Below are 70,688 nucleotides of genomic sequence, written 5' to 3'. Positions count from 1 at the left end.
TGAGAAATATAAGCTCAGCTATACACGGGGATTTTTCGCACGAGGCGAATTAATACCGAGCCGAGCTTAACGGCGGGGGGGGGGGGGGGGGGGGGAGGGAGCCAGCGAGCTTTTGGCGTCAGCCACGCCCCCGCAACCCCGCAGTCAGATTAAAAGGGTAATAATCAAATACGGTAGGCTTTATTCTCGGGCATCCCTCGTAATTTCGTGGAAAATATATATTCCTCCCCGGCGGGAGGAGGCGGTAACGGGAAGGGGAAGGGGAAGAGCCCGCGGGTTGCCTCCTCCCCCGTCCTCCCTGTTAAATGTAATCTGGCGTAGTGTTTGTTACTCTTCTTATACCGTTCGAAACTCTCGGAGCTCTCTTGCTTTTCCTCTCAACTTTTACCCCCCTCATCGAGCTCCGAGCAGGTCCTTCGGGGGTCCCATCGGCGTTGCAAGGTGTAGGCCTTTCTGATGCACACACACACCCGAGCAACGGGTACGTGGAGGGTACTTTATACACGCTGCTTAGTACATGACTGTACGTCCGTGTGCTTATGTATTTCTCTGCCGAGCACAGACGCTTGTACATACCTGTGTATGTATGGAGAGATATACGCGCGTAACGCGCACCTCCTCTCGCCTGGCTGGTTGGTTGGCTGGCTGGCTGGCTGGCTGGCTGGCTGCACCACGGCAAGGGGTTAACCTCCTCCATTATTCAGCCGTTCATTATATATGAATAAATTTTCGAGTAATGTCGAGATAAAGCAGCCAAGTTTTAGGTGCTCGCTACGCGTTGAATATTTAGGGGCTGCTGTCACGCAATACCGTTATGCTCATCTAGTCGCTAAGTTTCTCCGAGCGCTTCTTCTCTCCTCACTCGCTCTGGGATGTAACGTACCTACGGTGTAAGATATCTGACGGCTATCTGAATTCCCTTTACGAGAAATCGGATTTATCCGTCTCCTTCTTGTTCCTGTAATTTTTATCTACGTATGCTGTGTATGTATACTAGACGGTATTTTTTTAAATTTTTTTCTTTTTTTTTTTTTTTTTCCTCGTTACGTACGATTCGAAAAGTTAGTTTTTAGTCTGAAACCAAGCCTCGTGAAACTGAAACTCGGTAGCGGTAATGTAAACGGTGACACTCGTCCGATTTCAATTTTTCAAACACCCTAACCGAAATATCTCGAAAACCATGCGAGATGAGGGACTGTTTCTGGTTTCATTTTATAGACAAACAAATTTTGTATAAGAAAAGTCCAGGCTACTACACACCTAAACGTTCACCCTGTATTCGATACGAACGTTCGAAATTGAGTGCATTGAATAAATGAACGAATTCAGTTGACTATCTACAAAATAAAACCAAAAACAGTTTCCCAACTTGTACAGTTTTCGAGATATTACGGTTAGAGTGTTGAAAAATTCGAACCGGGTTAGTCACCTTTTAGAATTTTTCTACCGACTTCCGGTTTCGCGAAGCTTCGTTCGCGGTTAAAAACTAACTTTTCGAAGGTTGCGTAAGAAAAAAATAAAAAGACTAAAGTTGGAATAGCCAGTCCGATGCGTGTATATATATACGTGCAGAGTTCGCCCCCCTTTGCGGAGCGTTGAAAAATGCATTCGTGACGTAAATCTTAACGGATTCCTTTCTATTAAACCTAGCTAATGGAATCGAGAAGGTAAGGCTCGATAAATCCGTTCCCGATACCCTTTGTAATTTGAGATGATCGGCTTGCCTCCGTCCCCCATGGCCGTCGTCCAGCAACAGCCCGTCGTCCTTGCCGTTTTCCATCCCTCTCCAGCTCTCCGCCGCTGGAGCGAAGCGCTTCGAGGTTCGCGAGGAAAAGAAGAATGAGGCGAACGACGTAGAAGCCGGCGAATCGACCTCGGGAAGTAAAATTTCCATCGGTAGACGAAACTAAAGCCTGCGGGACAGCAAAAATTGCTTCCTGTTTTTGGCGCAGAGTTATCGGTACCGATTTTCTCCACTCGCCGCCACTTCCTGTTCTTCGGTCGTTCGAAACGTGTAATCCAGGCAGTTCTGTCAACATCCGGTAAACACCAGATAATCGTAATTTTCCAACGACCAAAGAACACGCAACGAGTGGCATAAATCGGTACTAAGAACTCCGCGCTGAAATCTGGCCCAACTTTGTATTCCCGAGTTTCGTCGTCTTCTCTCTCATTTCCTGATCGACCTTCCTTTGGTACGTTTCCTCGCGGAACGGGACCGGGACTCGAATCGGGATGAGCGAGGGACGCCGCGGCTTGCAAGGGTGGGGATTCACCGAGCGGCACAAAGCCTGCTAATGGATGTCCACTCCCCCCCCATCCCCCCAAAGATACGTCTACCTTTTCAGCCGCCCAACCCGCCCACGTAATCCAGCGTAACCCGGCCGGAGGGTGGAAGGAGGAAACGGAAGGGGATGAGGGACGGGACGGGATGCGATGTGCAGGGAACGGAAAATTTCAGCCCAACGCACCGACGTCATGTGGGAGAAAATTTTCGAAAAGGGCCAAATAACGCGGTATACGTGCTCTTATTTCGCTGCAAGGTAGGATTGAAACATTTATAAATATACACTTGGTTTGTTCGCGATGTGGCGAAAAAATTTTTGGCCAAGTCTTGAGTGAAATAAAAGAAGACGGGAAAATCTTTGCGAGTGAGACGTTTCACGTCAATTAATTAGCAGCTCGTCTACCTCGTAATACTTTTCGATGTTAATCATTTTTTAGTAAAATGTTCGTACCGACTGAAAAAGGTCTCGGATTTTATTTCAGATTTGTTTAGCCACCGGTGAAATTTGAAAAAAATCGAAAAGCTATTTCAGAAAACGCCATTTCTTTTTTTAATTTGAAATTATTCTATGATTGCAAATGTGATTTTCCAACACCACGCGATAACGGTATCTCAATATTTACTGGTTTTTTTTTTCTTCTATTCCCCGATCCAAACAGATCTCGGTATCATAATAATAATGTGATGCTGGAATCCGGTTATACCGAGGCATATAAAAAATCAAAAAGCAAAAACAATTCCGACATGGAAGAACTAAATACTTGCGAAAAAAATAGTAAGCAATGATATCCCATTATCGTGCGTTGTTCGAAAAATCACGTTCCGAATCATAGAATCGGTACGAACTTGTGAAAGATTAAAAAAAATGTCGTTTTCTTAATTGGTTTTGCAATTTTTCATAAACTTCACCGCCGGCTAAAAAAAATCTGGAAAAATTCCCGAGACACTTTTGAATTCGTGTAAGAACATCTTGCTAAAAAATGATGAAAATCGAAGGAAATGATTTACAAGGGCTGTCAATTCATCCTGGAACGCCCCGTATATTGGTATACGCGGTGCACGCGTATAGGTATAAAATATAGATGCCTGTAGGTATCCGTGATTTAAGATAGTCCGGGCCGCGCAAGGATGGCTCTTCGCGTAGCTTTCAAGAGCACGACCATACGTACGCATGTATATACCGATATCATGCCGTTAATAATAAATTTCCCGCCGCTCCGACAAAAGTCTATTGTCGGTTCTCTGAATTGTTGCGTGTCTCTGCAACCTTGTATCGTACATACGTAGGTATTCCACCTACGGTGGTCGGTGATGCGTGACGCGTGACGCGTCGGATATAAGAATGATTCCTATAGGTAGATAAGCTGCCTCGAGGTACCTACCCGAAGGTATAAAACGTGAAGGTACAATTCGGGATTCCGCCCTACGTTGATCAAAAAACAGCGGTATCACTTCATTCGGCGACTGCGGTTTGTTACTCCGGTGGCAAACAACTCTAGAAAAGTAAGGGATAGCTCAGAGACGTTGAAATACGCTGATCGGTATGTTTTTTTTTTATATCTCACATCGAAGCGAACACGAAGAACGGAAAACAAATTTCTTAACGTTTATTGTTATTTTCTTTACATTTATTTTGTAAGGTTGAGAATGACTTTGAATAAAATAAAACCCTCACGGCGGACACGTAAATATTATCTGAAACAAAATTTGTAAAGTGATTATTAATCCGTATGAAAACTGCTAACTTGCTGCGGAGGTTTTTATTTTTTCTTTTTTTTTTGTTCTCGTTTTCCGTATTTTTATCAAAAATGATAAAATGGCGGCGGTTTGAACAAAAACATAGCAAGATAAAGAATGGTGTGAAGAATGTTGTGTCCAAATTTGAGACGGATAGCTTGAAAACTCTTCTTTTGAGAGTGAAAAAGCTCGTTTTGAGAAAACCGTTAAAAACAACACGTAAAAAGAATATGATAAACGTTTAAAAATTTATTGTCTGTTTTTCGTGAGTGCTTTAAATTGACATACAAAAAAATCAGACTGCGTAGCGTATTTAACCGTAAAAAAAAAAAAAAAGTCGCGAAAATTAGGTATTTCCGACTCACAATCCAGGCAACTGACTCGGAGGACTCGCCGCTAACGATACAATAATCGATAGAAATCGGGTCGGCCGTTGTGTGTATGTTTTTTTTATTATCTTTTTTTCTCTTCTTTCGGGAGAAATCAAAGCCCGAGGCACTTAACCGCGTCTATAGAGACGACAGACGACATCCGACAACGAGACAACCGACGACGAGTTGGGAAGCTTTGCGGGATGACGGGAGAGGAAACGAAAGGACGAGGCGACCCGAACGAACGAGTGGAACTTCTGGACGAGGATCAGAAGCCCAGGGATGAAACGGGACAGAGGGAGAGAGAGTGCGGGGATAAGGGAAGGAAGAGTGTAAAAGCTGGGACTCGTTCTGTAACTCGCCCTACTCTAAACGTCACGCGTCACTATTTCTACCCGGGAAAGAAATGGGCTTTAATTTTTCAACAGCAGGATATCGGCCGTCCAAGCTGCGGCCAGGACGCGATTGCCAGGACGAATTCAGGCTCCTCTTCGTCACCCTCGATCGGATTAAATTGTAACCGCGTCAATTTTCGGCTCATTCGTCTTACACATCCACGTTTTTAAAATCTCTAATGGGATAGACGCTGCGTCGTTTGTTGTTGTCACTTATACAAGGCTTTCTATTTTGTATTCGCTCGTCGGACATTTCAACCATTCTCCGGTTACCTGTAACTCAATTCGTTGCCAAAGTCCTGAGATGAGCTTGAACAGCACTTTGCAACAATTTGATGTACAGCTGACTGATTGAAAATTGACGTTTTATACTTTAGTCTCAGAGTAAACGATTTGTACCAATAAGGTGATCAAAAAATCGGTACGCGTTTGAGTTCCGTCCACGCCGATGTTTTATACGAATAACTTCCAAGCACCAAAGCTCACTTACCAGACTGACAAGATAAAACTTTGTAAGCTAATCGACCTCAAATTTTCATCCAAAAATTTCGAAAACACAGCCGCTCAGAACTGCTTTTCGAAGAGGCAGTATTTTTGCCGTGGACACGATAACTCGTACTAGCTTTGTCTGAAATCAAGAAACCAAATATTTTCTGCCGGTAGGTGATTGATTGTAGCTTGTACTTGCACGAAGGATTGAAAATACAAAGTGAAATTTGAATTTTTATCAGAGTTGTACGCAAATAAATACAATTTTCGGTCAATTCAATAGTATTGCCTTGTAAGTAAAATTATAAACGAAGAAACAAAAGAAACCTCCGTCCAAGTAGTAGTTGATCCTATCTAGAAGAAGTGTGCAAAATTTCAATAAGACCGGTGCATTACTTTCTGAGAAATCGTGTCCACCGGCTTTACAACTATAGTTTTTAGAAAAGAACGACACAACGAGATCGAGCCTAACGAGAGGAATTTCGAAAAAGGCTCTTTCTCCTGGACTTTTACTCCAATAGACTTGAAACTTTGGGAAAATTTTCTCGACAAGTTGTACTGTTATTTAAAATATAAAAACCAAAGAACTGTATTTATTTCAAAACTCCCTTAACCTTCCGAACCATACGGTACGCACACCTACACGTTTAATAACTCTGCCAGCCCGGAGAAACGAATGCGTGAACGGACAGACATAGGTAATAAAACTGCAGCCGCAGCGACTTGGGGGAGCGTCAGCCATTTATCTACTTGCCATCGAAAAGGCGCTAATAAGATACAGATGAGCATTTGGTGCGGGGTAGGATCGGCAGTCGAAAGGCCAGGTTGAGGCGTCCCTCTGTTTCCCCGTAACCCTCGCTGGTCCCTGAGTGACAGTAGACGACTCATAGGCTCTGTATTATACGGCTAGAGATTATCAACCTGCCGTATAGGGCCCCAACTCGGTGTCTCGAATCCCGTCGACGCTGCATCGAAGTTAGGCGGCGCACACAAACACGCGCCATGGCTCGTCGAGCAGTAGTCGGGGTTTCACGGGGTTTGACGGGGGTTGGAAGCGAGCACGCACGCGGGTCGCGTCCCCGTGGGACAAGACCGGCCGGTCTTTATGCTCGATATAATACCGCTCTCAAAACATACACACTTCACTCGGCGCCGCGAAGGGCGGCAGGAAGGCAAGGGGGGGTCGTTTCTGCCTCTCTTCGGGACTTTGCCGACACACACGTGGATATCCCGTGTCACGCACGCACGCGACACACTCGCGCGGAATTGTGCTTTGCGGCACACGACGCGAGAGAGGGAAATGCGGAGCCGCACAAAAGGGGCGCTCGAGTACCAACCCCTTTTTTCACCGTCCGATCCCAGAGACGGAGACGCGGCATTGTCCGCTGTATATTGTCGCTAATTACACGGTGATTCTTTCCCCCGCGTGTCAAGTCCCGTCGCTTAAAAGGAGAGTATCGGATCTACGGATCACGGATTTTCCCTGCGACTTCTAAGGGTGTTTCTTCGGACAGAAATACGGAAGCTTCGATGCTCGGTTCTGCCTATTCGCGCAATTTTTAATAGAATTAGGTCGTCGGAAATCTGCGATTAGAAATTTCCCTCGCGTAACAAACCTGTTTACATTTGAAACTCGTAAGAGCTGCTTGTCGTGGAATATAAAATAGAGGACTGTGAAAATTATTAATATTTAAGGCAAATGTACGCGAGTGGTTTCATTTATTACGGTACTTCACTCGTCAAACTGATAATTTAATCAATTTCAACCGGACTGAAGAAACCACACACCGGCACTTCTTTATTTTTACGGCGACCAAACACTCCTTATATTTTCAAAAGAATCCGTGATCCGGAGGTCTGACAATTGTCGAGAAATCCAAGTTCCTGGGGGAACCGATGGTTTTTACACATTACCGATACGAGCCTTAAGTTAATTAACACTTTCGGTAACAGTAAGGATGCTCAACGTCCCACCTCAAGAATTTTCATATCCTAGCCTTGTTACAGTCTATCGTTAATTCCGACTTTAGATTTGTGATCAGCGAGTCGAAAAACCCCCGAGTAACAAGCTTCGCTCAGAATCATCGAATTTTGCGGTATTTTCGATTTCACATCCGCCATCTTGGATTTAAAAATCCACAAATCCAGACTTCGGATTCGTGATCAGCGAGCCCAACAACCCCCGACTAATGAAATTCAGGGCAAAGTACCGAGTCGAATAAAGTGTTACTGGAAGGGTTAACTCGTTCGTCTATTTCCGGCGTCCGTTCGGGGAGGTGTTTTACGCCCAACGCTCGTATCTAGGTATCGAAAATTTAAGGGGACGCAGCTGATTGATTAGCCGATCTGGTTTTTAATCACAAGCCACGCTTGACGGGCAAAGGTAACCCGAGTGGTAATTACGGCTGATCCGAGTAAAGAGTGCGGAAAGTAAAGTGGAGCGAAGCGTTAAGAAGTTAGTCTTCGAACGGGAGGGTCAAAGGAGATAATTCTCGGCGTGAACGCGGAGCGGGCGTCTTATCCACGCGCTTCAGTCTTGCAGGCAGCTCGGCAGTCTACCCTTGAGTCGCTCGAGCTCCTCCTATTTAGTAATCCCCGTCCGTAAGCCGCCCCGCTCGCGAGGAGTTTACAAGGAATATTTGAGTCTCCGCTAAGCTGGGATTAAGTCGCGGGAAACACCTTGATTAGCGGAGACAAGCTCAGGTTTTTGACGATGTTACGTTTAACGCCGGAAATCCCTCTTGACGTACTCGCTGCGGGAACCCGGAAGAGTCGCTGGATACTGTCGAAAGTCGATCGAAATTCGAACGAATGTTTGCCGAGAGATATTCGGTCGCCGTTTGTACAGGTGGATCGAATAATTCGAAACCGTAGAACTTCTTGCTTATAATCCATTTCAGTCCAATTTGTAAAATCAGGGAATTACGAGGCAGCTAGAATATAATTTCCACTACGGGACAAAAATTAATAATTTACCGACTGTAAAACATCGATAGAGTTCAAAGAACATTAAAAGAATGCACATGTCAAAAATTAGCTTCAAGTTTTTTCGAAAAAGGGGGTCATTAACGGTAAGCGTTCCATCACGTGAGGGGGCAAAAATCCAAATTTCCGTGTCACGTAATTTTTGGAAGCTCCCTAATCCACGATGCTGCAGCGACTGGTGGACGAACGCGAGAATCTTGTAGCTTGACGTAATCGAGAAAACTTGTTGTTAGTGTAGTTTGAGAGAGGCGCGTGTAAAGTACAGGCATTTTGGGGAGAATTTTAATTGGGGTTGTTATTTTCGAGAAAGGCTAGGATCCCTCGGACAGTAAAGTTCCTTTTTAACGCTCGGTCGTTGGCAGGGTGGCCTGAGAAAAATTAATTTTTCCTTTCCTCACGGTCATATTTTATAATTATACGCGACAACCACCATCACCGTCTTCCCCCCCCCCAAGTTGCCCGGGGTAAGTATCCTCCAGCGACAACAAAAAAGTTCATATTTTTTCAATTAAACCGAAGCGAGAAAAGGGGCTGCAGGGGCACGGAGACCGGAGAGGTGAAGCGAGGGTCTCTTCCTTCCTGCCTTCCTTTCTCTTGGGTCCTCCAAGCCCGTTAAAAAGCTCGTAAAATACCCCCTGGAAGCCCCGACGACCATGGAGTCACCGCCAAGCGACGGGCCGCGAACTCACGGCGGCTTGTTTCCACTTAAATGTAAGACAGGAGATTACCAAGTTTCTGTTACGGCAGGGGGATTTTCTTTTTCTTCTTGCTTTTACTTTTCACTCATATTTCGTCCTTCTCTCTCCCTCTCACCATCCTTCTCTTTTCTTTTCCATACCCCATGCCTGTAATAGAAGCACGCTCGGTGCTATACGATTCATGCCCGCGGGCTCAGGTTTGAATTGCGCGTTTAGGGCGTTACGGGCCTGCAAACATTGCAGGAAAAATTTTAATCAGATCAACCGCCAGCTTCTTACTCGGCTTCTACCTGCACCAACGGCAGCTGACGAACGAACTTCGTGACGTCGATGTAAAAACTCCACGCTGACGGTTGTTTGACGGAATAACAAACCGATCGGAGGCGCTGCGTAAACTCAGTAAATTGAGGCCCTCGGGGTTGTTGGGACAATCGGGTTGGAGACGGCAGGTTCGAGCAAGCACTGCCTCGTGCTCGCCGAATCGTGATTTGAAACACAATGGCCACACTGTAAGCCGCCTGCCACATGTTTCGTCGAGGCCGCGGTGCACCGTTTGTTCCGTGTGTTCCGCCCGCACACATACCTGGGTACAGGGTGGACCACGCGACCCGGGGAACTGGTTCCAACAAGCCATAAGCCGTACTGTTCTTCGACGTCACGCGTCACGCATCGCGCGGTACTTCCACCACCACTCCTGGCCGATACGGACGAGCGATCACCGGACCCTCTTTTCTCTACGGCTACCAACTCAATGTTTACACTCGACACCAATTAACGGGGCACGCGGGGAGCGAAGAGTGCGCGGCTATGCACACAGGCCCGTTTCCTTTCGTGTTCTATTAGAGAGGATGGAGGTAAGGAGAAGTACCTCGCATGGGCTTCGAACTGAAAAGTCTCCACCGGAAAGCGGCGAGTAGTGGTTCAACGAGTCACCGGAATCGCGCTAATGAGCGATCAGGGTTCGATCCTTTCTTTTAAGTTCGGATCTTTTGCTACAGCAACGCCATCTTGATTGTAATCTATTTTGGGGACATTTTTTATACACGGAAATAGTCCTCCTTGTGTTCTGTACACGTACACTCGTTGCCTCGCGACATTTTTCGTACCAGTCTAGTCGAAGCGTATAAATTCGTAACTGCGATTCTTAGATATCGTAATTTTGGTTTTCTGAATCCAAAATTTTCACCAAATTCCGCAGCGAACCACAAATTCGACACGCCGGCCGAAGCTACCGTAGAATCTGGTGGAAATTTTGGATTTAGGATAAGAAAATTATGGTAGGTATCTAAGAATCGCAACTTCGGGTGTTTTTTTTTAATTTTTTTTTTTTTTTAAACAGTGCTGGACTGGACTACACCGACGTGTTGCAGTTTCGCTTTATTTCGCGTAATTCACAATAGCTGGTTGACAAAAGTTATCGTTACTGGGCCTGCACCTTATACATTTGGCGATTGATGAGAGCTACGGTCGGGGTCGTTTGCTCGCGATAGAATCTGCGCCTACCTTCCATCCCTGCAGTATGTTCTAGTTTATTATACATACAGAGTCGATGTGGCAATTATGTAAAACGGACAGACTCGTTTTGTCTTCTAATCATTCCCATAAATCATGCACATCGCAACAGCTGTCCTCGTGAGTATAATTTCGGAAACTGCCACTCGTGCTTGTATCACAATATACATCAAATTAGATCGCGTTTCACATAGCTTAGAACTGTTCGTTTTCTCGCCCTTCTTAATTGGCGCCCGATGCGATTTCAAACACTTGTCACGTATATCTTCATCTTTGCTGGAAAGAGTTGGTCTTTCGCTGCTCGCAACTCCCTGATTTCATTCCTTTCTATTTCGTGAACATAAAGCAGAAAGCAAAAGGGAAATGGCTCAGGTACGGATAATCGTGGTTGTATGAAAGAGGAACGGGTTGTTAAATTCTGTCGAGTACATGAGTGACGTGTGAAAATGATCGAACTCGAACGAGAGTTATTAATAACATCGAGATTTATTTTATACATATATATATATATATATACCGTCTATAGTATATATATATACTGTTAGTATTTATATTGTAGTCGAGAGCGTACTTATTGGAACAAAGTTCGACACGAAGTACGGTATATGAAAATGAGTCATTATATGGCACATGATATGTACATTATACGGTAGATTCAGGAGTAGAGCGACAGCTTCTCTGTCTTTCTCTCCATACTTTTCCGCCGTTGATTTTCCTCGGGGGATTGATGTTATTTTGCTAGTTTAATTTTTCTCTTTTTCTTTTCACAGAGTTACGCAAAACTTGGAAATCAGGCATAATATTTTCAACTGGAATCGTTCGCGTTCTTTTCATTTGCCTTGATTCTTTGTACGGGAAATTATCTTTCTCTTTCATTTACGTGCCAGATGGACTTCGTAATGCGTCGTTAATTGTATGAATTGTCTTCGAAAGCAACGTGGCAAAGTCTTGACGGTTAATAACGGTTTCGTTTGCTTCGCCAGCAATGAGAGAGAAAGAGAGAGAGAGAGAAAATAATGCACGAAAGGCCGTGAAAGTATTTACAAAATCATTTTTCCCCGTTGGTAATTAGCTTTCGGGAGAATGAAAATTAGCTCTGACAGCTTGACTGTCCAAGTTTCGCATAGCTGTATTAATATGTATGTATATTATGTATACGTAATAGTTGTCTCGTTATACATACTATTAAGTTTCTACATTGTCAGGCAATTCAACTATGTAATAATGCTTTATGATATGTCTTTATTATATTCTTACATCTTTTAGCACTTGGAACCTTACTTATATCTACATTTACCTGTGTATATACATACATACACTCTGACGAAACGAATTTATTCGCTTTCTCGACGTGGATGCTAAAAGATATTACAAACGATCGAAGGAAATATTACAGCTAAATTTATGCAGCTTTCAAAACGGTTCTACAGCTATCAAAATATTTCACATTTTATACCACAGGTGAACGTTAAAAATTTTCAAATAATTGGCAAGCCGGTAATAAAGTCTGTAACGATTGCAAGTAACGTTGCCGTACATTGTTCGCTCGTTTTTTACTTTCGATTTTAAACACACGAAGCGTATAAGTAAGGTTCTAAAATTTGACGAACAATTCATTTTGGCTTTTGTCATAATCGTGTATGAAAATTTAAATTACATAATCAATATTTCTATCAAAATAATTGGTTGGTGTCATTTTTTTTCTCCTCCTTCTACGCGTACAATGTAATTTAACTTACGTGTTTTTCTGCGTCTGCCTGCCTCTATGGAGGTGTGAGTCGATCGTGTTACGTGTACACATTTATCCTTTCTACACGGAATGTAACGGCGTTGATTCCGAAGGAGCGGAACAGCTGGGGCCAAGAAAAAAGAGTGATAGGTACGTACCTACGATAGGCATTGGGCAACTATAATATGCTTATACACAACTATCGCTAGATTTTTCAACGGTTTCGTCGAGACTAGACGAACATTCCTTACAATAAAATAACAAATGATATAGTAAAAAGATTGAAAACAAAGTTGTATCAAATACGTCGATGTATGTACTGCAAGTTCAAAGTTTGAAAAAAATCAAGATATCGAAGTTTGCAAATTTTAAAGCGTCTCGCTTCACGGACGAATGAAATAAACTACAAGCAAATCAAACCTGCGTACAAGCGATTTAAATAAAAACTATACGTCATAAAAATGCGTCTGTGTCTAGACGCTGAGAGAAGAGAGAAAAATTGTCGAATCAACTGAAATAAATATTTATTTGCGTCCATTCAAGATGCGTTGGTCTGAACCAAGTGTTTAGTTGGACTAGGTACCTAAATCAACTAGACATTTGGCCAGATCAACGGATCTTAAATTGACACAAATGAATATTCAATTCACCGCCCTCGACCGCACATTTAGTCGATTCAACGACTTTTTTCTCTCAGTGTATGTATACGTATACTATATATACTATATGTCCGTATATTATATTGCACTAATAATTTTTTTCCCCTTTAACTACATACATATATATATATATTTATATATATATATGTGTGTGTGTGATTTCTGTATTTAATTTTATTTTTTTGCTTTTTTTTTTTTTTTTTTTTGTCGACTAAAAAATACTTAATCCTAAGCGCATATGTACAATTTAAAAACGACCTGTATTCTATTTCGTATTTATAATATTTATAGGTATTTAATATGTATGCGTGTGTGTCCGTATATTATACGTAGTTATCAATATAAATTTATGACAACGGTTTCCCCCGCAATATATTCGTATCGTCTCTTTGATCATCGTTTAGGTATCGCTATTGCTTAATTTCGTCGCCGGCATTGGATTTAATTAATCAACGTCGATTACGCACGGCAGTAGGTATATGCAACGCCGCTCGCATAATGCGTAAGTAATTATTCCGGTTACGACAATGTGGATTTCAACGGCCGGACGTGAGATGCGATCGGCACGCGTGAAAGCGTTACGCGTTCGTTGCCAACCGGGATAAAATAAGTAAATCGTTCGATGGAGAGATATGATACAGGATTGGGACGAAGCGCTTCTTAAATTCTCGTCTCGTCTAATTTCAGGCTAGATCCGATTACTTATACGATACCTCATACGTAAATACGCCTGTATATGTGATCCTACGTACACCGACCCCGTATATTATTTATATACATATACAGAATCTAGGTGATTAAATTATGTCATAGTACATATATGTACAAATTTATGCATAGCATCGAGATCGCGATTTTCGATCACGCTTAAGGATCGATTAATCGTTTCTTTCGTTCTTCACCTTACTCGTTTAAGCTTTTAATTTATACATATACATATATATATATATATATGTGTGTATATGTATGTATTATATGTACATTGTTGTTATATATATATATAGGTATTTCGGATTTGAAGTGATTGATTATTTTTTTTTTTTTCACACTTTTCTTTTCACTTCTATATATACTTCTATAACCATATATTTATTGTTTTATTTATCAGATTAATTTTCTAATAATAATAGTAATAATAATAATAATAATAATAATAATAATAATAATAATAATAATAATAATAATATTCTATGATAAATCTACGGTGTATTGCTTCATTATGATATGATACAGTCTTTTTACTGATTGTCCAATATCACTACGTAATTTTTATATTTATACATATACAACGTATATCCGTGTATATACTATGCATGTATACAACGCATACGCTTACCGTGTAATTACGTATGGAGGTATACATATACATAGTGTATAATTGATTATTATTTGCACACTACTACACTGCACCGAGCGTCATATAATTTAAGTTATAATAATTGTTACGTGTTTAATTGTTTATTATATTAGTATATTAATATCACTTCCAGCACGGACTTTCCGCGCTTCGATTTTACAATAAATACGTAAGGTATAATATCATGTGTTCCAATTTTTATTCTTTCGTTTATTCGTTTCTTTATCTATTTAATGATTACGTTTTGTTTCTCTTCATTTTTCGGCGTACCTTTTCTTCGCTTTTTAAATGACGCTATTTTTTATTTTTTAACGTTTTGTTGTTGTTGCTGTTGTTGCTGTTGTTGTTGTCTTCTTTCTCCAAATTTTATACAGTGCATTATTACGTTTTAAATTGTACTCTCCAAATGTTTAATCGTTTTAAATCGTCCATCGATATTATTAGTATATATATATATATATATACACGCATGTACGTATATGCGTATATGTGTATATAACGAAAACTTAGTATTATTACCCGTTCACCCGCAAAATTTCAACTGCAAGCTAAGGTAAGGTGCTGCATATACACGCTACGTAGGTAAATTGTAGGTTTTTTCGTGTCTCGCAATTCTTACAACTGGTTGCGATCGCTCGTTGTTCAGCCATCAAGGAGAGGTTATTGCAGTTTTAAAGGACCAAAAAAAAGGGGGGGGGGGGCCGATTAAAAGTATAATATACCGGATCGATGAATATAAATATTGTTTCGTTGTTCTCCGCTAATTTAAAGCAAATATCTACAATCTGACTAGGAGGTACACAATATCGACTAGAAAGTATAATATTTCTTTACCGATTCGATCATATAATCTTAGACATAGGCAAGAAATACGTATCACAGGTCCGCAAAAAAAATATTTTTCCGTCAGCTGCATGGGATGTTTTTTGGTAAATATTATTCTGAATTCAAAAATGATTTCCATTTCTCTCCGTCACGTACGGTATTCTTGAAAAATACAAGGTGTTTGCATAAAACACAGCGTAACAATAATGAAAAACACCATCATTTCACTACAACGAACTAAGCAACGTTTCTTATAAAATTAAACAAACAATTTCTTTACGAAATGTATTTCATATTCCGTGTTCATTGTTTTCGCCCACGAAACCTTTTCTTCTTCTCTTTGACAGACCGTTAAACAGGTTTGTATTTATTCTCGAGTCTCACTCTCGACACACATCAAACGGAAGTAAGAAATCACTTTTGCGCAGAATTTTTCTAATCAAGAACAAGATACCAGATTTCGAATAAAAATCGGGAGTTCGACTCTAAATGAAACTACAAGCACGAGTTGAATAAAAAACCTGACGCGATGCAACCTTTTGAGTATTCTTTCCGATTTCGAACCCCGTGCAGTTGTTCGGTCGCAGACCCGTGTGATCGGGGATCGCAGTTTCACTTTCATCACCCGCAACGTTCTCGGCTGTGAGCGAGAGCGACCTACGCAGCGCGATAACACCTCCGGTCACAGAGGGTATAAATTCGGGGCTACTCGAGGGTCGGATCCAGGATATCCGTGGCCTGTGGCAAATTGACTATGGGCCCGCCGTCAGCCCTGACCGAAACTCCGTGAAGCGAGTCTAGGGCCAGCCCTGATACTCGCTAAGGGGTTCGGGCTTCGGTTCAAGGTTGGGCGGCGGGTACAGTCAGTTTTGCTGTCACAAGCCGCCCTCGGGTCAATGCTGGGCGGCGAACTTCATGCGCTTCTGCTTCTGCCGCTGGTTGCAGAACCAGACCCGAACGACGTTCTTCTTGAGGTCGAGCTTCTCCGCGATCGCGGCTATCTTCTCGCCGGACGGGCGTGGCTGGACCGCGAAGTAGGCCTCGAGGGATCGCTTCTCGGGGGCGGCGATGCTCGTCCGTTTCCGCTTCTTCTCGCCGGCCGGAAGTACCGAGGGCGCGTCCGGGTCCCGCCGCTTGTTCTTCGCCTGGGCTTCCGCCTCCTCGAGCCACGCCTGGAGGATCGGCTTCAGGGCGATCATGTTGTTGTGGGAGAGAGTCAGCGACTCGAACCTGCATATCGTCGACTGGGACAGCGCCCCGACGCCCGGGAGCTTAAGGTTGGCCAGCGCCTTGCCGACGTCGGCTTGCGTCACGCCGAGCTTTATGCGACGCTGCTTGAACCTCTCGGCGAAGGCCTCGAGCTCCCGCGGATCCGTGTCCGCGTCCGGGTGAAGACCGGCCGCCGCCGCCGCCGCCGCGGCCGCCGCCATCGCCGGGTGGTGGTGGGGGTGGGGAACCGTACCCCCTATGTTTGCGTGGTGGTGGTGTCCCATCATCCCGTTCATTCCCCCGTACACCGAGGGCCCGTGGATCCCCCCGTGGTGGCCCGAGCCGCCCCCCGAGCTGTCCGACATCGGGGTCAGCGTCGTCATCGAGTTCGCCGGGTCCAGCATGTCCAGGCTCTCCATCCCCGGGTGGCTCATCTGGAACACGTCGAATCGCTGGTCAATTTTTACAACATATCGCCGGTTTGTCCCGGAGTAAAGAGATGTTGTATCCTTCGACGTATCGTGTATACCTACGATTAAGCTTACACATTGATCATTGACATCGTCATCCTGGCTCAGGATTGACCGATTGTAAAGGAGCTTCGATTTGTTACAACGAAGAATTCGACCGTTCATAGCATTTCGCTGTTTTTCCTGAACCATAAAATTGCTTAGAACTTTGGGAAATTATGTACAATATGTACACTAGGGTGTGCTGAAAAATAAAAAATAATTTTTTTTTTTTTCAAACCTGCATCAAAACTTCGGTAACTTCTCAACTAGAATATCTTAGCCAAATATGAGCTCTGAATATTGATATTTAGAGATGCCTGTTTTATTTTTACCATATTCCATTCAAATTACAGGTAAAAAAAATCGGATAGTTAAAAAAAAAGTTTCTCGTAAACGACTCGACTTATAAAGTATCTAAATACTTTCACTTATAGGAAAATCGGTTAAAGTAATAAAAATTCTGTCTTGGTACTTTTTATAGAGTGAGTTTCTTATTAAATTTTTTTTTTGCCACACCCTAATGTTCACGGAATCAGGCAACGCTGGGTCATTTAGAAACATTACCTCAAATCAATGAGTATATTTTATATACAGTGATTCCATCAACTTTGCGAACATTTCAGAGATCGTTCAAGCACAAATGCAACCTCTACGATAAATTTCCAAAGTTCGCTACGATTTCGTCGTCCTAATCAGTAGACAAAAACATACGATGTAAAATGTGATTCGACCCTTCGATCGGTGCACCGTATCGTTGACATAAATTTTTAACAACCGTCCCTGTACTTGAACTCGAGGGATATAATATCAAAGAAGAATACGAAGGAGTTATCGACACGATCGGAGTACCTGCAACTAATCAATTCGATGGTTCCTTCCGTTACATCGCCGTTACATTGAATTCTACGAAAAAACAACACGCGTGCTAACTCAAAGGGAATACGGAAGAGAAGCAGTGGTAGCGGTCGGTGATACGAAAGACGGCAGTGGTTTAGTCGAGTGTTGGTCAGCCGTCCGCCCGGGAAAGGAGTAAAAGGCAGACGGCCGACTCGTGGCCACTTTTACTACTGCAGCCTGCAGCGTCTTCGCATTGAGCGGTGGTGATAAAGGCTCGCGTGAGTCAGCCGGGGGCTAGAATCGGCTGCTTTTAGTACTTGCAGGCGGTGCTCCAGTTTCCTGAAGGAAATAACGGGGATACGCGAGTCAACCGCAAACAGGGCGAACGAAGCGCACGTAACCTGCATCGAGATAATCGCCGAGCTGCACGTTCGTGCGGTAGATCTGCAGCTCCGCGTCGACTTTGATAATTCAATTTCCGACTTCCCCATTTTCGCTCCGGGCAACGGCGCTTGGGAATTCAACCTGGAGGCGGAGGACCGCCGGTGCAGCAGTCGATGGTCTTCGCCACGCGCCTACGCGATGGGGGATACAAAGTGGAGGGGCGGAGAAGGGAATGGAAGGGAAGGGAGAGGTCTCGGCCTGGCTATCTATCTCCGCTCTAATCAATTTGTATTATTCTACCAGGGCTAACATCAACTCTTATTCAATCAAAAGTTAAGAGTTACCATTGTTCACTTTGACCGGGTAAAGCTTGTTCACCCTGCAGCGCGCTACGATCATCCCGTTTGTACGAGTGTACTACACGTTGCCTTTGGTGGTATATTTTCGTTACCGCTTTTCGTTCTAATTTGTTTTTCCAGGTGGTTTTTAACGGTTTACACGATACCCCGGGCTTATTTGCTTTACCCTAATTCACGTACTACACGTAATGTACTTTTATACTTTACATTGTACCCAATTGCACTGTATATTGCGAAATTTATCCGTACATAGGTAATGTATACAAGATTGAAATCCCGAGTTCAATCAACATTACCTATTATACTTTACAGCCGTAATAAAACGAACGAGTTTTACTTTCTTCTTTATCTCAAACAATGTACGTATGACGAGTGAATAATAAACGATTGTCTACAAATTATTACCAAGCATCAAACCGTACTCTAAAATTATCCGCGTATGAAAAAATCGGAACATAATCAAGTGCCTGGTACAAATTTAACTCCTTCGTCGTCGGGGCACGTGCACCGCGATCCTCCTCGATCCGCGAAATTGATCATTACACTGCACAGCAGCGAGATACACGCGGCGTCAACATATCGTGACACGAACTCTCCCCTGCAGGGCGCACATAGAACGGGGATCAGTTTGCCTTCCGCGTAATGGTTAGCGTTTTTATGGTGTTCAGGATACGCGGGAGCTTCGCGGCGTCGTTGCGTTACAACCACTACGCACAATTACGCCTGGCACGTGCGACCAGGAGCGCGTATACTACTGCTATCCTATACATACCGTATATACCTACTATCTACATACATATACAACATATATATGTATATATACGCAGAGCGTCGCGACGCCGCGGAAGGAATAAGGCAGGCAGGCAGGCGCCCTATCCGCTGTGTAGTACCTACATCGACTCGCTGCGCGACCCCTTACAAATTATTTATGAGCTTGCTTCATATTTTTTCCTCGATCCGCCCCGCGCTGTCTTCTAAAAATCCCCGCTCCGAGTTTTTTTCCTCCTTTTGTACGATACTCCGCAGGTGAAATGTCTCCAAGACGAGACGTTCAGCTTCCGAGGCCTCGCGTCATGATTGCTTGCATTTTCCGTTTTAGTTTGTTTGCGTTTTTTTTTTTTTGTTTTTTTTTTTTGTCGTTCTTTTCGCGCGAACCGGAGACGCTTCGAAATTTTCCCCAACACGCACTCCCGCAGTACTATTGCAAGGGCGTTGCAGCCAGACTCCGGGGACCCCCGCAATATTTCATCATCACGGTGACGCGCCGCCCCGCTGCGGCAGGGGTTGCAGGGTTGTGCCTGTCGCACTTCTGCACCGATCCCCCGAAAATACGCGTGCCTTATGCAGTGGACATGGGTATACGAAACTCGTTACAAGGGCTCGTGGGCACCGGGACAGAGGAGACGAATTACTTTATTGAATTCGCCACCGTGCCCCGCATTTCGTGAGCTGAAACTGGTGATGGAACGAATATTCGCATTCGCAAAACGCGTGCGAACGTTTTGCGAATATGATTGTCGCAAACGCTGCATATTTTTCTTACAAGAATTATGAAAATAATAATAAATCAGAGAAAGAACATTAGTTTGACGATGAACTTTTATTATAAAAGTTTGTCTTCACGTTTGAATCACACTTCTGACCTCAAAATTAATTTCTTACCGTTATCAATTTGTCATTAAATAATTAAACAAACAATCGGCTTGGTTCGGATCAGCTCGGCAATTTCCGGAATAAAATGCAAACGGTGATAATGTGTACCTGCGACTTGCGCGGTGTGCCTGTCGGTCAATCAATCGTAAAACTCTTGTCCATAGAGAAATGGCGCCATATTTAAAAATGTATATTCGCATTCGCATTGGCGAATAGTCCAAAATTTGCGGAGCGGTACGTGGATATCTACACGTGCAGATTTCGCCACGGTGTTTGATCGCCATCTGCTGCTAGTCGAGATCAGCGCTCGTTTAAAACGGCAATTAGGTGTAGAAAAAAAAGAAAAAAAAAAATTAAAATAACTAAACAAACGCGTGAAAAGTAAAGCGAAAAGCGGACTCGGAGAGAGCTCGGCGACGAGGTTATAGGTATACCTGTAACACATAAATCGTACCCGCTGCTTGTCACGCGACGAGCTGAAAAGCTTGTTTGTTCCCGATTCAGTCACGCCACGGTCATTGCAGGTACTTCTCAAGTCTTTTTTATCATTTTTTCTCTGTCATATCTTGAGTTGTTCTTTAAACAAAGAAAAAAAAAAAAAAAACAAACAGATATCTTCCCGCCATGATTATAACCGCGGAGAAGTTGACATTTTTTTTCACTTGGAAAATAATCCGGCAATTTAGTGCGTACTTAACCCTATCCTAACCACCTTTTGCCAATTTTCTATCCCCTGAATCGTCGAATCGCAAATTGTCTGATATCTTGCGGCGGAATTAACTTTCGTAGATCGATGCACATGCGATGCATCGGCCGAAAATGTGGCGCCGAAGTGTGCTTTCGGTCAATGTGTATAACAAGAATAACAGGGTCCATATATATATTAGACTGGCCTTTCAAACAAATGTTTATTCTGCAAGTTGAAAAATCTCAAGTTAACCTTGAAGAAAGAAGACGCTCGTAGTTTCAATGCTCTATCTCAGTATTAAGAGGTGCCGGTAATTTTTTTTTACTTTTTCCATATATTCCACAGACCAATTTCTAGGATATATGTTTCTTTGGACGCCACGTTGAATATTCCATAATGAGAAATTGAAAATTTTTGAATAAAGAGTATTTTCTTCAATCCCAGATTTATTTGTCTACCGTTTGATTTTTTTCTGAATCGTTATAAGATTCAAAACGATCAAAGTTTGAAAAGAAGTAAGATCTTATCTTTTGAGAAAAAAATAAACAAAATGCAAAAAAATTACCGACACCCCTTAATAGTGATACAGTGGACAAAAGCTTCGAGGATCTTCTTTTTTCAAGTCAACTTAAGATTCTTCAACTTGGAGCGTAAACATTTTTTTCAACGGCCAGTCTGATACGTATATTTGAGTGTCTGGTATACGCGCTTTCGAGAACAGCACGAGCTTCAACGATTTCGACGCGGGTATAAGGGACGCGATGTATTGACAAGGAGCAAACAGAATTAACCGGGTTCGCCGGGTGGTTCTCTTATTTGTTTGTGTTTGGAATCGCTTCTGTCTCTCTTTGTCTCTTCCCTCCCCCCTCTCGCTCTCTCTCTCTCTATCTCTCTCTCGCTCGCCCTCCGGCAGTCTGTTCGTTTGCTCACCAACCGTTCGATCATCGAAAGAAACTTGGAAGAAATGGACTTTTCAAAGTACAGAGCAAACGTTGCAGATTAGCTATTATAGCAGCCAGGCGAACCGAGTGTAAAAGCGTTGTGTATCCACTCGAGGCTTTTCATCGTTGAAACACGATCAAGACCTGATATTAAAAGCTGCACCAGCTGTCGTCAAGCGAAAAGAATTATACTTACTGCGCAAAATATAACACACATGTGTAGGAGTCGCGAGAATGCCGGGCGTTCATTTGTCGTGAAAAAAATGTGTGAATATTGAATGCGCGGAAAACAGATACGAATGAGTACAGTAGGTGTAACGAGAATGGAAGAAAAGTAAAAAACAAAAAAAAATAAATAAAAAAAATAAAAGAAATTAAAAAAAAAAAAAGTAAACCGAGAGTGAGCCATGAATAAGCTATCCCATTATCGCTTCCTCTTTTATTCAAGTGCCTCACTTTAACCCCGTGTCATTTCCCCGGTAATTTTGACGTGTGTAACAGTCGACGTTTCGAAACCGGAAACCCGGTGAGCGAATGGCGAATATTGCCTCGAGGTAATAAAATAAGTAGATTATATACTTTGGTTTCGGACTCACAAAGAGATGTGATTGTACCTGGTGATGTGGCCGGTTGTTTGGGTGCGGGGTTGGCATGTGGGCACCGTGATGGTAAACCGCCACGGGGTCGTGCTTCAAGGGCATCGGGGTGCCCGCGTTGTGCTTTCCGAGGTCAGCAGCGAGGGCTTCCGCTCGCGAGAGAAGACCATCCTGAAGACCTCCGTTCAATCCGCCGAAGATGTCACCCTGGAATTCGAATAAAATCGGAGGTTAGCTGCTGCGGAACGGGTAAGCTTTAAGATGAGCTTTTGAAGTGGCTTGGACTTAGGGTGCTCCTTATTATCCAGATCTGTGTTAAATCATTCGAGAGAAATCTGTGTAAAGTTTCAAGCCTCTGGGTCAACTGAAACACGTGCCTCTAAGCTCCGAAAGTTTTCAATATAAAATACGTGTAGGTTTTAGAAGCAGTTATTTCGTTTTCATTGACTTTGGTATAAATTGGGGGACCGATTTAAAATTTGGCAGAGTCGTTGCTTGTAGTGATAGGAACAAACGTTGAATATTTCAAAATTTTTATAGTTATTTTTCCCTTATTCCCTACAAGACTGATAAAAGTGACGCTGTCGAGCTTATATATAAAAGAAAATACATTATAAAATTACGATAAAATTTTGAAATTTTCAAGCCTTGTTCCTATCATTACAAGCATCGACTCTGCCAAGTTTCAAATCGGTTTCTCAATTTATACCAAAGTCAAAGAAAACGAACTAACTGGTTATAAAAACTACACGTATTTTGCGTTCAAGACGTTCGGAGCTCAGAGACACGTGTTCCAGTCGACCTAGGGACTTGAAACTTTACGCAGATCTGTTTTTCTGCGGGACGTCCCGATGAAAATTTTCCCGACTCCCAAATAAGTACCACCGTAAAGCAGGTAAACGTAATTCGAATTCAGCATATAATGCGTAGGTAGAACCACGAATGCGGGTATATTTATGACGAACCGAAGAAGCCTGCCGCGAGGGTGCTCTTCGATCAATGTTTCACGTGAAAACCGCCACCGGTCGTGGCCTGCTTCGATTATTTATGAGCTCGGGGCTTCTTTCCGTACAACAGTCTACCACTTTACGTCGTAAACTCTAACGGCCTGCAAACGGCCGGCCAATCCGCGGCCAATTGATACGCGAGCCGTGCCTGTATAACGATCGTCGAATCTTGAATCTGATGAGGCGATCAAACATGGCCGGTACACGGGCGGGTTTGCGGTGAAGAGATAACGACCGGGTAAAAACTAATTGAACGCGTACCAACCGTACAGTAGTAGGGTTGACATACTTGCAGCCGGTGCTGCACGCGAAATTCACCCCGATGCGGAGGGCTGGGGTTAACGGTGATAGTTTGATTTTACGCTCTTCAAATATTCATGGACACGTAATTCATGACGCGGCGCTGATAATGCGGACAGACACAGAGAGACACTCGAATCCAAACTCTCCGCCACGTCGTACACGAAACGCTTCGACGGCCGGCACGCAAAGTTCGAGCCAGCGTTTCGTTCGTCACGGCGGTTAACCACGTCAAGGAATTACGGAGGTAGAATGAAAAAAAAAAAAAAAAAAAAAAACAAAAAAAATTACAAGAACAAAACAAAACAAATAATCGGCACAAAACGTAAACCGAGGCTGCTGCTGGACGTGAACGTGAAACGGTAAGAGAGAAGCGACGGATGGCGCGGGGTTCGGTCATGGAGATAAATACCAGACTTAAGTGAGACTTAACGGCGTAATAAATCCACGGGAGCGGTTGTCCCGAAGACGGAGTGCCTCCCGCAGGTTTTCCTCGCTCCTTCGGGGGATGTGGGGAAGAGGAGGATCTCCGACGTGCCTTTGTCCGCGTGTACAAACGCGGGGCGAAGAGTGAACCGGCGCAACTCCTGATACAGATTGGTCTCGTTAGCCATCGTAGTTAACACCCCGGTCTTCGGCGAACTTGTTGCTGCGGTGATCCTGCACACCCTCCGCATCCGGGACTAATAGAGTCATTTTTCGAAACCGGCCGAAGGCACGAGACGCCATCAACCTTAGACCCGCGGCTCTGACACTCTCCTCTCAGCTGTTGCCCCCCGAAATTAGCCAATTATCCTGCAGCCGAATCACCGTCATTCTTCACCACACCGCGCCTAGCTGTTACAGCTATCTCTTCAATTTCACCGCGCAGTTATACCGTCCAAGGAATATCCTCGGAGTCTGCTTCGCGGTTATAAGTTCGGAGGAAAGCGTTTCTGCACTTTTTCCTGAATTTTTAACGCTGTCTCTCGGACCGACGGATTTGTACGTGTATACGTGGATCGAATGTTTCTGAATTATAGTCATCGTCTCGGATTATTCGAATTCGAATTAATTATCAACAAGATTCGTGGATAATTAAGCGAAGTTAGCATCGCGCGAGTTCCTCTGCAGGAACGCTTTCGAACGTGATTAATTCATCCGGTGCATGGTTATCGAGTTACGGACAACGAAAAACTTTCAATATTCATAAACGAACACTCGTACGAATTAATCGAGGAACGATTCCAATTTATTCCGTCGTACGGAGAATCGAGCGGTGAAGTATAATCGGTTATACGTTCGACGTTATATAGCGTTGCGGCAATGTTGGAGAAGAAACGGCAGTCGTTTGCAGCGAAACAATTGTCACAAGGCTCGTATCTCCACCGTTAGATATCGGAACGAGCGGCGCTACAGATTGAAGTTGTAATTCAATGTTTGAAGCAAATGAATGTTGTTAACTAAAATATCGCATCATACGCGGGCTCGCAGTGATTGAAAAACTGAAATTGGACCTAATGAGTCGTTATTTTCCATCTTCCAAATACGTTTTTCCCATTTTCTTGGCACGCGTTGGAATATTTTGCACTAAGATAATCGGAAAGATGATACATCGGTGTTTTTTATATTCGAATAACGGTTCAGGAAGATACGTACATTTTTAAACGAAATCGTGAGTTGGGGTAAGTTTTCACACGTGACAATAATTTCGACTGTTTCGTCGTTTTCTAAGTCTCGGTCAAGTTTTTCGGGATTTTCGGAGTTTTCGGAGTCTGGGTCGACTGTTTCGTGGTATCCAGGACGGAGAAAGGAATTATTATTTAAAAATAGACATTCAAAACTTGAGGTTCTCACATGAATAATATCACATAATTTTTTACCAGTGTTCGTCATTTAAAATACTTGGCATCACTCCGGGATTTCTATTTTTTTTGTAATTCGAAAAACTATATTCAGACTTGCTTCGGAACAACGACGAAATTTCTCCAGTCGCGCAAACGATCCATCCACATTTCCTCGCGTCCGAATCGAATGAAATTGTTATTTTTCAAAAAATTCCAAAACTCGGAGAGCAAAAAGTGTGACAATTAACTAGCACCGTTCTCCCCTACATCGAGAAGCGAGGCGTGTCTGGTCATTTTGCACCATTGTCTCAATGATCTGGGGCACACGTCACTCATTATTTACATCGGATGGTGAATTTTGTATAATCCGTCCCAGCCGAGTCTGAGCCGAGCGGCATAAATCAGGTTCGCGTTATTGGTCTGGCGCACAGCAAATGGGTCATAGAGACAGAATTGAAATAGACAATCCCTGCCGCGTTTTCTCTTCACGTCGCCGAGCCGCTCGCTTCGGACGAAGCGAAAGACGCTGCTGAGTATACGAAAAGAAGAGAACTATCCGATCCTCAAGTCCGCGGGCTGCGGCTAAGTGACACTTGGCTCTTTTTACGGCACTCAACTTGGCCCGTACCTTATACTCCTGGCGTTATCGTGTATCTAAATAATCAATTTACCTCCCGACCATAACCGTAACCGCGAGTTAGCTGCAGTTTTATGTCAGGCTCGTGTCGCTGGCGTCGTTCACAGACGTCTATCATCGAGAAACATATATCGCGGCGGCGGATAATCAGGGAGAGTTCGAGAGAACGAAAGATCGAGTGTTGGTTCGTAATGTTCGTTCGTTTATATTTATTTACTTCTAAATTTGTCCCAGGCGAAAATGGCGCTCGTACCTGCGAGGCGGGCGGGGGCGGAAGGGATTACGCGGGTTCCCGGAGCATGAATATGACGGGGTGGCTCGAAGCCCGTTAAAAGCATCTTGGCTCTCTCTTCCCCTTTATAGCTCTCAGCCCCTGGACTAGAACCGCGTCCCGACCAATCGGAGAGAAAGCCCCCCGTCTCTGCTAATCGACTCGAAATTCAGGAGCCCGCTATACTGCAGCTTCCTCGCCGTCGTCAATTTTCCCCCACGTCCCGTCGTGCTTAAAGCCTTTGCGAATTATAAACCTCGAGGCGCGGCAAAAGTGTAGTGCGAAAAACAGAAAGAGGTCAGAAATTCTTTGCCCGACGCAGCCACGTTTTCCGTCTACTAATTGGATAAACAATTCAAGTTGCAAACATCAGTGCCAGACTCGATTGAGGGGTGATATACGCGCCATGCTGCCATTTTGTTATTAACTTCAATGAAGAAATTCTGAAACGTTCTTGAACCTATGAATAATAAAGTCCTCAAACTCAAATTGCTTCACGTATTTTCATTTTTTTTTTTTTTAAATTCAAAAAAATAGGTATGATTTTAAACCTTCTACGCCGTCAAGCCCCGTTTTTATTAATACCTGCACAAAGTTGACTCGTCTGAATTTATTATGAAGCCGAAGCTGCGACTCGTTTGCATCAAAAAATGATAGGCACTTCTCAAAGAAAAGTTGAGAAAACTGCACCGTTAAAAGTTTTCGTACGGAACTTTCTACACTGTATTGGAAGTTTTATTTGGATACGGAACAGTGTATTCACCACACACTTATCCCTTATTCAAGTTACAAATACAATAAATGTACTAAACATTTTAGTAAATTCAAATGACTTTTTTGCATTCTTCCTATAAATTTTAATAAAATCAAGAATTTTCATTTTAAATACGTCGCTGCACCGAATTTGTAAATATGCAACCTGATTTCGTAAATCGACAACTCTGTTGCACAGTAAATGTGTAGTAAATTTACAATAATTTTTAACAGTGTGGGAGATTTTTTTCCGAGTTGTAGAATTACATTCGTGAGAGTTACGATAATTATACTCACGTTGTGTCGCGGTGACCAGGAATTGCACATTATCGACGCGTCCTCCAGTATTCGACTCTGAAACACACAGGAAGAAAATTCCTTTTCAGCATTCTCAAGATAACGATGTAGATGGAGAGTTATGCAGTTCTCGAAAAATTCTCTGCAACTAAAACAGCTGCAATAATGCCTCCGTTTCAAGATTCGGCCGGAAGCTCGCGTGATGCGAGCTTGCGTGGACGTCGACAATATATAACCCCGAAATGGCTAGATCCACTTCTATCGGTGTAGATTAATTTATACCGTAGTACCTACAGCGATTCTCACTTCAATCCTTTCTCTCAAGATTATCATCTCGACCAGCTCGTAAGATACGAATCAATTTTCTCACTCCGTTTTCATATCCCTAATTGCGCTCCTCTGTGTGACAAATACAAATTGTTAGACAAAACTTTGGCAATATTTTGTGGTCAATTATATACCGTTACAAATTATCGTCAATTGTACAGTATTATACTGTTCGCAGTTAGATCCCACAGAAGGAAAACCTGGAAACCAATCGAGTCAAGTTTACCCCCCGAAATAATTGAGAGAAAAAAAATTCACCGATAAATCTAGCAAAGTTACAGTTACAGTTATTTTCAACTTTGAGTAAAATCGGTTATTATTACGCTAGAGGTGAAATTACTTTAGAGCCTAAGTAAAGTAAAATTCCGTGGGTTGTGACCAAGGGAGTGTAAGCAAGGCTCAGTCGGCGAGTATCCTCTTCTTCTTGTTCTTCTTCTTCTTCTTCTTCTTCTTCTTCTTCTTCTTCAGTCTTGTTCTTATTTTCCCCGCCAAAGTTTAACTTATAATTACGAAGATTTACCGGGGGCGACGAGTCAAAGTGTGAAATCGTGTTCAAAGTCCTCGCTCGCTCGTCGCACTCCTGGGCTTTAATAACAAATGAGCCTTGCCTGACGGAGTTGGAGACTCTGAGGCGAGTTCGGGGTCCATCCCTGCACGCGTTTTATTATGCTGCAAACCTGTGACCCACCCTCCCTCGCCGCTCTTCTTCTCCGACGTTGTTACGTGCGTCAACTCTTTTATTTTATTCAGGCACACAATTAGCCTGTTCGCATTTTTGCGTCCGGGGTGAAAAGAGAAGGAAATTTTACAATTTTTTTTTTTGCCAAAGTTGCGTATCAAAACGCGTGTTGTAATCGTTTGTAAATAGGAACGGAGACCGTCGATTCTGGAGACTCGTCAAATGCAGATTAAGGTTTTATATCAGCGGATATCAGGCGCAGGACGACGCTGCAGCCCGAGATATTTCGGTTCCAGGCGAACCTCATCATTATTTCAGGATAAAAACAAAGCCCCCTGAGAAGCCAGATAGCTGGCAACTGAGAGCCCAGAGTAAAGAGAATTCATCAAGTTTTCTAATGCAATATTCCGACTCCCAGCTTTGCTCCACGGGCAGCTGTATTAACGCGTGTACGGAAGCAACGTCTGCTTCTTACGACACTCTTTTCCTTCTTCTCTTAACTCTTTACCGATGATTTTCTTGCAGCCCGATTGCACAGAGATGGAAAAATAATAATTGTGCAAGAGTAACAATCAGTTTGAGTTGCTGAGATTTTGATGCGTAATTGGAATTATGAACGGGTTCTTCGGAAATCGACGTGATATTCTAACGGAATTCAATAAGCAGGTATGCGAATTTTGCTAAGCTTCTATAAAGAAGCTGTTGCAGTCCACCACGTTTTTAGATAACGCAGGTCTGCAAAAAAAATTAATATTTTTTTCAGCTGCATGGGATGTGCAAAAATGATTTCCATTTCTCTCCATCACGTACAGTATTCTTGCAAAATACGAGGTATGTTCGTACAAAAAACTATAACAATAATGAAAACCACCATCATTTCATTACAGCGAACTAAACAATATTTCTCAAAAAATTAAACGAGCAATTTCGTTACGAAGTGTATTTAACATTCCGTGTTCATTCTTTTCGCATACGAAACCTTTTCTTCTTCTCTTTGATACGCCTCCGAAGACGTTTCCGCTTTCCATTTTCTCTTTTCCTGTTTGTATTTATTCTCGCGTCTCACTCTAAGACATATTAAATGAAAGTAGGAAATCACTTTTGCATAGGATTTTTTGGATCAAGAATAGGATACCAGATTACACGGGAATTTCACTTTAAACGTAACGACAAACACGTGTTGAAGAAAAAACCTAACTTGATGGAACTTTTTGAGTATTTTTCCCGGTTTCAGTGATTCCAAATCTATAAGAAACGGTATAAAAAACCTGTGCAGTTTTTTGGTTGCAGACCAGTGTTATATATCGATGAAGTTCGATCATTCCTGTTCACGCATACAAGGTGTACAACGCATCCCCCGACATCCATCCTTCACTGCAGCATGCGTGTATACCTGTATCTAGAGTTCTTTTTGAGCTTTGTCGAATTGGTTCGCACGTTTCGTCGGAGCGATTTGATTGGTCGGAGGATTGACGAAGAGGGATTGCCGGGAGGAGGAGGCTGCGAGGGATGTGGAGGGCTGATCGAGGGGATTCGGCAACCACCACAGGCACCATATACGAGATAGACCGAACGATCGGGAAGCGATCTACACGACGACGACGACGACGACGGTGGCGGTTTGGTAAAACTTCAAGTAAAAATCAGTGATTTCGTAACCTCACTTAAAAGACGCGAGGTTCGCTCAATAAAGCGGCCCTGATTGGCTCCGCTTCACTCCCACACAGTCCGCCCCTGCCGCCCGCCAATCAGATCCTCGGGTTCGCCTCATCGATCCACGCCATCCACCCGGCCGCCATTCCCTCCTCCTCTTCCTCTTCGTCCCCTTTCCTCCCTCCTCGCTCCACGGCTTCACCTCTCGCGCCTCTCGCCGTAATTCTTCCATTTTCTCATCCTTCCGGTGGGTCCGACTCTCCGATTCTTCTCTTCTCCGAGTCAACGAAACTCGTCACTTTCGGATACCGCTATTCAGCGACCGTCGGTCTACTCCGTAGTAGCGTTGTCTTCGTTTGGAGGAATTCGATAATACTCTGTCTGAAGACTTCCCATCCCAAGACTTCGATACAGATCTTCCTTGGCATCAACATTTTGCCACCTGACAACAGACTTCGAACAATGCAGATTCTGATTTCAGACTCGCAGTCAAATGCGGAAGTACAGACGCATCGTGTCTGCAGTTGCAGCCTGTAGGCAGACTTACCTCGGAACGCTTTCGACTCGGGTTAAAATTCCAAGTTTTCAACCACAACAATCGAGTCATGACTTTGCACCTTCGGGAAAAGCGACGGCTGGGACTCAGGGTGCGAAATCCGCTGGTGCACGTATGACACGAGTACTTACAGTTCACTCTCATGATGAATAACGCATTATCTCTGGTCTGGTTGTATAGTTCACATTACCGGCAAACTGTCAAATCTGGAGTCCAAGCGAATCAAACAGTCAATAGAGGAGACAGGTACCAAGCTTGGATAAATATTCGCGCTACGCTGGCTCCAACACCATTATCTAGGAATTTCGAATGTTGCGCATGCTTTTAAAGACGAAAAATTGATTCTTATCTCTGGTTGTGAGAAGACCATTCCAATGAATCCCTAAAAGGTGCAGAGCTTATTCGCGCGGTGCAGTTAACTCTTCCCCGGGAGAGACGAAGGGTCTAGAGCGATAGTCGAGAAGCAATTATATCCGCTGCTCGGATCATCTTTACAGTCCACCAGAGCGTAGGAGGTGAGGTGGTGCTCTTCTCTCCGCAGTTTATTGGCCATATTGTAGCCACAACGTGCCTACGAAGGGTATACGCATACCTACGCCTTGGTACTTACCGTGCCAAGACCTTCGTGGTATACATTCACTGTTCGCGGCTTCTGCCTCGCGTCGAAGTGCAACAAACCAATGAAGGTCTGACTGTGTACCAGGATGGGTGTCGGTGACGCGTTACATGTAGTTGATTCTCGACGAAAGACCTTGTTATTCATCCGGCAGAGACAGAGGTCGAGAGTAAATGGAAAAGCTTGCGGAATCAAGAAACTGCACCTGCCTGGGTGCAGACAGTTATTGTGCAGCTCGCGTCGGCCGCAGGCCGTCAGAGGTGACGAATTAGTGGGTCGGTAGTCGGCCGTGTTCCGCCCGGTTTTACCCCGTTATTTATTCACGAGCGGCTTTCATCTCCCGCACGGCGTCGACCGGACCGCGTTTGCGCCTGCGGACACCGGTCGAAATGTCACGTAACGGTGGCCGTGAAATAGTCGCGATTCAACAACTCTCACGCCATGCTTACTCGCGATCGTCGCTCCCCCTCGTGTAACGTTGTATTTACGTGCATGCGTAACTTGCGGATCCCGCCGAAAGTAGGACGGGTCATACGATGCGGGGGGTATTTTGACGTTGAGTAACGTCGGAGCCAGAGTCGCGAACGTTGCAAGTAAATAAAATGAGTCCAACGAGACGAGTTGTAACCACGACGCTCTTCCGACGTTTGAAAAATAAGGGTGCAAATACTGCCTATGGCGCAAATATTGATGGCCTCGAATTGGATTTACTCGGTATACGTTACCACGTGACCGACGATACTTTATGCTCTGTACCTTTGACGCGCTACCGTACCTGGCAAACATCATGCATAAGTAGGCAACCGTCTTTGACGTGATCCCTCAACAGTCCGAGCACAATGGGTATAGGTACCTTACGTTCAACGTCAATAAAGTCAACACACACTGCATCGGCCTATACTCGCTGATTTCCAACTCGCCTTGGCATAACAATTCGAATGCAGATAATGCACCGAAAAAATGTAGATGATGCAGATTTTACATCTCCTCTGGTGAATGTATGAACAGCCATTTCTCGGAGTCAAATCTACATCGATTGCGGCAGATCTTGTACTTAAGCGTGTTGTAACTCTTGCTATTGGTATTCCAACTCTTACTATCGGATTTCTAAAAACGTGTTGTCAATATATTCATCACAGGAGATGTAAAGTCTACAATATTTTGCTTTCCATGTGCCATTGGAGGTTGTTTGAGAAGACTGCAATGACGCGGGCAACGGTTCGTTACCCTTGGCGAGAAGAGAAATGAGAGACGGAGACGGACGGCGAGGGGGACGTTAAAAAGTACGACGCGATGTATAAGTTAGGGGGGGGGATGCAGGGGTGTAATTGGACAAGTAGGTAATACACTTAAGGGCGGGCGACTATCGCAAATAGTGTATAACAGGTTGGTCACGCGGCGACACACGTGCCGACACGTGGCGTCGACACCCGAGTGCAATTCCCAGAGTTCATCCTTTCCCTGGTGTAGTCTGGCAGGGATAATCGCACTCTCGTGTAACGTCCTTCACGATCATCAGCCACTTCGGGTCCCACAGGATACACCCGGGAAGACGACGCGAGGGGAGAGTCAGGGAGGACATTTACGAAAATTGAAACGTCGATTTGTCCGACCGATTCAGCCGCCTAATTGCACGTCGAGCGGACTATGAAGGGGTTGAATTATAATTATCATACCGTCTTGTGTTTCACTGCAATTGTAATCCACCCCCCATTAAGCTCGGGGCTCAGTCTGGGGTCTTAATTGACAACGAGTCGAGTCGAACGATCGGTTTCTCGGTCGTTTCCAGTGTCTAGCACAATTTTCTTTCCACGCGTGCTTCGCTGCGAGTCGATTAGTGAACGCGTGTCAAACCAGAAAGCACGTGTGTCTGTTTGCACAATGTCGGACAACCTGCAACCGCGTACCTGCTACGCCCGCTTCGCCTAGACCTCTGTGAACTAGACAGGATATTTGTCCCGGGTACACGCAGGTGTTTCCGTCCATTCGAGCGTGAGGCCAGCCATCGTTGAGATAATCGAATACCCAACCCTGACAATGAGCACTTCATTCCGTGTCAAGATATACGCGTCCGGAAACGTGTTGATGACCAAACGACGACGATATCACTTCCAAATGGGTCAAGGAAAACTTTGGATCGCTTCGTCATTCCTCATCGTCGTCTTCTTCTTCTTCGGCACGGTTAGCAGATAATGGCAACGTCTTATTTCATTCTCCTTCTCTCTTTATAGGGGTTGTTACGACGGGGCGGAGCGTGGAACTTCTTACTGACGTATGCATACGTGCGCTTTATGCGCAGGCGTATTTCTCTCCTACCGGTTGGAAAGGATGAAGTATATATAATATATACAGAGTCAACGTTCGAAAGCGAGCGGCGTGCTCGTCGAAGCGTGACCGAACTGTTAAACGTCGAGTTTCCAAGTTTTTCTTTTACTTCTTTCAGCTTGTCTTTTTTCTTCTTCCTTATACACAATTCTTTTCCTATGTCTTTTACTCTTACAATCCCTCCTCCTCCGGTTTACCTACGTACAAACGTTCCACATCTGGTATCTCATACATATTTATCTTCGGAAAAATTTTTGCATCTTATTTCCCAGTGTCGACAAGAACTTCGAGGTGGAGAGTTTTAAGACGATAAGGAAAGGAAACAATTGTGCAGAATTACACCGCGCGATGACCTTTTACATTCACACTTCTTTGTGCGAATGAACAGAGGTACTAGTTTATACCGACGACCAATCAACTTTCTTTACCACGAAGACAATACCTTTTTTTTACCTCTTCTTTTCAAATTTACCAATTTCGCAGCCAAGATGAATCGTCCAATCTTGAATTACGTAAAAGTACTCTCTATTACGAACATCAATCGTAGGTGATAAGTGGAGAGGAGAAAGAAGGGAATCAAAACAAGGAAAATATCCCGTCGAGTAAATTAAATGGAACGATATTCATGGATCACATGTTGTTGTGGCGCTAAATAGAAGCGGGTGCACTCGCTAAGGTGTGACATACATACATACACAACACACACTGCATACGACTTACAAACAAACACAGATGCGTCGAGTGCGTAGCTCGCGTGCCCCTCGTGAATTTAGAACTCGTTAAATTCCACTCGTCGCTCGTCCTCCCCTCGGCTAAACTCGCTCAAGAGAGGGAAAGGGACGCCGGGAAACCTGCCTGCGATGGGGCGGGTATACCAAGGTGGGGAAAACCCCACGAGTATTATTGTAATTATACACTTACGTTTATTTCCTGTCTGCCCCCTCGGCTCACGCGGCATTACGCGGCCGCCACCATCAGCGGTATGGGTTATACGAGCTACGGTTGCACGGGCATAGATTCGATACCTACTCGCCCAATCGCGATCGACAAACGGTCTGAATGTCGATGAACCATCGGCAGTCGGGGAAGATTTATCCTTTCGAATAGACTCGGATCCGCGCAGATTCGGAGACAGACCCGGCGACTTGTACTTTTTTTCAGGTACATGGGGTTCGTTATAGAAGCGAGGACGGAAGGGGGTTGTTTATTTACTCTGTCACAGTTGCATGGTATTTTGATTAACGTTGTATCGTTGCAATGTCAAAACATATTTACCTCGTTTATACATCATTTTTCAATAAAACCAAAAGTAGCTTCAAGTTCAACGTTTCACTTATTCGTGACGGAGACTCGATTGATCTCCGTTACCATTTTACCCCGAATGTAAAGTATCGCTGTGTCAATCAATCCAGGTACCATTATAGATCAAAGATATGAATTATCAACCTTTGTAAAATGAAAAAATGTCCATACCGCAGTGCGGGACGATGCTGGGATGAATGGAGTAATTGTCTCTGAAAAAAAAAGGGAAATCAATTTTGGATGCAACGCAAATGAGTAAAGTATTTGATATAATACAGATACGCGAAAAGTTCGAGGCAACGAAACCAACTGACTCAATAACAATCTTGGAAAGTTTTCAATTTGATTCCATTCGAGTCTTCGCCTACCAATAACGTTCAATCTGCAGACGTCCTTCGCTACTTTTCCCAGGTATGAAAACTCCGTACGCAGGATACATCAAGTACGGATCGTCTGAGACGAGTTCGAAACCGTTTCTGCGCAGTATTATCCATACGGAGAGGTATAAAATGAAACGAGTGTAACGACAATAGCAGCGTTGCAACGCGGGTGAGTAGCGATAACGAGAACATTATTAACGACGATGCTAATAATAATAAAGAGAGTTAAACCACGGCGGACTCTAAACGGAAGTAATACGGCCGGCAACTACCCGCGGGATAGCCACCCTCGAAGAACACCCACTCGGGCACGAAACCGCAGGGTCGGAAGGATGGGCATGTGCCGTGCGTGTATCCCCTTTTTACCTGCGGGAACCACGCACATACGGTGACTGGGTGATGTTGCGCCTCTGGACGTGTGTGTTTCCCCGGAATAAATTGAAGCGAGGCGAAGTGGAGTGGAGTGCCGCTGCTTGTTCCACCGGCTCCGGCACACCGAATTGCGTGACCGAGCCACCCTTGTCCCTTACTGCCCTGCCACTTATTAAGCGGATGTGATGGCGGTGTCGCTCCTTCCTGACAACCCGGCCCCCGTCAATTCGTTCCTAATTTCTTCGTTCTTATCTCGATATGCGAATCTGTCGCAGCGCCGAACGCGATGTTGACAAATAGAAAATAGCGACGTTGTATGGTGTAACATTCGTTGTCCGCCTAATTTGATAACCATCCGCGACGACGGGGTTCGTTTCCAGAGATTTTAATTGTTTGATTATTAGTACCGAAGCCGGCGACTTTGGTATGGTCGGTATGGAGTAATTCGTACTTGATGTATACCGAGTATGGAGTTTCCATGCCTGGGATAAATAGCGAAACACATCGGCGGATTGGACGTTATTGGTAGGCGAAGACTCGAATGGAATCAAGTTAAAAACTTTCCAAGATCATTGTTGTTCGTTGCCTCGAACTTTCCGCGTTTCTATATTCTATAAAATACTTTACTCATTTGCGTTGCATCCAAAATTGATTTCGTTCTTTCTTTTTTTTTTTTGCTGAGAGAGAGAGCATTGTTCCATTCGTCCCAGCGTCGTCTCACACTACGGTATGGACATTTTTTCATTTTACAGAGGTTGAAAACTCATATCTTTGATCGTTAATGGTATCCGGATTGATTGACACAACGATACTTTACATTCGGGGAAAAATGGTGACGGATATCAATCGATTCTCCGTCACGAATAAGTGAAACGTTGAACTTGAAGCTACTTTTGATTTTATTGAAAAACGATGTATAAACGAGGTTAATATGTTTCCAAAGTGCGAAGATACAACGTTAATCAAAACACCACGTCACTGTGATAGAGTAAATAAACAAGCTCCTTCAGTTCCCACTTCTACAACGAACTCCGTACCTGACAAAATTATTCATCGCCAGCTCTGACATTAGCTATTGCGGTGACCAATCCACGCGGACTCTCACAGCTCGCGGAGAGAGTTTGACGCTTCGTTGAATGCCTTTCAACTCGGTGTTAAAGCTCGAACCTGCCATTATTTTCAATTTGATAAAATTAACGGTGCAGTGTGTGTATAAGTATAGGTACGTATATGTAAGGTTCTACCGCGCGCGCGTTTCTCCGAGAAGAACAATAAATAAGGGCCAAGTGAGTAGTAAATATAAATCAGGAGCGATTGGATGTAAGCGGGGAGCGTTATGTGTCCCCAGCGTCCCGTATGTGGGTGGCGGAGGAGCTCTGCCCTTCCAGCTCCTTTCCTCCTCCTCCTCCTCCTCCTTCCTTTCCGCTTTTCCCTCGATTCCCAAGGCTGCAAGATCGAGAGAGTACAACTCGCTACACGTCTTCTTTCCACAACAGCTCGAGCACCAGAGCTCAGCGTCTGCTACTGGCTACATTATCCGTACGCAGAATCACCCGACAGTGCGTATCGAATCGCACTCGCGTTTGAATCCGCGTTTCTGTAGGCGTGAGAAAAAAAATTGCATTCAATTATCGTCTCAGGGTCTGCAGTCGAGCCACGCTGCCTCGAAAAAGTTCGTTTTTTCCAAAAGTTACGGACTGCTCACGATCGATCCAAGAGCTTATGCCGCATTCGCGAACGCGCTTACGGCGCCCTCGATCCACCTGCAGGGTCCGACATGCTCGGCGTTTCAGGGACGTTTATCACTTTTCCGATATTTTTCAAGTATTATGTAACCGCCGCGACGCGGCCATTTCGTATTTATATACGTACATACCTACGTACCAAGGGAAGCGGGGTAACCAGTTGCACTGAATTATGCGAGGCTTGTATGTATCTTCGATAATTCGCAACTTGTCGCCAAAGACCCCGAGCAGTTTTCAGGGATCGAACCCTCGTTCCGAGACGACGTTCGCCACTTCACCCCGTACATGAACATACCTCTTCAACTCTCGCCCTGAACTCCGAAAAACTCTGGCTAACCTCGACCGGAAGTTTCCGACAAATCACCGCGAGGATAACATAAGCGCGATGCTCGCTGTTCACGCGGTTCAGACCTCGGATTGGATCATTAAGCTGCACGTTTGGCGCGACTCGCGTCCCTGACTGTAATTGGCGCAAGCTCCCTGCAAAGTCCGTGCATATTTCTTGCAGACCGTGGCACGTGGTGCGTAATAATCCACCTGAGGGTCGCTTGGCGAGGGGGGAGGGAAAAGCTCACAGGTGCACCGGGTGCGTGAAGGTGGCTTTATGGAGGAGGAGAGTGCTTCGGAGACAGCGGACGTGTATCGATTATGCAATCACGTGACAAGTGCCCACAATACCGCACGTATGGCCAGTCCTACCAGGGGGGGTAGAGAGCAGCCTACATCACGCAGTCAGTTCCGACGTTAATTATCGAGCCACGATCGCCCCGCACATATGTTTGTTCCCAGATTTTTCCACCCGCGACAGCAGCGCTGTGCACCCATACCACCGCTCATACTCTGCATCGTGCACGGGACGCCGGAGAATTGGTGCCTTATTTTTTTGCCCCCATATGTCGGCTGCCTCGCCAACGATTCACGGTATTCGGATAATTGGTATCGTAATACCTACGGCGATATCGAGCTTTACCAGCCTTACGCGCCGATCACGTGCTTTTGGGTTTTTACAAACGGCGAAGCCAAGAAATTGTCGGGCAAGTCGTTTTCGCAAAGTCATCGGGTGGATCGTTCTGGGTTGGGTCGGGTTCGTCCACCTGAACTCAAACAAAGCCGCCTCCGCTGCCCGTGTGGACGGTGGGCAGAACAAAGTGGGGCTGAATCGAGTGGGATACTGTTTACTTTTCGTGGTTAATGAGTCATGACAAAGTGTGTACCACCCCGCTATAAAAGAAATCGATAATCACGCGGCCTCGGTGGCCTTGTTTCGTTTTTGCCAGTCTGATTCTCATGCGTAACGACACTTCCGTGTCTTCTTTTCGACCTTCCATTCCGCGGCTTTAAGTCGCAAAGTTTCGTGGTCATTGAACCGAATGCATGGATTTTACCGTAATGACACAGGTCTGCAACCAAAAAACTGCACAGGTTTCCTGTACTGTTTCTTGTAGATTTTCACCCACTGAAACCGGGAAAAATACTCAAAAAGTTCCGTCACGTCAGGTTTTTTCTTCAACCCGTGTTTGCGGTTACGTTTCAGAGTGAGACTACCATTTAATTCGAAATTTCATATCCTATTCTTGATTCGAAAAATCCTATGCAAAATGCTTTTCTACTTCCATTTAATGTGTATTAGAGTAAGGCTCAAGAATAAGTGTTTTTAATTATTTTTATGCGTTTTTTTTATGCAGTTACCTTGTATTTTGAAAAAATACTGTACGCGATGGAGGAAAATGGAACTAATTTCTGGATTCAGCAAACTCGAAAACTGAATATTTATCAAAAGCATCCCATACAGCGGAAAAACAATATTTTTTTGCAGACCTGCGCGATCAGACTGCATCCGACCATGTTTTGTCATTGGACGAAATTTAGTCAGCTATTGGAAGACACGTTGAAGTTGCGGTTTTCTTCGTTTACTCGAAAAAGCTAATGATAACGGAAAGCGAGTGAGGCTGTAGGGGATTGGATCGGCGATTAAGTTCAGCCCCGCAGACCGGTCGAATCGGCTTTAGGAACTTAATGGAAATATCATCCGCTCTATTACCTGAAACCCGTTCCATTTACAGGCTATTCAACAATCAGTTGGAGGAGTTGAACGAACATTGGACGGGTATCCAGACGTCGGAGGAGACATTTCAATTTCGGAAAAACGGAAAGCCTAAAAACCTCTTACTATACTTCGGAAATTTGCGAGTAGCTTTCGAATCTCGATTGTTCTATTGAAATAAAATAAACAAATGAGAAAAAAAGAAACGATTTAAGATCGGCGAATGAAAAGCTCGGGGCTCATTTGTCACTGCATGGAGGGGCTCGTTCGTATAGGAAACAGGTGCCACGAAAATGCTCGTCTTTCGTGATTGCGGCCATCAATCATACCAGCGCGCAACAAAATATATGTACATGAGTCTATCCACATATGCACACTCCCTCAATCTTAGAGTCGCACGATTCAACGTATCTCATGGAGCTGCGAGTGAAAATTGAATCGCGGCACTGATTTTTCAATATATTTTTCAAAATTGACGCAGAGAAATATTAGAAATCAAAGTATCGTCGTACTTTCAAAACTATCTAAATTTATTAGCCTATTCGTGATTCTAGATGGATGCATTGAACTATTTGAATGGAAACAATTTTCTTTGTAGTTTCATTTGACACATATATTCTTATCAACAAAAATTATTTACGGTCAATCGAATTTTATCTACCGACTTAGATCAACGAAACAAGTACCAAGTACAAGTTGCAGTGGATTTGTTTAGGGTGAGAAACTTAATTTGTTTCTTCAAACCTTCAAAACTTACTGACGGAAGTCGAAAACAACAATACAATATAAGTTTGAACGGAAAAAACAAAGATCTGTTAGATTGGCGAAATCAATTTGTTTACTAAATCACGTAAAGGGATTGATTTAAGAATATCAAATTTCATTCCGCGGATTATTATATTCTTCAAAGACAACAAAATATTCATTTACAGCACGAAACTTCGTTTCAAACTATCAAGTTTTTAAGCAAATCAACCGTACAGTTCAAATGACTCGGTTGGTTGATTTGACTTGACGGAATTTATTGTGCCAACTACGATAGGTATATTCATTTTCACAAAAGGATGATTGCAGCAACGATTATTCGCGGATATAATCCATTATTACTACAGTAACAATGAGACTCGACACGCGTGTTTGAATAAATTTGTCAAAAGCACACGAGCTTGAATTGACCGCATCTGCAGCTGCGCACTCTCAAAGTTTAAAAAAGAAACGTGATGCCGATTTATATGATTATCCGTGAACCACGTGTATACAGCATAATGGGTTGAACGAAAGGTGACGAGCGGGCTCGTAAAGCGTGCGAATTGGTTTGAATAAATAAATGTGAAAATGGAAAGAAAAAGGTTCGAAAGTGAAACGAAGAAAAGGAAAAAAAGGATCAAAAGGAGAAAAAAAAAAATAATAAAAAAAGAAAGAAAAAAAAAAGAAAAAATCGTCAACAGGCGGAGACGCGATAAAGCTCCAAGTCCGTGCACGATTTGATGTACCTATATATCGCATGTTCGGTATATAGGCCATTCCAGAACGAGTAATCTCATCTAGGCACTCAGCTCGCTGCGACGGTTTTTATCCTATTACGTAACATGAATAAACTAAAGACTGTGGAGACTGCGTCGCGGCGAAAAAGAGAGGAGAGAAGAGAAAGATGAAGAGAGGCCAGAGAGAGGAGAGAAAGAAGATGCTGGCGGGGCCGAACGGGATGCCGGGATGGTTGTCAAGCCCTCACCCTGATGCAAAGAGAAGCTCGAAGCTTTTCGCAAACCGGGAGAAAGGGGGCGATTGATGCTGTTTTCGTATCTCTCGAGTGGTATACTTCTGGCATATGGTACCGGTAAGCCGATATGTTCCGAAAAGTGTAACCGATTCGAGACGAGACACGAGAACGCAAAACTTTGTCTTCTCCTAAATCTTCAGCGAGGCGCAAGGGGAATTCAGGGTCTAACTATTAGGTCGGTAATGGGGTCGATAGTTAGATTATGGCCGCCATGACGATGTTGGTGAACAGACGCCATGTTTTGTGGGTTTTTAATCTATGCTATAGGTTTGCTGTTATTATTAATTTGCGTTTCTCCTTGCTCCTTTCCTTTCTCTACGGCCACGTTTCAACCACGTTTGTGTCTTTTATACCACTACGGATGTTTTGAAGAAAAAATTGAAGTCCTTTTTTGGTAGCCGGATGTATTTTGAGAGGAATGGTAAACCTAACCTGATTATTTACAATTATTGTAGCTGACGTCATGGCTCTATATTTTACCGGGTTCATTCGCAGGTCTGCAAAAAATGTTTTGTTTTCTTTATCAAGTTTTCGAGTGTGCTGAATTCAAAAATTAATTCCATTTTCGTCCATCGCGTACGGTGTTTTTGCAAAATACAAGGTGTTCGCATAAAAAAAAAAGTAGAACAATAATGAAAAACACCGCCATTTCGTTACAATGAACTAAACAATATTTCTTACAAAATTGAACAAACAATTTCCTTGAGAAATGTATTTATTATTCCGTCTTCATTCTTTACGCCTACGATACCTTTTCGTCTTCTCTTTTATACGCCTCCGAAGACGCTCCTGCTTTCCATTTTCTCTTTCCCTGTTTGTATTTATTCTCGAGTCTCACTCTGATGCACATTAAATGAAAGTCAGAAATCACTTTTGCATAAAATTTTTCGAATCAAGAATAGGATACACGAATTCGAATTAAACGGGAGTCTCGCTCTAAATGAAACTACAAACACTAGTCGAAGAAAAAACCTGACGCGATGGAACTTTTTTAGTATTCTTCCCGGTATCAGTTACTCAAAATCTGTAAGCAACGGTATAAAAAACCTGTGCAGTTTTTCGGTTGCAGACCTGTGTTTTTGAATGTCTGTGTTACGACTGGTTTATATTTCACTCTTTGTTTCACGTGTGCTTAATGCGAGGATGATTAATTAATTTTTTTTCTCTAGTTGGTCGTATTATAATTGTTATTTAAATTTTTGAGATTGTAATAAAATTGAACATAAAATGGAAACTCTAGTTCTTGATTGACCTACGACACCGAAAACAAACTTTTATATCCGGAGTCTAAGAGTCTCGACGAACAAGGGAATAAAAAAAGACCTTCCGTTAGTATTCATTGTGTATAACTGCGGCGTTATTAACGAGGTTACCGCAGGATAGCGCGAGGGACCGAAAAGGAGACTGGAGAAAAAGAAAGCGAGAGAAATTAAATGGGCGGGAGGGCGCCGAGTCAACTTCGTTGTACATTTATTCGGGTGAAACTTTCGGTAATTCAATCTGTCGGCTGTTTAAGCTTTGCGGAGCTCTGCAGCGGCCTTTAATTCCAAATTGGGGCAATTTATCGGAGGGCATAATTTCGAAGATCGGTACCCATCCACCTACCTCTAAGTAAAATGCCCGCATAAATTGGAATTTATACCCAGGGATGAAATTGCGGGCCGCCCGCGGCGCGTTTGCGGGCTCGAAAGTATGATGCTTGGTTGTTTCCCTCTTATGTATTAGTTAAATGGATGTATAATTTAAGTAGAGCTCGTATCGCACGCGCACGCGATATTCGTCACGACGCTTATTTATAGAAATAAAAGTTGAACGGTTTTCGGTACAGTTCTCCTTCAATAATTATATACATAGGTACGCAAACGCATGAATGTATTATACCTTGTACGCAGGTATAGAACAACAATTCTGCATTCGTAATTCATAATAATTGTTTCGGTAATTTGCTAAGCCGTTTGTCAATCGTCGAAACTACGAAACAAACTTTTCGCGTTGGTATACCTAAATGAAAATGACTGTGCAGCTTTCTTACAGGTTTGCTTCTCTTTTGCGACTCGATTTCAAAACTTATTCGTATATTGCTGAACAGTTGTTTGCGGAATGTATTCAACGCGGCGATCAAATATTACATTTCTCTTTACTTCGTTGTACACACTTCCACAACTTGCACGAACGAGAATCATACATAAATGCAGAAAAACGAGAGTAAAAAAGAAGAAGTTGACCAACAACGAGTCGCGTGTTTGTACCGACGGTGAAAAGTTTGAAAATGGTAGGCGGAACGTGTCAAATGTATAAAATTGTCGCGGGTAATTTTATGCGAAGACAACGGCGAGACATCGGGATAAAAAATCAATGAAACCGAAGCATGATAATAACGGCGATAAGGCTGATAATGCGGATAATTGAAGACGAAATGCTTGAAAATAAGATGCGTGATAAAAACGCTGTCGTAATTATTTGACAGAGGATAAAAAATGGATCCGAACCGCCGAGCTGTGATTAATTATCCACTTTTTTACCCAGCGAACAACTCCTCGGGCACGTGCGCTAGAATTCCAACGATTACTGTCGTCCTATAAGCGGGACATAACCCGAACCCCTGAAACGGCGGCGAGTCCTGATAGCCGGCGGTCTCTTTAACGGCTGTAGGCCTATAGCCGTATCCTCGATTGTTAGAGGCGTTACAGGGAAGGAGCATAATATTTGATGAGTATCCTATCGCTATGAGGTATAAATTTTTTATCACAGGCCCGCTAATGCCGCGTCAGGCATCCTAACGATTTCATTTTCGCACCACTCCTTTCGCGTTTCCTCCTCCTTTCGATTCGAAAATAGGTATCTCGGAAACTTGTCGCGCTGTTTTACGACCCCGGTTTTCCCACCCGTGATCGAATTGGTTTCACGCTTCCCGAGTAAAGCCCGAGTTTATGCGGTGACACGGGACTTCGCGAAAGAGAGTGTACCGAGAGTGAGAGAGTGAGAGAGAGAAAGAGAGAGGGAACGGCGAGGATCGCTATGCTCTGACCTATATTTCATTAATTGGCCGTGAATAATGTATCCGCAGTCTGCACGAGAGAGCTGGCGGCAAATTAGATACGTCGCCGTCTGCACCGTCCACTCTGATCTTTGACCGTGGAATCCCCGTTGGTCGGGACAAATAGGAGAGACGTGGGGTTTTGTCGTGGCGTGGGCGGGAACCACGATTGCCTTCTAATTTGAGCCGTGGATCGAAGGATCCTTCGCGTCACATGCACACACCTTAGAGGTACCTCAACGGATCGGCGATGAGAAGGTCGTAGGTACTTACGGTTGGGTTCGGCATGCATCGCCTGGGCGGGGGCGGCATGGGTTCCGGGGCAGTTCGGTAGGGGGAGGGCGAGTATCGCCCGGAAGGAAAGCATCCTGGGGCTGTGATGGGCGCCCCGTGGAGTCCCTTGCTGCCCATCATCTTGTCCGGCGAGTACATCATCGTCGGTTATTCGCGCGGTGTCTTTCGACTCAAGGTACCGTGAAAGTTGTAGGCGAGTTACGAGGAGCCGGGATTTCCCCCAGGAATGACCGCGGTCCTCGAACCTGATCGTTCGAATCAAATATCATCCGTCCACTCCCGCATCTGAGCCCTTTTCCCTCTTCGTGGCCTCGACTCGCTCTCAATGCGCGTTGGACTCTCCGCCGACTGTTTGGGACTTGGTCCGCTTGGCCGACGGGAGGTGATAAAACGGAACCAAGGATTCAGTCTCGCCAAGCCCGCGCCGTCGTCGCCACTTCCATTTTCACTCTCTGCACCGGATTCCAAACTCGGTGGAATCTACGCCTGCTGTTCTTCCGTACTTCCTTCTTCAGCTTCCAACTCAACACATGATACGTTTCATTGATCACCAGGTTCGCGATGTAACAGTGAGACCGTCGAACCTGTTGTAGCGTTCCCGTATCTTCCCCGGGTTCATCGGCTCACCTCGATCTCTGTGTAACGCGATTCCGGAGACTTTGTTTCACCAGTATTATCGGTACGAACGAGGACAACTGTATGCGAATCGGCGAGTAGAATTGTGCAGGTAAAACACCGACAACCATCACTGTCTCACAAGTCTCTGGCCTGCACGGTATCTTTCCTCAACACCATGACGTATTTCGCGGTTGGGTGATTATGGTACCGCCCTTCAGTTCGTTGGCAATAATACACGCGTAGTTTGTAAACAGTACAACAATGTAGGGTGTTTCCGTGGTACCCACTTGGGATTAGGATGACGTCTTGATCACACCGCGGTCGTAACTCGCGATACAATATCACTGCAACAGTAAACAACAACTGTTTAAACAATCGGCAAGCCTACCTCAACTCGTGCCAACCCGATGTAACGAACACCGTAACTGTCTCATCGCGCAAACGTTTGGTAAATGAGAACGTCGTCTCTAACTCTACAACCACGAAAATGAAGAAAAAAAAACAAAAAGATCAGCCCCCGATCGGGTGTGGACAGGGGCTCTTCTCAGCACTCGGTAATAATTAGTAAGAGCTGTATCAGCGGCACTCTTTGACGCGAGGACCGGTTACGAGGACTGCGCGACATGTTCTGCAGATAGATATCGTAACCCTAACGTTTCGCAACAAGGGATGAAACGCTCGGCGGCGGGGTTACCCGTCCGCGTACCGAATCCGGGGGTGAAACGGCGCCTCGGGGGACGGAGGGGAGGCGATATTTCCCCGCTTTGGGCGGAGCCTGATGTCGCCGCTACGCCGGCGCTTGAAAAGCTCCGATATCGGCGGCCATCTTGCGCCTGGATTGTTCGTGCTTTACCTACGCGGTTGTGCCGAGTCGTTCTTCCTCCCTCCTCCCGCCTCCTCCCCCTTCGCCCCGGCAACCTTCGTCCTCTGCACCCTCGTCAACCCTCCACGTTACTCTCCAAAATCCAACCCCGTCTTCGTCCGCGCATCGCCACCACCACCACCACCACCTCCATTCTTTCCGCTACTGTTACTGCTATCGCCGCTTCTTTTTCTGGTTCTACTACTATCGCTGCACCCCTTCCCTCTTTTCTTCGTCCCTGAACAACCCTTTTTTTTCATATGTTTTATGTGTGCTCATATCAGAGTGTTCATACGATGCCCTTGTACACATGTTGGCTGTAGGTACGCGTATTATCTGTCAGTTTGTTTACTCGTAATTGGGTGTCAGATAAATACAACCCGCGTGATGATATATGATGGGTTTTCCTTCGGTTTTCTCTCTTTTGCATTTTGCTACCGGTAGGTATACCAACGACTTTTATACCGCGCTGTATGTGCAGGATATAGGCCGGAGAGATCCAACTGAGGACAGAAGTGGGATCTTCGACGATTGGTTAGAGCCGATTTAACGAGTCAACCGAGGCTCGCGGGATACGGTTTCGCAGGCGTTAAGAATTCAGATGATTGGTAAGAGACGTATCCGAAGTCCCTTTCGGTCCGGGGGTCAGAAATCTCGACGTCGAAGACATCGATTGGTATGTGTAGGTGTGATTGTACGTGTTTCACACTCGTTCGTAGGTTGAAAACCTGCAGATGCGACGCGGAAAAGGACTGCGTGACAGCGGACACGAAGGAGGAGAGTATAGAAAAAAGTATCTCGGTTGTAAGTGCGAATGGGGTCTTTTGAAGAATAGTTTTCTTTTTCTTTTTCTTATTCTTTTAATGCACAGGATAATTTGCCGGTGGAAAAACCGAGAGAGGAACGACGCACAGAACACGGGGAAACAAAGATGGAACGACATGGCGCAGAAACGAGTGGAAAAGAAAACGTTCGATCGAATGGAAACACCTGTCAGTCGCACGCCGGAGACACTTATCCTACGACTGCGGTCGCCTCGAGAGTCCGAAAGGAAACAAGAACAAGAGAAAGGGAGAATAAACTACAGGACAGCTATGCTCAGCCATCGTGGATGAAATAGTAACGATGTTAAACTGCAATTCAATGCTGCACGCATTTTACTTTATTTTGTCTCTTCAGCGGTGTGGACAAAGAATTCGAGATTCGACGCCTACCGAATGTCCTTTGGCAAAACTGAAAAACGTTATATTAAGGGGTTATATGAGTTTGGAAAGTTTAAAAAAATCGATTTTCTTGTTCTTAATTTTTTATCTCACAGTAAAACGCGTCAAGAATATTTCCCCAAAGTTTCAAGTCAATTGGAGTAAAAGTCCAGGAGAGAGAGCCTCTTTGGAAATTCCTCTCATTAGGCTCGACCTCGTTATATCGTTCTTTTCCAAAGACTATATTTTACAAATCAGTGGATACGATTTCTCAGAACCTAATGCACCGATCTTATTGAAATTTTGCACACCTATTCTAGTTAGGATTAACTGGTACTTGGACGAAGGTTTTTTTTGCTTCGATCATGATTTATTTTACAAGGCAATACGTGATGTAGAGTTTACCGAAAGTTTTACTTGTTTGCACGCAACTCTGCTAAAAATTCAAATTTCAATTCGTTTTTTTAATCTTTCGTCCAAGTACAAGCTATTTTCACCTGCTAACAGAAAGTACTCGGTTTTTTGATCTCAGCTAAAGCTAGAATGAGTTATCGTGTCGACCGCGAAAATACTGGGTACATAAATTTTTGTACAAAATTTTGAAGAAATATCGTTAAAATATCGTTCTTTCGCATGCCTTAAGTTCGAATAAAATAATTCTTTAATTATATGTTTTTTTAAATTAGAGAAAACATCCTTTCTCTAAACCTTCGAAACCCGTGCAACCCCTAAACGTCTCGAAGGTCCAAGTCTTGCAATATTCTATTAAAATCTACCGCGCAATGATCTTCAATCTACAGCGCCGCGATGCAATTACGCAAATTTCCAGCCGCGCAGTTGTTTCGGCCGCTTTCACCACCACGGTCAAAATATCGTAGCACACGATCCGACCATCGGGCGAAACCATTTCCCGTCTAAGAGGGTACCTTGGGTACACAGATAAGACACATATACCAATCCTGAATCCAATCGACTTGATTTCGTTCGGCCAAAGTCTCGCTACTGTACGTACAGCGAAGCGACGAAGTAAAGTGATTGTCCTTGGCGGATCCGTTTGATTTTTCTCCGCCAATTTATCTCCCTCCCCATCTCGCGTCGTCCCGTCTCCCTTACTCTCGCCGCTTCGTAAAGGACGAAACTCACCCCCTCGCGCCATTCTCTTTTTCGCGGTTTCGCCTGCCCGCACACAAACACGCAGAAACTTGGCGCATACCTCGTACCTCTACGTGTTATACACCCCCATAGATGGACGCACGGAGTAGCCGTCGCGGCTAGGCCGGACCTCGAGGAGGACGGAAACGGGAACTGGAACTGGAACTGGAATGGGAACGAGAACGGGAGGGACGGTCCGTTTCCAAGGGACGACGTCGGAAGGTTCCCGCGGGGGCTGTGTTATCGCCTCGGCAGGATGACCAGGCCGCGCTGTATCAAATATTAAACCTACTTGCAGCGCCCCGGGTCATCCGTGGGTCGCCCTCGGGTCACCCTCAGGTCTCCCATCTACACCCGTCTGCTCGTCTGCCTCGAACCCGCGTCCCCGCGAGCCTCGACTGCGTCTGCCACTTATTCCTCCTCCGTCTCTTATCCTCCCCCCGCCTCTCGCAGCCTAGGGGGTAGGTAAACCGACGAATTGCGTGGAGGAACACACCGTCCGTCTCTGTCGGCGATGTAAGGTGCGTGCATACGAGTCACGTCGATTGCCTGCAACCGGGGTGAGATGGATCGGAAGGATTTCTCCTTTCGTCGATCGATCTCCTCGTTACCGTTTATCGATTCATCGTCGCTCGCGTCGCTACGTTAGAATTACACGATACTTGCGATACTGAGAACCACAGCGCAGAGTCTGTGCTTATGGGGTGTAGATGAAAATTTTTGCAACTAGATGATAGTTGCGGATGTTATATCGCTGAACGTGTGTTTCCCGCGACGATAAGTTTGCCGAGTTTCGTGGATATACTTGGATGAATTTATATCGTGCGAGTACCGTCGGCGGGGCGGAGGGGGGGGGATGAAGGGGGGAGCGAATCGCTACGCAGCCGAGCGTGTACCGCACGAGCGCAATGTATAATCTAAGCCATATGCCGTAAATGTGGCGGCGGGTGTATCATTAGGCAAAGCCTTATCCCAGTGCCTTACACAGCGCCGGGGGTGGCTACGCCGTGAACGTTGGTATTAACGAGTGTAATAATTATTAAATGAAACAAACTGCCGCGGCGGTCGGTAACGAGTAAATGAAAGTAACCCCGGAATTACCCGGCGATAATACCGCGTATTTGCAATCAGGCTAATGAGTATAATCAGTAACGGGTCGGTCTTGATGGAGGGAGGAGCGGCGCTACCCGCCCCCCTCGCTGTTTTACTTCCACTTTTTCCGCACCCTCTTTCGAACCACCTCGACGTTTTGCATCGCGTCGATTGCCGCCGATCCGGAAAGTTCGACGATCGGTTCGAGTATCAGTTGTAACGATGAAATTCGCAACGGTAAAACTATGAAAGCGCGTCGTCTGATCCATGCACTGCGCATCCGAGTCGAAATTTACACCCTACCTGCATAAGCCTGCAGATATTAAGCAGCGCCTTATTTAGTACTTTTTGGTCCTCACGCCCTATTCAGAACCTTTAGTGAGCTATATTTTTCACCGTTGGACCCCTTGCGGACCTCACCGTCCTATTATAATCTATTCCGCTACTACGTGCGATGCTCGTCTGATATGAAAGCCTGTTTAATGTCTTGAGGTCCTCAAAAAGTACAGCAATAGCGTCTGGATTGGTGATTGTATTATTCTACTTACTCGGAATAATTAGATGCGATAAGGGACCAAGGTTGCCAAAGTGTAATAATTCAAATATTAACGCGTCATCTGTTGCCAAAATAACAAATAATACCCCAAACCTAAGATTTTACTCACCCGAAAAATTAAATAACGCAATTGAGAATTGTCAGAGTATGAAAAATGAATTTAAATCGCGTTACTTATCATCAAAGTAATGAGTATTTTTTTCATCGAATTTACGGAAGCATTGATCTTAATATTCGATGACTGAAATTGTACATTCTGTGGTAAAGGACCCGTAGACGTCTTGAGGATTTAGAGGATACGGAGGACCCGTAGAGGTTTTAAAGATGTCCTACTATGAACCCAAACGTGGAAGAAACGGTAATATCGGCCAAATTTATGTCTAGAATAGCTTCTCTTTCCCATACAAAGTTAGTCCTCCGCGGGTTCTACCACGTCCTGTCAAACGTAGGACTTGCAGGCGCACACGAGGGTCTAAATTTCGATTCGGGCAATTGACCCCCGCCCCCGAGTCAAAAGTTTGGCCCTACGTTAGACCAGCAGGAAATAAGTAAGGCCTTATTAAATCCTTTTTGGCCCTGAAATCCTGTTACAACCTTGACAGACCTACCTGCTCGATATTTGTACCTATCGTGAACCTTGACCTATTTTGGTGCTACATGTCCTAATCCTCCTACGCGAAAGCCTATTTACGGCCTTGAAATCTTGGATGAGTATATACGGTACAATGAGCGTAAGTGTCAGAATTTTAAAATTGATGAAAAATTATTTTTCTGTACCGTGTACGCTTCGACCCGTTTAAACAATCGTAAAAGTATTTATTTTTTTAAAGTCACTCATTCTATTCTTGCACTACAACCCCCTCGTATGAGTTTATTAATATTACTCTTAAGAAAACGATTGTGAATCTTGATGAACTAAATGCGTGGAAACAAATCTTGCAGATAGTTATACTGCGATGATTAACGATTATTACGAGAATTCGTAACTCTCAATTCGGAGACAACTTTTACATCCGCAAAAAATATTAGTAACGTTAATCTCAACTATTGGATATTTGAATTTCGTATCACTACTTATTTCTATCCATCCATAAATATTTAAATTAAACTCGATTATTATTGAGATTCTTGTGGCCAAGTTTTTTTTGTAGATGCCCCCCCCCCCCCCCCCCCCCCCCCTCCCTGCTAGCTACATTCAATATTGGAGGACATAAAGGATCTGTAGAGGTCCTGATGACGTCCTACTTTAGACCTAAACGTGAAACGAATGGAAGTATCTGCGATTTTTAGGACTAAAGTAGGATCACTTTATAATACAAAACATGTCCTTCGTAGATCCTATTATATCCCACTGAACATAGGAGCGTCAGGCTTAACCCTAACCGGTGAAAAACACTGGGTGAAATTGATCCCAATTCCAAAAAATTGATATCCTGTTTCAACAATGATTTCTAAAAATCTAAAAAGTAATTAAAAAAAAAAAATATCTAGTTATTGCTTAAGGATCGCAGAAAAAGTTCCATCAATTTTTCTAACCAAAATTTCCACGACTAAGTAACTCTACGAGTAGTTTGAAAAATGTTTGGGGTGAAATTTACCCAGAACGACGAATCAAGGTTGAAGAAGGCTAAAACTTTCCATACCACACGATTCGACCGCCAAATTATCGGCTGTCTCGTAGCCGACGATGCTCTACGTTTTCGACCCACCCCGCAGATTTCCGTGCATCGCACCGCATCGCGACGTTCAAATCGGGGGAGCGTTGATGGTGGAAAATCCGTCGATCCAGTGAAAATGTAACGTGGCTTTCGTTCGCTCGCTTCGGAGTGCGTACAGAGCGATTCGACGTACGCCCGGAGGGGTGGTTGGTCGGAGGTTGTCTCGCTCCTTCCACCGCTCGGCGCAACCAAGTGTCCTGAATCTTTAAACCCCCGTCAGTCATTGTAACTGCTGATGCGAGGGGCTGTCACGTCGATTAGGTGAGATGGCGTGTATATCCTAGGTACGTGCCTATATACCCGCCTGCAAGTTCGCTCTCAGTTAGCGGCTGACGTCGCTTTCCCGCTGCAACGCGCGTCCGATTTCGCCTCGTCTGCCAAACTTTCGATCGCGATGATCCGCGCACGGGAAAAGCTCGCGACATAGGCTGCGAACTCGACGTTTTCCGCATCGGGAACCCGTCTGCGGCCGGGAGCTCAGCTCTCCTCCTTTAAACTGCTCCCATAACTAATTCAACCAAAGCCATGCCTGCAGTTTGCCGATGAATGCCGGTCGTGGCTTTACTGTACGCCTGTTATACCGTCGCCGTGAGGCCCTGGGGGCAACTAATCACGTTACGCCGAGGGTACAACCTATCGAAAATTCCCCGTCTTCGTCCGTCACCCACTCGGTCATATGTTGAAACCGTGCATGTACTCCACGGCAGCGCGGGCACGTGCCATTCCGATGTTTACCGCACTGCAGGCTATGTTAGGCCAACACACACCGTAAGTTGTACCCGCCAGTCGCGGGGTTACGTTGTCCGCGTGTAGAACGCGTTGCGCTGGCACATTGGGGTCGTCCAAGACCCCGGACGAAAATTGCTCGCTGTAACGAAGCAATTTCATATGTTTACTTGATTTTTCTTCGGGGTTATCCACTTGAGTGTCTTTTGGAAGAGAAAAATGTTGCGACGTGAATTATCAGTTTTAAGGTAGTCAAAAATTTGAAAAATTTAACAAAAGACTTTTTTTATAAAAAAATTAATAACTTTATATAGTACTGTTGAGAAAAATTCAGGTGTACTATGTCAGCCGTAAAAAAATATTTATTTTGAAAAATGACAGCAAATATTTTTTTAACACGGAAATTGTTTGAAAAGCTTGTTTTTATAATCATTGATAATGAGAAGTCGAACGTAGATTATACGAAAACTGAAATAATGAAAAAGTAAATACACACAACTAAAAAAACAAAAAAAGATACGAATACTTTGCCCGCTAATAAATCTGTAAAAACAGTAAAATTAATTCCGGAGTAAAACACGCTTTTGTAACACAGCTAGCACCTTGGGGTCGCTGAAGACCCCCGTCTACTTTGCAACGCCGCTACAGCAAGACTGCCGTACTTAGACTTACCCGAATGACGCTCGAGGGAAGCGACGGATGTCATCTGTGAACAAATGGTGCTATAAATCATATTTTCAAACTTTCAAGTCACGAAAATCTCGTTTTCAAGTAAGGAACGACCCCAAGGTGCCAGCTAACCGGTCGGTGCGTCCCATATGTATACAAACATATCCAGCGTATCTTTTCCCGCCAAAAGCCAAGCTCTGGAAGAAGTTCCGGAAATAGCCGGAAGGCTGAATTGACCCGGTACGAGGACGGCGATACGTAAAGCGACTAGGCCGTTCCTCGTTTCGTGAATATCGTGTGACAAAGTTACTCCGATCAAAGTCCCCGAGGGGACGAGGAGGGCGGGCGAGCTGCAGGTTGGCGCCACGTACCGACCCCTCCACCGTCGAGCGTAAAGAGCGAAGGAAGGAAAGAACCAAGGCAAACTCCACGTCACCCTCTGGGGTGGCCGCTTTTGTGCACTTTTTATCATAATACACACCTACAGGGGCGGTTCAGCTGACGCTGCCGGTGGTGGTGGTGGCGCCTCGGGGCAGCCCCAGAGTGCTCGATTCGCATGATACTCAACGTACGTCCCGGGTCCCGCGGCCCGTACACCAACCTCTCCTATTCACCCCGATAGAGAGTCGCTTTGCCCCCTCGAGGAGCCGGAGGAACCAACGACGAGGCGATGGAATAAACTGGTCGCGATTTTCCCTGCATATACATTATATACCAGCCACCCTTCGCCTCCTCTGGCACTCTTACCGATCTCCTACCTGCCAAAAGGATCCATTGAACGGGATCAAAAACTCCAGGCTCTTTTGACAGGCGACACTTGGTGGTGTCGTTTTAATCACACCAGCGGGAACGACTTTCCGATCGTCCGATAAACCCCTTTCTCAACTTGAGTGAGAGGAGGGGTGTGCACATCGTACCCGACCCTGATGGTCGGAAGGAAGGTAGGAGTAGAAGGTAGGTATCTAATTTAGTATGAGAAAATGCCGGAGTCATCGAGAGTTGCGAAGAAGGAAGGAAGAGGCGGCAGGATCGCTCCTCTCTCCTCCCCCATCGGCCCATTGCTCTCCTAGCTCGGCATCGCCCTCGAGGAGCGAAACACGCGAAAGCCGCCAACCTTCCCGAGGTACGCGGTGCGCCGTTCGCATACTTATGCCCTGGCTGTGCACATAAAGTTGGGACGGGGAGGAAGGTGGAGCCGGTGGCCTCGCCCCGGTTCGCCCCGGCGGCGGTGAGGCTGCTTCTTCGGCGTTCGCCGGGGTAGTTCTTTCCCGCCGCCACCGCCGCACAAGAATAAGAAACGTGGGGCATACATAAACAAGCGGAGAGGCCAGGTTGCGGGGAGCGAGGCTCGGGGTTCGGATGCAGCAATTTAAAACGTACCCCGGAATTCCTCCCAGCGGAGCCGTAGAGCCGCCCGCTGTATTGCGAATTTCCTCTCCACTCGGCTCGCCCGCCTGCGCTCGGCATCCGGCTCGAATTTCCACCGTATAAAATAGAGAACCCTCCGCCACCTGCCTACGAGCTGGATTGAATTAGCCGGAATTTTACACGGATCGTTACCGAGTCACGCGTCATCCGGTCATCTACTCCGCACGCTGCACGGTCCCAATCGTTATTACATCGTAGATGCGCTTGTTCGAACTCTTCACCCTGTTCGATTCCAAAGCTGCAAATTCGGGGGATATCGCTGCTCGTTTTGATCCTTGACATCGAAATTCTATCACGAGCATCGTTACGGCGTGGAAGATCGCGATCACGACGAGCGGCTATCGATGACCGCATCCGCACCCAACAGTGATGTTGTTACGGCCTGTTTCGGGTTCGTAATCCGTCGACTTATCCGCGCACGTACTGAGGATAAGAGGAAATGAGAGGAACTTGTATTGAGGAGTTGAATGTTTGAGTATGTAATTGAATTATTGTCAAAGATATGGAGAGTGCAGTGAGAAGATGTCGAGGTGGGAAAAGGGAAAACAGGTCAATTTAGATGTTGGCTGAATGGAAGATTACTTAAAAGTGAGTCTACCTATAAGGAGAAGGATGCAAGGGACTGCGGGGCTAGTTGCAGTGCACGAGTAGAGGAAGCACTCTGCTTAAGCGGTATAAAAACCGAAGCAGTGAGGTGATGATAAGAAGATAATGCAGGGTGTACTGTAAGGTAGCTGTGAAAGTGTGCAGGGAAAAGAATCCAAGGTCTGGAGGACGTAACGAGCTTCAGGGAGGCGCTCTCTGTAGAGACTTCAAAAAATAACAAAAAATTTTGGTCAATTCGCAAAAATGACGTCCCGAAAGCCTTTGAGCTTGACTCAGCTCTGATCCGTTTGGTACCGAGTGCAGAAGTAAGTCGTCTAGCAATAATAGCTGTTAGAAACGCAAAATGAGTATTACGAGGAAGCTGAAGGACTGTTATATGCTGCTGGAATAGCTGACTAGTCGGTAAATTACAGAATCATAAGTTTTCCTCTTGCTGAAACTTTAAACGCGATTATCTCGAAACTTTTTTCTTTCAACAAGTTGAAAATCGGTGTACACGATTGCTCGAAAACTATTTGACCGATCAAACTCATATTTGGCACAATTTTTTACGTTACTTATGTTCAATTGATGTACCTAAGACCGAATAAAAATTGTCAAAATGAAACATGTTTTTCTCTGGGTCAAAGTTTGAGATCTTTGCCGAACAAATCAACTTTTTTGTTCTAAGAACTCCCCTTTAGCCAATTATCGTTACTTTTCCAATATTATTGGTTCATTAAGTGACCACACGTATTGTACACCAATCAATTTTTTTGCTCAGACTGCTTCAGATAGTCCTACGAGGTGCTGGAGTCTACATCGCATTCGACTTCCTTTCCGAACAGCTTCACAGCGACTGACTGTTACATCTCCGCCATTTTTCACTTTTACGTGGCAAGAAAAGAAATCGTTTTGAAAACTACAATTATCTAACAAAAAGTACCTATGAACCTAAGATGTATACATTCCTTACCCTCCCAAAAAAAAAATTCATCCAAATCGATTAGGATTTGACGTTTTATGTAGAGAGTGTTCCTCTTCATCGATCGCTGACTTTTAACCCTGGTATCAAAAATACAGTTTCTTCGGATCCCGATTACGTCGACCGAGATTCTTTGCAACAAAAATTGAAGTCTTCAGAGTCGCCAGTGAGTGAACGAACCGCGTCAAGTACGGATGATGAAATTGCGCGAGACGCCCTAAATGCGATTCCTCTCCTTATCCTCAGCCATGCGCCGTGGTTTAGATTTGTCGGGGGGCTCGGCAGGTTCACCCGACGTTGTCGCGGGCGGTCTGACAATGCATCGCTTAATCAAATACCGATATAACAATGGTGAATTTCAAGTTGTTTCACCGCTGAGAGCGATTGGATGTTTGAACGTCGGTGTCGCCCGGGGCGAACGTGTTTGCCGAAACCCCCGTCTGAGGCGGGGATCCGGGGGGCAGCCAGCCGTACCTACTTCGGTTGGCACGACGCGGAGTCAGGGGACACCAATTGGTGGTGGCAATTCTAGTAATGTACCCGTGGGGTTGCGACGAGGTATCTTTTACTCCGCGCCTTTCAAACGCCTCGCGTCTCCGGACAAAGCTACGCCACGCCACGTTCCTCTGTATTCCGTTCCACGTTTCGGACGGATAGTCCGACGACTACGTCTGAATGGTTGGGAAGAAGAGATGAAAAATTAAAAAACTCCGTTCCACGCGAATTCTTTTTTCTCTCCTCCCTTCGGTATCTACTGTACATACACCGTACGTGTACTGCAAGGATGCGATGTCGTCAGGACCACTGCACAGTTGTCGGACGAACGGAGAGGCGTAACTGGAATGAAGAATAGAGAAGAATCTGAGGAAGAACAAGAATAAGAAGAATAAGAAGAAGAAGAAGAAGCTGAAGCTGGGAACAGCAGTACACAGCTCCTGAATTGTTTATTAGAGAGCCCAGTGCCTTATACCTTTGTTGTATTTCTCGAGAAAATATTGCTGCTTCGGGCGCGAACGATTGCTTTATGGTCCATTTCGTTGATTTCTCGTTCGCTGTATTTTACAAATTATATACAACCCCCCTCCTCGTTCTCCCCTTTCGCCTCACGTTTGAAAAACGGAGGGTAACACAAACTATTCCCGATTCTTCGGCGATACGTGCTGTTCCGCCGCGTTATTTACACCGGCAAGAAGAGAAGAGTCTATTTGCGTTTTACTTAATCCATTTACAATCGTAGAGTGTCAAATTCTTTGTAGGAATGGCCCGTCGTTCAACACTGCAGCTAATTCCGCTGTTACAAGAGCTACAATGATAACCAAGTGTATATCGTTCTCGGGATTGTCACTTTGCAATGCGTCATCTCGTGGAAAAATAATCGAACTAACGCAACCAAGCTGACAGCTGTTCGTTGACCGTGTTTTTTCGCGTGTGTATGTTAAAACAGGCATACTTATAGACATGAGTAATTTGAAGGCCAAGGAATTACGATTTGCCTCGATTGAAATGAAAAACTTAGGTTATGCGATGATAAAATGGCGCTGACCATCAGCCGGCTCTGACGTCATGAGGACATTTTCCAACACGGATCATTCGAATGGAAACTGAATTCATTTTGAAAAACTTTTTCAAATAATAATAATAATAATAGTAATTCGACGGAGGCGTTACGCGGGATTGCGGCTCTTCGTATCGCCCGATCGAGAGAAAATCCCGTTAATCTAATCGGAGAGGGAATTGAGTGGGGGTTTGGGGTTTAATTTCGGGTGGAGGGTATGTGGCCCCGGTGTTCCATCGCTTTATGCGAGTATCGCGCGCGAAAGTATGATTTCATGAATAGTAGATCGGTGAGGGAGGAAATGGAAGTGGCAATATTAACCTTGCTACTGCTGTTGCTTCTGACGCCGCGCAGTAACGCCGTGCGTTAAAGTATCACTTAAAGGAGGCTACGCTGCTGCAGCAGCCCGGCAAGCAAGCCGTATCAGATTTCCCGGCATTCCCCGTTCCCTCGCTGCCGCCCGGCCCCATTAATACACAATGAAAAAGACCGATAACTTAAGACTTGGACTCAGCTCGGCAGATAGCTTCGCTGCTCAAAGCCCAAGATTTCATTCCCTCCGATATACGGCTGTACGTACATCTATACGGAGGCTTCGTGCTCTCTCTCTCTCTCTCTCTCTCTTTCTCCGTCTCTTCATTTTTTCATCCCTTATACACGCTGCGCATGGTATATCGCTGCGAAAGACTATAACTTTGATTTTTCTGTTCAATTTTCTTCCACCGACGATATTCTTCTCCTTTCGTGCTGTAACGGAGACTGAAAAAATAGAATCAGAGTTACTAATTAATCTGAGAAACTTTTCAGTTTCATTAGTAAAATTTCATGACATTTCATGACTTTTCAAGAGGTCGCATTGAATTTCATGACAATTAAAAATTTTCAAGTATTTTCGGTTCGCTAGACACCCCGGTGGTCGATACGTTTGTAAACGTGACTCGGTTAAACTACCGCCGCTTTTTCCGCTAACGTTTGGTTTTTCCTTCAATGTTTCTTCCTCCCCTCTGCAATATAACTTGTACGTATACTCTGTGTAGCACTTGCCGCATGCCCAAGTGCGTGGAATCGTATGATGGTGCAGTGCAGGTCGTTCGGAAGGGTGGCGGAGAAAACTGCTCGACAACTCTCGCGAACTCGCGGACTCGGAGGCCTGTCTGTATTCTATCATACCGAATAAACCAGCTGTCTATTTCCCGATCCAACCCTCAGATCCATCAATTATTCAGCTCCTTCCTAGGTAGTTGTGCGGCACCGCAACAAAGTTCAACTTTATACGGCAAACTGCCCCCCGACTCGCCCCCCTTCCTCACTTGCTCGAGCCATCTTCCTCGCCGCGGTGCCCGATGTCCAGCCGCACATTATGCGCCAACTTTGATGGCCTTTTCCACGGAGCCTAGAAAAAAGGAGAACGATCTCAATGTACAAGAAACGGTCGAAAATTTGCAGCAAGATATTTCTGCACTGCAGATGCGCTAGAGTTGCTAAGGTCGGGTTTTTTAAATTCATGAACGGGGAACGCCAGTGATACGAACCATAACAAACAGGCGCCATGAATCTGACATTAACGTCACCAACGCCACCCTGGCGGACGTTGAAGAGGAAATTATCTTTCTCCTTTTTACTAACCGCAAATAAAGCTAAAAAGCATACGTCGATAGCAATCTTTATATGTGGGCTTCGCGGGTTTTTCTATAACCTCGTGCAGCGCGTTGGACTCTTTCTCTTTTTTTTATTTTCCCGTTTCTTGGCTCCTTGAAATACCTTCACTTTTATATTTCGGGAACGGAGAGCGAAAACTCTTGCCCGAGTGATATATCGGTCGATGCGGGTTGTATCGCGGACATTGTCGCCAAAAGTTTGCCGATAGGTATGTATGGGATACAAATCGCCCCCGTATACATATATCCTGCAGCGCAGAAATAAATCGGGGAATTTGTGTGGGCGTCGTGGCTGCTTTTTCTCTCTTTCCCTCTTTCTCTCTCTCCCTTATTCCGAGGGGGTGGCTGGCCTCGATTTTAATCTTTCATCAGTACGAAAGGAGTAGTCGAAGCTTTCGTATTCCTTCAGTCTGTTCACACCTTGGCGCCCTGGGACTTAACTTTAAAAACTGAGATCTAAATAATGTACGATGGCGGCAACAGCGGTCGGTAAAACAGTTATAAAAACAGCCGTAACTACGTTAGAATCAATTATTTAAGATGCAGAGCTCCGTAAAGAGAGGGGGGTTGGGTTTGTCGTAAAAGGAGCTCGAGGAGTGAAGTGTCGCTGGGATGGGTCAGCAGGGTTCTTCCCCGGCTCCCTGAGATGGGATCAGCGAGAGGCTTGGTCAGGGGCAGAGGGAGAAGGAGGAAGGACCCGGTTGTAAAAGACCGCAGTTAAAACTTGCCTGAATTATCAAAGGGATGACCAGAAATTTCTTCTTCACGGCATATGATGCTTGCAAGCTTCCTTGCTTCACTGTGTGTCCATACCCATTGTTCGTCATACTTTCGAGTTTATGCGATACTGATAAGCACGGAGTGGCCGAGGTAAGGGAAACGAGATGTCACTCCAGGTACAATTTGATACAGAGAGCAGGGATGCATCAACGGCCTGATCACGTAACTGCGCTCCTTATATGTAAAAAATTTTCTGACATTGCACACTACACGGTGCCGGCTGATAACACAGATTTGCAACCAAGAACCGCACAGGTTTTTTATACTCTTTGTTTTCAATTTTCACTTACTGAAACCGGAAAAAACACTCATAAACTTCCATCACGTCAGGTTTTCTCTTCAACTCGAGTTTGTAGTTTCATTTAGAGTGAAGCTCTCGTTTAATTCGAAATCCGGTGTCCTATTTTTGATTCGGAAAATCTTATGCAAAAGTGATTTGTCACTTTTATTTAATATATATCAGAGTGGGACTCGAGAGTAAATGCAAACAGAGAAAGAAAAAATGAAATGCGGAAGCGTGTTCGGAGGTGTATCAAAGAGAAGAAGAAAAGGTTTTATAGGCGAAAAGAACGAACACGGAATCTTAAATTTTCGTAAAGAAATTATTTGTTTAATTTTGTAAGAAATATTGCTTAGTTCATTGTAACGAAATGGTAGTGTTTTTCATTATTGTTATGCTTTTTTTATGCAAACACCTTGTGCTTTGCAAAAATACTATACGCGACAGAGACAAATGGAAATATTTTTTTGGATTCAGTACACTCGGAAACTGAATATTTGAAAAAAAAAAATCCCATGCAGCTGAAAAAAAAATTCTTTTATGCAGACCTGTGTAACGAAGCAACTCACATATTTTACTCCCTGCGATTCGTTTAGTCTTTCTTCTTTGACGATTCCCGACTGACGTCATTTCTGTCCCGCTCTCCGGCTGTGCCTTATACCCTTTGTTGATCGACTTAATTGAGTATTCAGGCTCTGAGGTACTCGAACGCGAAACAAGCACTCGACAAGGTTACTCGCGACCTCTCATAAGGATTATCCTCGGGTAGAGTTTAAAATTTTGCCTGCTGCATGGTTCCCATTGTAAAGTGACGAAGCGCGCACCCTATGTTCCAGCATCGCGTTCACAGATCGTTACAATCGTTGTGCGAACTCCGTTTGCACGATCTCATTTTTCGCACATTCCGATTGTACTTGAAATATAAAAGTTCGTTAACGCGCTTATACGAATGAGAAAATATTTCATGGAATTGAAATTAAAAGAGGAACTATCCTGCAGTCATAAAACACGGCTGATCAATACAGCGTATTCTGTACATTTTGCATTTTACCTATCACTAATTGTACGTTTTCGGTATACGAATAAAGCAAAACTTATATTTTCGGCGAATATAATCAACGTCCTTGCGTCGCGAGCCATTCTTTTCACTTAATAAATTGTTCGGTTCTCGAAAATACCAAAAAATGTCTGTTGCCAAATAAGAGAAGCAAGTAAATAACGAAGAAATAGCGCTCTTGAATCAGTCAAATAATAAGAAGCATGGTCAGATTTTTATTAATCGGAGTTTCAGTTACCGAACCGCGGAATTTCAAATGGTCTTTTTGCGGCTCAAATAGTTCCTAATACCAGTACTGGTAGCGCTAAAATTCGGGCCATCCGGTGGCGCCACGTTGAGTGTAACCAAGAAACTATAAAATCCTCCTCACTTCTGACACGTTTCGAGCTTCGATTCTCGCCATCTCGCCGGCTGTGTACAAACGTCAAACTGAAGAAGCGCAGAGACGAGTGTTACGAGAGGTGGATCGTATGAATGTTTAAATCGTGAAGATATGATAATTGAACCTCTGGATGCGTGAGGAAATTGGAGAAACATGTTACCTTAGCCTCGTGGAACACCCTGAAAACCAATCGAAACCCTGCGGTGTGCGAAATAGAGTTGTTCCGAATCTTTGACATAACCTAAAAACCACAACCAATCATGCAGAGAGAACCGAAACCGGGTGCGGTAAAATCTAACAGCGCGAAGAAGTGAGTTGAGATTGTTAATATTCAACTTCGCATTAGCTTTATCAACTCGATAAAACTCCTTTAGGCGTAAAGTAGACTGTCATGAATAATATGTCATTTGTTTACAATGAAATTTACGTCTTGGGCAATGCATATCAAGAATAAAAAGTATACAGCATTTCGAAATTGCTTTTTCTAGAACACGAAATGCTGGCACACCTGAAAATCGCTCGCGTAACCCATCTCATGATGTCACAATTTCGGCGATGAATCGAACAACAAACTTTCGACACAGACCTACCATGGGTCCTGGTGACATAATGATCCCCCCAGGTAAATAGACGGAACCTTCGGCAAAGAATGGAGGAGTGTTATTCAACTGTTTCGTCTCGCTTCTCAAACCCGTGCCTTTTGTCTTCTGCTCTAGGTCTGGTGACGAAAAGACGCGTAGGTGCGGTGGCCAGACTCAACATGACCTTGGCCCAACATCCGTCACAGCTTCCCATGAAAGCGGAGTCCGAGTATCCTGAAAATGAACTGAGCCTTCTTTACGATAAGTACCTGCGAGCTACAGCGACTGAGATTCTAGTTAAGAAGAAAATTGCCGAAAAGGAATGTGCGATGACTGCTCAGATGGTTGCCGTTTCAAGCGAGAGACGCGTTGCCAAGAAGAAGGTCGAGGCGGCGAAACTGAGGGAAAGTGAATTGAGAAGCGCAAACCTGATGCAGAGCAGAATCGATGCCCAATTAACGGACATTACCGCGTCCTTTGGTAGGAAAAAGAAACATGAATAGTCAGATATTCGAATTTATTGTTAGGAGAGAATAAGCCTTGTCCTGCAATTAAATAAAATAAAATTTATCACCCTACAGATGACCTTCGGAAAAATAAGGTGAAGGAAAAATTATTGGACTTAAAAACGCTGCTCGAACCGTTAGACGAGCTGCAATGTCAGGGTATTGTCATTCCCAACAATCCAGAGGACAGCTGGGAGTTTTTTAAAAGCTTAGAAGACATTGGCGAGGTACTGAAGTGCATACTGGAGTCAAACGGCAACAAGCAAACCACATACCGGGATCTTGCGGACGGGTTACAGAATTTAACCGACAAACAGACGGAAATCGAATGCGTGAAAAAAAAGTACGATGCCTGGAATAATACGATACGTTTACAAAGTCGCTACGAAAATTTCAATCCAAAAATTTACATTCATTCTTCGATTTCAGATTCGACGATATTCTCTGCGGACTTCAAGTCCTCGTTTTAAAGGAAGCCTCTGCATCTTTTGCCGACAACGATGCCGACGTGTCTTGCAACGTTCTAGCAGACTGACATTAATCAATTAATTTCCACCTGTCTCAGTGCGTGTTCATACCGATAAAGATTATTGAAATATAGCTATTAAGAATTTAATATTATATATTTTGTACAAATTCTCCTTTTATAATAAATTATGTCCTTTATATCCGTCGAATTTCTTCTATCCCGTAAAGTTAAAAGGTGATCTAAAATGGGCCAAGATACGTTTGTATAACATCTGGTTGCTCTTGTCGTTGAAATACATCGAAACAGAATTACAAAAAAAAAGGACCAAAATGGTGGCCGATGTGCGGATATACCCTTAACGAAATCAAGATTTAATATGATTGGTGATGAAACGAAAACGTTTTTCCCACCGTTTTCGTTCATAACGTAATTCAAATGGGAATAGTACATGCAACATTCCCCGTGCGAATTAATGGACGTTTTAATCGAGTCTTCCGCTCGTGGCTTCAAGGTAGAAAAGAAAAATGACGCAAAATTAGAGAAATCGCCATTTTGGTGGATTTTGCCGGGCTGACAAGGATCGGGGGCGCCATCCGGGTCCCGCGGATTTCGCGAAAAACACATGATATTTTGCGCAGGCTCACCGTCTCGCCATATTTAATTTTTCGTTAATTTTTGCAAACATTTGGCAAGAATAAACCGCATATCGTGGCGAAAAGATGCGTGGAAAAAAATCGATGGTTTTGGAAAAAAATTTTTTTCAAAAAACTAGTCGTTTTTTTCGCAATTTTCACATTATTTTTAAACATTTTTACTGCGTGGAATTTTATTCTGCGCATGGAAAGCAATTTTGCCCAATCATAAATAGGGCTATTGTGGGGGGATAGAGTATGTTAGTGCATTTCATACATTTGAGTGTAATGGTAACCAGATAGGAGCAGCGAGAGGCTACCGGCCGTCAGCACGTAAATATACAATATATATATTACATTAAGCCTAATTTTAAATTAGAATATAACCGCGTTTCACATCCTTATGCATATCTGCACGCCTCCCTCAATTTACTCTCGTCTTTTATCGGCACCAGATTTTCACCCTCTCCCCCCCTCCCCCGCGATAGTTGAAATTTTCACCCCTGACGTCACTAGCCCTATACACCTCGTCAACCATACCTCACCATGCACATAATCCAACCCTGCATCCCCTGCCCATATTCCTCTTCTCCTCTCCTCGCCGCTCCCCTCTCCTCTCCTCTCCTCTCATCTCGGCCCAGCATCCCTCATCTCAGCTCTCTGCCGCCACCTCTCTGCCCTACCAACCCCGGCAGCCTGAGACCGCAGACACAAAAACAATAACAAATCGATTCGAGAGGATGGTCGGGGATTTCTGTGTTGGGTTTTGGGTCGGGACCTCGCTGAGGGCGGAAGGGTGGCGAATCAGGGCGGGAAGAGGATGAGGCTCACTAATTAGGCTCTAGCTCTTTAGTATTTCCGTGTCAATCTATTCTCTCCCCTTTTCTTTCCCTGCTTTAGCAAATTTCTCCAAAATCATTCATTTTTTCACAAGACTCGTACAAGTCTTGTATGACAGCAGCTTGCATCAGAATTGAGATTAAATTTCACCAAAAAACAATAATATATTCCTCAACTTGTCACAGAAGCTGATTCATTATCGATTTGTTATTCAATTCCTCACAATTATACCGCATTTATACACGTTATCGTCAGAATTACTTAATTTCCACATAGTCAAACTGTAGCACAAGATATGCAGATAAATCGAATGGGATAAAGTTCTGAGAAGCCCGTACCTCGGATCAATTTGAAATTTCGTATACCCATGTATTATGACTCGCTGATCGCGAATATGATAGTGAAAATAACCGCAAATTTGATTTACAAGGTCAAAACTCACGAAAACCAAATTTTTAAAAAGTATGCCTATTTTATTTCGATAAGTGTTGATCTTAGCAAAAAATGTTTTATACAAAAATTGTAGCCTATAAAAAGACTGATCTTCAACGTTCCATACAGTTTTTGTGTGAAATCATTTTATTTTTTTTTTTAATGGAACAATGCTACAATAAGTACGTTATTGCGCTCCTGTCATAAGGAGGCTCAACTTATCTTAACCTTTGAGTTGCAACAGTCACTTTCCGCGTCTTTCGTACGATTCAAAACACAAATATATTGAGAAAAAAAAAAGTACCACACGTACTTCAAAGACGAAACTACAACCTAAGTAGACAATATCGAAACTAATGGAGTTTTGGCAAAACGTACATACTTATTGGAGCAGTACTCCATTTTTCTCGAAAAAAAAAACTAATTTCAGCCCACAACTGTACGGAACATAAAAGATCAGTCTATAATTTATGGACTAGAACTTTGGTGAAAAACATGTTTCTCCAAGATCAAAACTCATCGAAATAAAGTAGAAAAAGTTTTTAAGAATCGGTTTTCGTTAGGTTTGACCTTGAAAATCAAATTTTCGGGTATTTTCACAATCATATTCGTCATCGGCGAGTCCAAGTACACGGGTATGCGAAATATGAAATTGATCAAAAGTATGGGTTTTTCGGAACTACACCCACCGAACGAATATCGTATTTTCGAATTCTCATCACCTGCGAAGATCCCTCGAACTAACAAAACGTTGAAAATGAACCACCCGAAGATGGAATATGGGATCTGGAGTCTGCACGCCGCGGGGGGACTTTGGGGCGATCCGCGGCTCGCCCGAAGACACCCGATCCTGGGTCCAGGGGGTCCTGGAACACCTGGGGCAGCCTTCGCCTTGAACACGCTGCGGCGTCCGGTTGACGGGATCGCGATGCCCGTCGCCGCGAGCAGCCCCGCTTATCGAGCCATGGAACTGGTTACCAGGACCCTCTCCAGGACGACGGAGCCTGTGCAGCCCGGCGGGGCTCGGGAACCACGAGACAACGAATCGAACATCGAAGAAAGACGGAGGAGCGACCGGGATGACGACGAGAACTCGAGTCAGGTGGGTAACGGAGATCGACGATAACTGCGGAGGATGAATCGGCCGAAATCACCGATCGAATAGCGATTCGAGAAAAGAGGGAGGAACCCTTTGAAAGGAAATCTAAAAATGAACGAAATGAACAACATTCCTGGCTGAAAAACATTTCTACCGGATAAAAAACACCACAGTCTCGTAACCTAATCGGCTTAAACATCCCGATCACAAAACTTTTAATTCCAGAATAGTTGATTAGTTTTGTTCGAATTGACTGACAATGAGAATCGTGTCTGTGACGTTGCGGGGATGTTGTTTCACTCGTGTTCAACGTCGTAGACGTGAGTAACATTAGTGTAGATTTTTTAACCGGTTTCTTTCCGTTATTCCAACTTTTGTTCATTCGGTTCAGCCGATTCATCCTTAATAAAGGGTGGGGGGGGTACAGCTTGGCTCATCTAAAATCATGCTTATTTTTAGGGTTTTCTTTTTTTAAAAGGAATGAAAACACTTGGAGACATTTCAGTTTGTAGGCTTTATCATTTAAAGTTTGAAGAACATTTTAGAATTTTTTCATTGAAATTATTAACAAAATGGCGACATGGCGCATATCAATAGCGAACTGGCGCCATTTTGTTAGTAATTTCAGTGAAAAAATTCTAAAATGTTCTTGAAACTATAAATAATAAAGCCCTCAAACTGAGATTGCTCCGAGTGTTTTTACTTTCCTTAAAAAAGAGAATCCTAAAAATAGGTACGATTTTAGACCGTCCAACCTGTACCACCCCCTTAAGCCCCAGTGGTGGTCTTCTTCCATACGAGCGTACCCGGATGAAAACAGAAGAAAGTAGGTATAATTACCGCAACGCAGTTGGTATCAAATCGTTGAGGATTAACGACCAGTAATGGTTTCGATTTAAAACCAGACGGCCATACGACGTGTGATCAGAAATACGGAGGACCCGGGGGACGAAAGCGATGCGGAAAGTGTGAGCAGCGGTAACGACGAATCCCGGCACTCGGCGAACAATAATCTTCACCCAAAGCCCCCGGACGGGCTGCCGTGTCTTCTTCTGGACAAGGTTCGTCTGGGTCGCAGATTCCCTGCGGCGTTCCTGCCGATCACTCATGACTCCATCGATCGGTTTTAGGAAGAGGGTGTTCCACCGGTCCTGAACAGCTGGGTCCTCGGAGCGTACACGGCGATGCTGGGACGACTCTCGGCGGCGACGGCTGCTCTGGAGGGTTCCGAGGTGCCTCCTATACCTTCCGAGAGCGGATCGGAGAGCGACTCGTCCTCCTGCACCGAGAAGTAAGTCGCTAGAACATCGAATGATTGGTGATGCCGGAGGCGTCGGTTCGTATCCCACCGCTTCCACCAGTGTTATGTTCGTTATGGACTATCGAATGGGTCCCTTCCCACCGAAAGTAGGCACACCTGAAGGCTGCTCGTAGGGTAGGGAATGACGATCGATGTTCGTCGAAAGGTGTTTGTTTAAAAAATGAATTCCAAGATAATTCTATGACTGCAATTGAATATGAGGTCTGGAGACGCGTCTTTACAAAGTGTAGGGTTCTGAGTGAGTCAAGGTATCAAAACGGGAGATGTTCAGAGGAGGTCTGCGAGAAGCAGGGGGTCCCACATCGATACCGAGTGGATACTTTTCGGCTATGTCTAAGATCGTGGAGACGTCAAATATAGAGGGACAATATGAGAAGTGTGAGATTACGGTTAAGAGATAAAAGTGACAGTTCGGGTCTCCGCCGGTCGTAACACGAACATTAGGGTGGCTCATTTATTAACGTTTTTTTTTTATTTTAAGACGCCACTCGAAAAATTTGTGACAAAGACTGAAAAAAAAAAAATTGTCGCAAGACCTGAAAGAGGTAGTAAAGTTCATAAAGCGTACACATAAAAATAAATAAAAAATATTACAATAATCGTTAGCGACCTATAAATATTTTCCTACCTCCTCCAGGTTTGACGGCAGTAATTTTTTCAATGTTTGTCACAAATTTTTCGAGCAGCACCTTAAAAAAAAAAAAATTAAAAAGCGAACCAGCGTAACCAGTATCCTCTCCTCTCCTTCTTCAGATCTCGAGAGCTGACGAGACCGGGTCGCGGTTACTCCTGCGGTTCTTGCGAAACGGTTTCGGACACGCGGCCAGCGCTGAGAAAGCACATCGCCGACTGTCATCCGGCAATGTCGGCCCTGGACGCCGGGGAGTCTCGGAGGTGTCCGGCGACCGGATGCGACTTCGCGACCGGAAGTCGGTGCGAGATGGAGACCCACGTGGCGGCGCACGTGGCCCAAGGCATGTCGCCGACCGGGAAGAAGCGCTCGCTGGCCCTTCAGCGCGTCAGGTACAGGTACTTGAGGTTTCTACGAAGCGTTGGAGGCTTCCGGAAGCCCGAAACTCACCCCCACCGCAACTCGCGGTCTTTCAATCCAGGTACGAGAGGGAGGAATACCGTTGCTCGATGTGCTCCTACGCCTGCACCATCGAGAAGGCCTTCCAGAAGCACCTCAGGGCCCATGCCAAGGGCGCCGCGCCCGAGACAAGGGTCAGCTGTCCCGTTTGCGGGGCCGATCGGACCTCGGAAGTCGACCTCAGCCGGCACATGCGGAGGCACCGCGACGATCGGTACTTCTGCTGCGACATATGCATCTTCAGGACGGTGCAGCTTAAGAAGGTAAAGTCCATACTCTCTCTTCCTCTTCTTTCTCTTCTTCTTCTTCTTCTTCATCCAGTCAAAATAGGTCCGAGTTAAAAATATTCGGGATACGGCTGCATTTTTGCATCTGTGCGGGTTTCACGATCCTCAGAAACTCGAATCTGATGTCATTTTCGAGGCGCATAGCCGGCGTCTCGAGAAAACAGGAAAATTTGACGATTTTTTGCGTTTTCCTCAAAAACTGCTGTCGATAGATGAGAAAGAACTCGGTCATCGTGTAGAGCGGAAAATTCTACATCGAATTATGTCGTCACGTGTCGGAAACGGAATCGAATTAACAAATAAAAAAAAAAAAGAAATTCTAATTTTTGGTGAAATAATTTCCTCTCTCCTAACTTGTTAATCCGATTCCGTTTCCGACGTATGTTAACATAATTCGACGTAGAATTTTCCACTCTACACGATGGTCAAGTCATTTTTCACCTATCGATAGCTGTTTTTGAGGAAAACGCAAAAAATCGTCAAATTTTCCTGTTTTCTCGAAACGCCGACTACGCGGCTCACAGTTGACTTCAGACTTCAGTTAACGAAGGTCGAAAACCCCTGTACACAAAAATGTTGCCATATCTCGAATATTTTTAATTCAGACCTATTTTGACTGGACCGTTCTTCTTCTTCTTCTTCTTCCTCCTCCTCTTCTTACGTACCTCCAACTCTCCCTCTCTATCTCGTTGCCTCTTTCAGCTCATTCAGCATCGAAGGATGCACACCGGGGAGAAGCCGCACCTTTGTCCACACTGCGCCTACCGGAGTGCCAGACGCGACAATTTGAGAAGCCACGTGCGTCGCGTTCACAAGAAGGAAAACCTCTACTGCGACACCTTCAGTCCCCGCGGCATGCTGCAGATCACGCCAATCGGTCAAAATCTGAGAAGTCCAGCCTCTTCACCGGCCTCGAACTCTGGAAGTGCGACTTAGGAAGAAAATCGGCAACAGGCGAGCACGTCGCTCACATCTCGGCGAAGTGATCTTTCGGCGTAAATCTTTAAACCGAGGAAATATGTTTCCGACTTTTTTCACGGGATTCAGGCGTTATTTTACGCCAAAGAATATTCGGCTGGCGTTTTAAGCTGGATAACCGATTCACGTGTAAGACACGTCTTATCTACATCTATAAGTTTATACTCTCGCAGAGAGTTAGTTGGAGGAAAAAAAGGTGGAGCCGATACGAATAACGTAGTCACACAAAAAAAGTTTCCCGTCCGGCGGAGTGAACGACCGTAATTAAACGTTTTTGCACGCGCTAAATCCAAATCGGATCTAAGAATTGCACCGTCGTCCCCAGATTTTGAATAATCCTGCCTGAAAGATTCGTTCATCGACCTCGAACGTTATAAGATTTCTCGACGCGAAAATTAGATTGGAATACCCCATATATAGCTCAAAATCTAGGGGATTCAGCATGTGCAACCAATATACAGGTATGGTGGTCTGATCGGCCGGACAAGACGCTTTTTTGTGCGCCTGTGGAATCGTTGTCTCTCTAAAATGCGTGGAAGTAAAAACTTGGAAGGATGAATATTTGGAATGGCCGATACACCGAAGTTTCAAACATTCGAAAGTAAAATAACGAAAGATTTCGAACAATTCATCTTTCCTTATTTTTATTTTCGCATGTTTGAAACTTCGACACATCGGTCATTCCAAATATTGACCCTTCCAAGTTTTCACCCCCACCCTCTAA

General features: G+C 44.5%; 3 protein-coding genes across 4 annotated transcripts in view; 2 read left to right on the top strand and 1 right to left on the bottom strand.

Moving 5' to 3' along the window:
- Window positions 1-10,941: 10,941 nt before the first annotated feature.
- Window positions 10,942-45,665, bottom strand: LOC107216954 (inhibitory POU protein). 2 transcript variants are annotated; one of them, XM_046731397.1, is made up of 4 exons: window positions 44,404-45,665; window positions 27,315-27,371; window positions 22,224-22,430; window positions 10,942-16,687 (listed from the first exon to the last, which is right to left on the bottom strand). In XM_046731397.1, exons 1-4 carry the CDS (start codon window positions 44,563-44,565, stop codon window positions 15,938-15,940), a joined length of 1,176 nt encoding a protein of 391 aa, XP_046587353.1. In that variant the 5' UTR covers window positions 44,566-45,665; the 3' UTR covers window positions 10,942-15,937. The 2 variants fall into 2 exon arrangements, with proteins under 2 accessions (XP_046587353.1, XP_015509778.1); XM_015654292.2 differs by having other exon boundaries at window positions 22,242-22,430.
- A 16,077-nt stretch (window positions 45,666-61,742) lies between these two features.
- On the top strand, window positions 61,743-63,482 carry LOC107216956. Its single transcript, XM_015654293.2, has 5 exons — window positions 61,743-62,039; window positions 62,218-62,351; window positions 62,446-62,790; window positions 62,892-63,159; window positions 63,246-63,482. The coding sequence occupies exons 1-5, from the start codon at window positions 61,990-61,992 to the stop codon at window positions 63,349-63,351; spliced, it is 903 nt and encodes a 300-aa protein (XP_015509779.2). The 5' UTR covers window positions 61,743-61,989; the 3' UTR covers window positions 63,352-63,482.
- A 690-nt stretch (window positions 63,483-64,172) lies between these two features.
- The window catches only part of LOC107216957 (B-cell CLL/lymphoma 6 member B protein-like), an 11,215-nt gene continuing 4,699 nt past the window's right edge, over window positions 64,173-70,688 (top strand). Inside the window, exons 1-7 of the mRNA XM_015654295.2 lie at window positions 64,173-64,250; window positions 65,962-66,291; window positions 67,194-67,349; window positions 67,419-67,579; window positions 68,363-68,632; window positions 68,722-68,962; window positions 69,689-70,688. The exon at window positions 69,689-70,688 is cut by the window's right edge and continues 4,699 nt beyond it. Of these exons, the coding sequence (XP_015509781.1) occupies window positions 65,962-66,291; window positions 67,194-67,349; window positions 67,419-67,579; window positions 68,363-68,632; window positions 68,722-68,962; window positions 69,689-69,922 (1,392 nt within the window). The 5' untranslated portion in view covers window positions 64,173-64,250 and the 3' untranslated portion in view covers window positions 69,923-70,688. The remainder of the gene's footprint in view (window positions 64,251-65,961; window positions 66,292-67,193; window positions 67,350-67,418; window positions 67,580-68,362; window positions 68,633-68,721; window positions 68,963-69,688) is intronic.

The sequence above is a fragment of the Neodiprion lecontei genome, chromosome 2, assembly GCF_021901455.1.
Source record: "Neodiprion lecontei isolate iyNeoLeco1 chromosome 2, iyNeoLeco1.1, whole genome shotgun sequence".
NCBI lineage: Eukaryota > Metazoa > Arthropoda > Insecta > Hymenoptera > Diprionidae > Neodiprion > Neodiprion lecontei.
The sequence above is the reverse complement of the archived record's forward strand: the minus strand, read 5'-3'. Positions and strand labels throughout refer to the sequence as shown.

Bases quoted from the DNA above. Each gene is read 5' to 3' on its own strand.
- LOC107216954 (XM_046731397.1), bottom strand. From the start codon at position 44,565: ATGATGTACTCGCCGGACAAGATGATGGGCAGCAAGGGACTCCACGGG. The intron at 27,372-44,403 runs GTAAGTACCTAC...TGTGTGTTTCAG, and splicing joins GATGCATGCCGAACCCAACC to AGTCGAATACTGGAGGACGC. The intron at 22,431-27,314 runs GTGAGTATAATT...TTCGAATTCCAG, and splicing joins CCTGGTCACCGCGACACAAC to GGTGACATCTTCGGCGGATT.
- LOC107216956 (XM_015654293.2), top strand. From the start codon at position 61,990: ATGCAGAGAGAACCGAAACCGGGTGCGGTAAAATCTAACAGCGCGAAG. The intron at 62,040-62,217 runs GTGAGTTGAGAT...TGCTTTTTCTAG, and splicing joins AAATCTAACAGCGCGAAGAA to AACACGAAATGCTGGCACAC. The intron at 63,160-63,245 runs GTACGATGCCTG...CTTCGATTTCAG, and splicing joins ATCGAATGCGTGAAAAAAAA to ATTCGACGATATTCTCTGCG.